This window comes from Gigantopelta aegis, chromosome 3, assembly GCF_016097555.1.
Source record: "Gigantopelta aegis isolate Gae_Host chromosome 3, Gae_host_genome, whole genome shotgun sequence".
Lineage (NCBI taxonomy): Eukaryota > Metazoa > Mollusca > Gastropoda > Neomphalida > Peltospiridae > Gigantopelta > Gigantopelta aegis.
Window position 1 is genome coordinate 17,895,149 of NC_054701.1, and position 63,937 is coordinate 17,959,085.

Sequence of the window (63,937 nt, forward strand, 5' to 3'; positions counted from 1 at the left end):
CAAGTAAAAGATGTAGCTTGGTCAAAAATATCCCATTTTACAGATGACGGCAAGCCTGTTAAGCAAATATATGATCTTGACCCTGCAACCAACTATGAGTTCAAAGTACGAGGACATTACCAAGACGAAGAAGGTCCATATAGTGACACGAGTGATCCAGTTATGACAAAAACACCCTCTGTTAATTCAGCATCAGTCCCTACAACTGTATCGCCACGACAACCTGGTAAGCCAACAGCAACCGATGTTGGTAGTGACTATGTGTATATCTCTTGGGATCAGACAGAGGACAAGGATGTCACCTATTATGAGATTAAATTAAAGCCATTAGCAAGTGGAGCTTGGTCAAAAGTATCCATTTTTACAGATGATGACAAGCCTGTTAAGCAGATACGTGACCTTGACCAAGGTACTGAATACGAATTCAAAGTTCGCGCACATTATGAAACTGAAGAAGGCCCGTTTAGTGACAAGAGTGACCCAGTTATGACAAGACCACCGTCTATGAACTCTGCACCAACAGTTTCGAAACAGCCAGGTAAACCAGTGGTTACAGATGTTGGTAATGACTATATATGTTTATCTTGGGATAAACCACGAGATCAAGACGTCACATATTATGAAATCCAGTTGAAATCAATGTCAAACAAATCTTGGTTCAAGATTTCCCATTTTACAGATGACACTGTCCCATATATGAAGATTAGCGACCTTAACCATACAACTGAATATGAGTTCAAAGTTCGAGGACATTATGAAAATGAAGAGGGTCCGTTTAGTGACACGAGTGATCCAATTAATACAAAACAACTATCTGTTACTTCAGCATCAGTTCTTACAACGGCGTCACCACATAAAGCTGGTAAACCAGCAACAACAGATGTTGGTGGTGACATAAGTGATCCAATAACAACAACAGCATCAACTGATTCAAGACAACCTGGTAAGCCAGTAGCCACAGATGTTGGCGGAGACTATGTATGTATCACTTGGGAAAAGCCAGAACACAAGGATGTCACTTATTATGAGATCAAGGTGAAACAATCAGCAACTGAAGCTTGGTCACAAGTATCTCATTTTACAAATGACGGCAGAAATTATGAACAGATAAGCAATCTTGTTCATAAAACTGAATACGAATTCAAAGTTCGAGCACATTACAAAAATGAGGCAGGGCCATTTAGTAGCATAAGTGATCCAGTTGTGACACAGATATTGGTACCAATACGCAAACCTGGGAAGCCAGTAGAACTAGATGCTGGAGTCGATTATGTATTTCTTTCTTGGGATAAACCAGTTTTAGAAAGAAACGTGACGTCTTACGAGATAAAATCAAAAGAGTTGAAAGATTCGGGATGGACCAAGATGCCTATATTCACAGATGGTAACAAATCTCTTTACTGTGTGAGTGGTCTCTTTTCTTCTACAACATACGAGTTCAAGGTTCGATCACACTATGGGGAAGAAGAAGGGGAATTCAGTGACAAAAGTGACCCCATCATAACTCTTTCATCAGAGGGCAATGAAGGTTCATCAAAAGCACATGCAATGAGCACCAGTGGATTACTTGGATTTGGTAAGTGTACACCATTTTACTGCTTTATGGAGTCTAAAGGATGATTATATTGATCTGTCATAGCGTTTAATACCTAGTTCTGCGAACCTTTGACTTTTCGTCGTATATCGTGTCTTATGTACTCTGGAGATTTTTACTTGATCTTGTTTGGACAGATACCGTTAGTTGCTATATCACGTTTTGAAAGTGCACTATTGTATAACCTACTCTAATTTCATGACGATTGTTTATGTTGCGCATTTCCGGTTCTAATTTTAGTGTTTAGTGGTACTATGAACGTTAAGTATGGCCGTATTAGATAATTATTATTCTGAGTATAGCCTATATATTATTACATGACCACGTGTCATACGAAATGTATGGAATGCAAAATACAACAAGCCTTGTTGAAACATTCTGAGAGTACTACTAAAGTAATATTTGTCCCCAACAAAATATTTATCGCCTAAGTTTAAAGGTCATAATTTTGCAACAAAAAAGAGGTGTAAATCGCCATGAAAGTCAAACATGATAATGACTATGCACAGAAGTTAATCTCAATAGCTTGAGTCATTGCAAAAAATTCCGGAAGTCTATATGTGGGACTGACGGACAGACAGAGGGACGGAGACGAAACTTATAGTCCTCTTCGGTTGAACATGTAGGAGACTAATACAGATTATATCCTGCAGGGCTCGAAATATAAAGTAAAAAGATGGCCTGCTAAGAAAATATATGAAATGCTGGAAATAATACAGCACTTGGTGAGTGGAGGGTTTGAGACAGTGTGTGGGAAATTAGGACCTTTTAGATGTATTTTAAAGCATTATAAAATTAACTTGTAACATAATCACGAGCTCATCCTCAGCTAAATTAAAGATGAGATGATCGTACATATATCTGTCTCTTGAAAAATTACCTGCGATTTTAGAGGTAATTTTACCAGGTGAATTTTTATTTCACCTGCTAGGTCTAAAAGAATGGACTGCTTTTCGCAGGCCGCTATGTTGATCTCTGTCCTGGCATTGTGATGATGCTCTTGGGGGAAGGGGCTAATAAAAAATATTATATGTAATGACAAAAATTATTACTCAGGTGATATACCTTTGCTGTCAAAAGTCGTTTTGTCCATTCTGATGCGTTATATGATATTAAATAACCTAAAAATCGTGTCGTAAATTGTTTTAGAGCATGATGATAATTAAAAGGAACGTTTCTTCTAATATAGTTTTACTTGTGAAAAATATCATTGAATAAAATACATTTACCATTTAGAAGAACATAATGTAACACTCAATATATCTAACATGTAGATAGCTACCTCGTGTAAAGAGGTTGTTTGTTGTTTTTGCATCGATCCATGTTTAAAGGCTAATTATTAGGATTATAATATAAATCTTTAACCTTTGTAATATCCTATTTAAGGTTCAGGCGCGTCCATCCCAAGCCCGGTCTCTGGCATGGCCAGTGGCTGGACTTCAAGGGAGTTTATTAAACTGAGTTTATCACTCTGCATTATCCATTTCAACCTGAACTCGGTATTATCTACAGTTTTGTGCTATTACTAAGACGTTTGTCTATTGGCTGTATTTGTTAACAGCCAACCAATGAAAATGTTTTTGACAACACGATCGCAAGTGTTTTGCTTTATATTCAGGTTTTTACCCACCGTGGCGAAGTTGCATGCATCGCTATAGAAGCGATGTCTGTCCCATAGTAATTATTATATGATATTTGAAATATCTTTAAAATGAATACATAAACTACATAACAAGTATGACAAATTTCATACATGGCTTCAGTTTACTCAAAAATGAAAATACCAGAAAATTCCGGAAAAATATTTCCATTAGGTTGGTCGGCCTGAAATGACCGCGACGTGCAGCCACTGTTGTCAAGCGAAAATACAAAAACTCAAAATTCCATGGTATTTTCCGTTGAAAAACGAAAACCTAAAGCAGCCATATTGTCTGAATGCTTTCCTATTTTGTATTTTCGGTGAGTGCCATGTGTAAAACGGCGGGAAATATGAATTGGGGAATGCATTGTATACAGCGTACAGTATGTCGACTGGCGTGATGTAGTGTGAGATATCTCGCCTGCAGTCATCAGAAGGTTAAAAACAGCAGGATAACTAAAAACTCTTCGGATGTACAGGAATGATTAATCTAAACAACAACATCTAAGTAATGTTTGATTCCAATTGTCAAAAACTGCTCTAAAAACTAAGGTCTGTCACATTGCGCATTCTGTTATAGATTGTTCATGTGCTGAGCTTTGAATTCTCCTTTGCGAGTCAAACATCTTAAGAAAAACTAAGCACAGTGCAATGATTTCTAGAGAGTGTGTGCATACACATTCCTTTTCCAATGTAAGTTTTTTCTACTCCGTGGGTGTCAAAATATTCACCTTACAAAGATTAAAAGTAGTTATTTTGATAAGCTGACGAAAAGTTTTGGATTCTCAAAAGACGTACATGTAAGTTAAGTTGTTGATTATGAGAAAATATATATATTTTTTTTTCTTGGCATTTCTTTCACAGCGTTTTTTTCTTCCCTTTATCAGTGTGTCTGATATAATAATTCATAATGTATTAATAATTATTAATAATTAATATGATGTTGTATATATTAATATTTCAGACACACACTCGAGAGCTTCAGTAAAACCCAGTAAGCTATGTGCTATAAGTACTGAAAGTGATTGCATAGTTCTGTCATGGGATATGCTTTCCGATGAAGATGTATGCTACTACGAAGTCAAGTATAAAACTCTCAAAGAAACAACTTGGGGAAAGAACACAGTGCTAACCAAGGACACTGCATCAGTACAAACTATAAGTGGATTATTACAAGAAACTGAATACGTGTTCAAGGTGAAAGCGCATTTCGAGGATAGCGAAAGTGAATACAGTGATCAGAGCGACCCCATTAAGACAAGCCAGTCTTCAGCGTTAGCCGTCAAGGGGTTCTGTGTAAAACTACAAGATGGAGAGCCAGCTTTCTACAAACTCCCGCTGTGTGAAAATGTAGCAGCCAGAAATGAAAGATTCAAAACACGTAAATTTGAATTTGGTACGTTTTACATGCCGTATAATTTGATTAAATAAAATGTCTATGGCACAATATATAACTGTGTTATGATAAAGGGAAAATAGAGCTGTGATAAAGGTGTATGTGATGTGGGGTTGTTTTTTTTGTTGTTTTTTTTTCGTGTTTTTTTTAGGGGAACAGGAGGCATCTTTTATTAAATATTAAAAACTGATACAGGAAGAGAATTCAGTATCACTGGAATAGTTAAATTAACTATAGGCTAATTCTAATTGTTCAAAGTAGCAAACACATTCCAATTCAGTTCATTTTATTGTACATGTATGAATCTTTTAATTTTGCATTATTAAAGTCCTTGACAGGCGGCTCCAAAGACCTCATCTAAGTTGTTTCACTGATTTTGGTCTTAAAGGGACATTCCTGAGTTTGCTGCATTGTAAGATGTTTCAGACTAATACAATATTTCAACGATTAAACTTACATATTAAATATATTTTCTTGTTTAGAATATCAATGTCTGTATATTCAATATGTTTCTGGTCGTCTTAATATTTGTAAGAAGCCCAAACTGGATTTTGTCTTGAAATAATTTCGTACGTACGAAAAAAAACCACATTTAGGAAATAAATGAAATTTAACCTAGTACAAATATTAGAACGATCAGAAACACGTTTAATATACAGCCACTAATATTGTATGCAGAAAAAATATTTGATATGTAATTACAGTCGTTAACATGTCTCTGTTAGTCGATAACATCTTAAATATTGCAGCAAACTCGGGAATGTCCCTTTAAACCATTCCGATGTAAACCTTAGTAGACCGTTTTTCGCAACCTTTATACCATCTGATACGAAATATATACATGTTAGTCACCAGTTTCACATCTCCTACGAAGATATTCACAACGCTCAATGACAACTGTCGGTCATGCCCATGTAGGTGCTACATAGCCTGGGTATAGTCTAATTCGGCAAGTGACGTTACTCTTCACGCGTATACGCATTTGGAACGAAACTTATTAGCCTAGTTTTGCACGTTGAAAACATTCTTATAATTACAAACAATACAAAAATATATAAATATTCACCTATTTAATTTATTAATTGTCATTCGTCTTCGCAACGGCATGTGTTTCTACAAGACATCAGTAAACATCCCCTGCGCGTACTGTAACCTCACCGTGGTGCAGGGAAGTAACATTCTCTTTGAGAATGGCCAATACAGCACAAATTGAAGTTTAGAGTAAAAGTCAGTATCTTATCTGTGATATTTGTATTTGTATCTTTACACTGTTTTTATTTATATCTTGAATTTTTCTGTTGATGTTGATCATCACCTTGTTTGTTTCCATTACCATAGTTTGACACCCAATAGCCGATGTATTTTTCGTGCTGGGATGTCGTTAAACATTCATTCATTCATTCAGTAAACATAAATCGTGTGCCGGTAACCGTTTACCGTGAAATTGTCTCCAGGAATTTAATTACTACTGTCCGAACCAAATTGTTAACAACTACAATAAATTGCTCTCCTACCTTTATTTTTCGTTAGATTTTACCCACATTTTGTCCAGACAGAAAACTTTTAAAAAACCATTGTAATGACATAGATTCCACATACTAGATGATAACCATGTCACTTATATCAACTTCGCTGAGATCGCATAGGGCAAAAAGCATGTAATTTTGTGCTGGCTGCCATTTTGACTTTTTATGGAATATTCTCCAAGAGGGGTGTAAGGATATGATTTAATGTAACAACGTCTTAACATGTTATAAAAGCAAACGTGATGACGTCATACTAATTTTTTGTATTAGTATTTTTTGTTTGTTTTAAGATACCACTAGAGATAGTTGATTATATATTAATTATGTCACATACTTTGGAGGCTTTCACCCCTCTTGAAGAGTATTCCATAAAATTTAAAAAATGGCAGACGGCAGAAAACTGCATGTATTTTGCCCTATGCTATCTCAGCGAAGTCGATACTGGCGACATCGTTACAGTCTCGTATGTGGAATCTGTGTCACTGTAATGGTTTTTTTTTCACAAATTGTGTCTGGACAAAATTTGGGGGAAATGTAACAGTAATTAAAGGTAGGAGAGTAATTTCTTGTAGTTGATAACAATTTGGTTCGGACAATAGTAACTGAACTGGCACAATAATCAATAGGTCTAAGGATAACCTGGTGCGCGCGCGCGCGCGCGCGCGAGAGAGAGAGAGAGAGAGAGAGAGAGAGAGAGAGAGAGAGAGAGAGAGAGAGAGAGAGAGAGAGTGTGTGTGTGCGTGTGTGTGTGTGAGTGAGAGTGAGCGAGAATGAACGAGGGAGTGAGCAAGTATTGCTGGGTAAATATTTTAAAGATGAAATAGCCATATTCTAAAATGCATGTGTAAAGAAAATAGAAATTTAATTATACTCAACTATATTTGAATGTTATAAGTCGATAAAGCGATAATTTACAGTTTTGTGCTAATAACTAATTTTCTAGGCTCGTCACAGCATGTAAGCGAAAGGACAATTATGATGATTGGAGCAACCGGTTCAGGGAAAAGCACTTTGATCGATGGAATGGCAAACCATCTTCTTGGTGTGAAATGGGAAGACGACTTCCGTTTTATAATGATCGACTTGACGGCCGAGGAAGAAGAAAAAAAAGGAAGACAAGTATGTATTTAGACGAGAAGCCTTGTACCCAGGGGGCAAAATGGACCCGGCGTGCTGTGAAATGTTTGCCACCTAAAATCATATCTACATATATAATGAATTAAATTAAAAACTTCACAATCTAAAATTTGAATAAAGTCAATGAGTGTCGAAAGCAGGTATTTTTCAAGAATAAATATTGTAATGGCAATGTCGAAACTCCATTTGAAGCCCATCACAGGCCACGTGACCCGATCCATAGCACGTGCACAGCACCACTGAGGCAACAGTGGTTGTGCACGTGCCACTGGTCACGTGAATACAATAGCACACGTGTTTTCATGGTTACTTGCTCACAGTAGACCGACACAACTGAAAAAACACATTAAAACGATATTTGTTACGACCTGTTTCGATGCCACGCCTCACAAATGTGCAGCGTGAACGTGCCGTCGGCATGTTGCACGCGGGAACGTCAGTAGCTGATGTTGCAAGGGCGATGGGTTGTAGTCAACGGCAATTTATGATCTGCGGACACGAGTACAACAAACGGCAACACAGCTGATCACCCCCGACCGGGTAGACCACGTGTGACGTCACAGGCAGATGACCGTTATATTGTGTTACGTCACCTCCACAACCGTTTCATGACAGCTACAGCAACCAGTAATGAACTTTTCAAACGTCGTGTGTCTGTGCAAATGATCCGAAATCGGCTGTGAACCGCTCACCTCCACGCATTTTGACCCAATTTCATCGACGTCAACGTCAATTGTGGGCACAACGCCACTTGCGATGGACTCAGAGGGAATGGAATAGAGTCGTGTTTAGCTATGAATCAAGATTCACACTGCGATTTGCCGATGACAAGCAGAGGGTTTGAAGACGACGTGGTGAACATCATGCTCAGTGTTGTCAGTGAAGTTGACAGATTCGGAGGGGGACGTGTTTGGGGTGCTTTCTGTGGAAATGGCCGTTCTCGACTTCTTGTCATCCGTGGCAACCTCAACGCTGCTGCATACCGTGACCAGGTGCTGGCCCAGGATCGTGTGCCCTTGATGGTAGCTCATTGTCCAGGCCTGATATTTCAACATGACAACGCCAGACCCCACATGACCATCTTGACAAGGGATTACCTGAGGAACGCGGGCATCAATGTCATGGATTGGCCTTCAATGTCGCCTGACCTGAATCCCATTGAGCACGTCTGGGATGTGCTAGGAAGACGCCTGCGCACTCTCATGAAACCTCCACAGACTTTGCATGGACTTGGTGCCTCATTAATGGAACAATGGCGCCGTATCCCTAATGCAGTTTTTACAACAATCGTGCAGTCAAAGAAGAGGCATTGCCTTGCAGTTGTGGGTACACATGGAGGGCATATGCGCTACTGAACCTGTGATTTCATCAGACGACGCTGCTTGTGAATTACCATTTTGACTGTTTGTGGTTTTGACGAATACTGTGGGCGCATCGAACAGATTTTTGACTCAATATTTATTCCTATTCTTTCTTTGGACGTCATACAATAAAAAAAATACCTTATTTAACACGTCATATTTGCTAATTAGCCAAGATGAAACGGTTGTGAAGTTTTTAATTTGACTCAGTATATCTAGGATCGCAACCTAGGTGGACAACCTTGTCAACACGCTACTAGAAATTTGTATCTTGTTGAAGACTATTTGTGATGGATCTTTCACTATTTTGCCTGGACTAATGCCAAATTAAATAGTGCACATCCAGTGTTTTTTTCTCATCAAAATCAGCAATAATTGCAACAAACAATTATCCCTTTGACTTTGTTTTATCTTCTGTCATTTTGTAAAATGTGACTTGTTATTTCGTAACATGATCACTGTATTTGTGGCATCCATTTCTGAAGTAGTTACAGATGGTTGTTAGGGCTCAGAAGTGATATTCTTCGTGATTCGCATCTTTCTGCATTCGCTTTACATCTAGTTCAGTAACTTATTGCCTTTGTGCATTTCTCGAAATATTGAGTGAAGCCAAATAATGCTTTATGTACATCCATCGCTCAATAGCACAAGGCAGACTACCTGTCTGCTTAGTATTTTAGTGTATTTTTACCACGCAGGGATCCACCTAAACCTTTTGTTCAAGAGACAGTAGGGATTCTGAGATTTTCAATAGTTCTCATCTCTTCACAGATATAACACATGTTTTTGTCAATTTTGTGACGATTAAAAACAAAACAGCATAATAGGAACTGGAAAACTGTTTTCTGTGAAAATATGATTTTAGGTGGCAAACCTTTTTCTAAAACAAAAATCGAGAAAACTAACAATAAAACATCATACTCTACATTACACTACAAATGTACTAAAAACATTTAACAGTATCATATTTATGGATATTAAATGATAACACACACATTCAACCAGAACATTAAGTTGCCCTCTTTGGTATTATGTACTACGTTTCTATCACTTTTTTTATTATTCAGACTGTGTCGCAAACGAATTGGATTACAAGTTACAGATTGCATCCAAAAATTTCAAGTGTTAAATACATTTTAAATATCATCGACACCCCAGGCTTTGGAGATACTCGAGGAATTGAACGAGACAAGGAATTAGTGGAACAGATTCAAGCTTTCTTCACAACTGAAGGCGTCAAAGGAATAGAAACAATAGATGCGATATGCTTCGTCACGCAAGCCCCTCTTGCAAGACTGACTCCAACTCAAACATACATCTTTGATGCGATCTTATCAATCTTTGGAAAAGATATGACGGATAACATCGTTGCTATGATTACTTTTGCAGATGGAAAAGATCCCCCGGTACTGAATGCATTAGACCAAGCTAAGGTCCCGTACTGTAAGCACTATGTATTCAACAATTCAGCACTTTTTGAACCAAATACAGAAGGGAAATGCAACAGATTTGGAAAGATGTTTTGGGAGATGGGATTTCAAAGTTGCATTGACTTTTTCGCATGTGTATCAACTCTGGAAAAACGGAGTCTGCAGTTGACAGCAGAGGTACTGAAAATGAGAGAGCAACTGAACACAACCATCGAAGGTCTCATACCACAGATAGATGTCGGTCTTCAAGACCTTGCTACTATGAAGGCAGAAAGAGATCTCGTAGAGAAATTTGAAAGGCAAATACGCGATAATAAAAACTTCAGATATAAGACAACAGAATTTCACCAAGAGAAAGAAACCATAAAGCCAGGACAATATGTGACCAACTGCACATTTTGCCATATATCATGTCATTTTCCTTGTCATGTCCGTAAGGACGAGGAGAAACACCGCTGTTCGGCCATGAAGGATGGTGTTTGCAAGGTTTGTCCTAAAAACTGCTCATGGGAATTACACAGGAACAATGATTATCGAATACAAGTTAAAACGGTCACCGTGGAGAAAACTTACCAGCAGATGAAAACGAAATATGAATTTGCAGCAAAGGAAAGGGTTTCAAAACAGAAAATCCTTCAGTCAATTAAAAGAAAATTTGTAAATCTAAAGGATAATGTTTGCAGGAATCTTGCACTTGTCCGCAATTACGGAAACTACTTGAGGCAAAATGCCATAAAGTCTAATCCTCTGACAGAAGTTGAATATCTCGATGTTATGCTTCAGTCAGAAAAAAAAGAGAAAAAACCTGGCTTTCAACAACGGATTAAAATGTTGCACATGATAAGGAGGCAAGCTGAACTCGCTCAAAGCGCAATAACTTTTGATAACGTTGACAATTTGTTGAAACATATGGGATTTGATGACATGTAGACTTTCATGGTTCCAGCTTCCCTTAATGTTTTTCATATTCAATTATTTGTTTATCATAGATGGATAACCTCTTCGAAAAATGCAGTTATAAGCATTAAATTATAGTATAACATTAAATTCAAATTTCAAGAACATATAAAAACAAAACTATGTACTAATATATTTGTATAAGAGTAGTTGTCGTTAATTGTTGTTAAACAACGTCAACAGAGCACACTGAATGATTGATTAATTAATCATCGGCTACCGCATATCAAATATTTGGCAATTTTTACGATTTCGTCAGGTAACACTAACTAAACAATTGGGTCACAGATAAAGTTCGAATTGTACCTAACGTTTGATGTCGCAGCTAATACTGGGGCGGAACGTAGCCCAGTGGTAAAGCGTTCGCTTGATGCGCGGTCGGCCCAGAATCGATCCCTGACGGTGGACCCATTGGGCTATTTCTCGTTCTGGCCAGTGCTCCACAACTGGTGTAAGAAAAGCCGCGGTGCATACTATCCTGTCTGTGGATGATGCATATAAAAGATCCCTTGCTGCTAATCGAAGAGTAGCCCATGAAGTGGCGACAGCGGGTTTTCTCTCTCAATATCTATGTGGTCAACCATATGTCTGACGCCATATCACTGTAAAGAAAATGTGTTGAGTGCGTCGTTGTCAGCTAATACTAGCTGTTCTACCATTGGTGATAAAATGCAACGGCGGTTTTCTTTTTCCAAAACAATTTGCAGAGATGTCAACCCTAGTTGGAGTGTCATAGGAATCCAGACCTTCAAAAATAGGAATCCCCCCTTCAAACTTTAAAAAAAAATAATAAAAAAAATAATAGAAATGTTATCAGTGATGGCTCAGGAAAGCGTTTTTCGACATTTTGGTAAAGTCAAGTTCAAAGCCGTACCCAATCGGCAAACATCGGGGCTATTCAAAAGACCGATTTCTAGACTGGTTTATTCTATATCGCCACGCTTGCTATGCTCGCTATTCGGAATCCATAAGTTTAAAGAACAAAGCATGAAACCAATCTACAATTGTTGACGGCGAAAAGGAGAAAAAGTTCCATTTCTGTTAACAACATTTGTGCCTTCCGAAATACGATCCAACACAAAATACGCTAAATTACGATTTTCTTTCTAAAAATCGGAATTTCGAACAAGACAATCGTAATAGCGTAAGCTATGCTTTAAATTCGTAATGATTCCGCAAAATTCGTAATGGTTGGCATCTCTGAATTTGTTTTATGTAGGAAATAAATGTATGTAATTACATTTCATCCTATACCACTATGTCAATTACCTAGGCAATAACCATTGTACGTTGCTAACAATTGAGTTTGAATAAAAGTTAACACTGAGGGAAAAGGGGTATTGTCTTTATACATGATGATTGTCTTGTCATAATTGATCACATCTTAAATGTGGTATTATATCAAGACAATATGAAATTAGATTTTGACATTAATGTATTTCTATATTAAAAATAACATTTGCTGATATTTGATTAATGTCGTAAATTATCATTAATTATCGTGTATGAAATGCTGAAAACATTATTTGTTTTTAAAACAAATACCTTGATTTTTATTGTAATTTTTACATATGTTTAGAATGCTGGTTATATTATAGAGAAATTAGTGGTATTGTACAATATTTATTTTAAAATGTTGAAGAAACACATTACCAATGTGATAATTAGGTATTTTTGTCACCATTGTCCCTTCTGTCCGTACTTGCACATACCAATACGATTGTTAAATACATAATTAGGTCTCTGGATCAAATACGTTTTTGAAATACTGCAATCAAATTTGCTACTATGAAGTTCATTGTATGTGTATATTAAGTGAAGAATTGATTTTTTCCACATTGTATTATCTAAAATGATCATTTGTCATTGTTAAAGCTATATTATCCAGTATCCAGTAACTAAATAATATGCTAGGTTATAAACTATAGGAATGCATTCAATACAAATATATATTTTTTCATCTGAATATTATTTAAAATTCTGTAATGGTCGAAAATACTTCATATTTGATAATACCTAGAATCATTTCCACGAGTGAAATAATTATATTGTGAGAGTTTCAGTTCTACAGAGGTAGTGGTAAACCTTACCTTTCATTAAACGTGTAGCTACACAGTAAATGTGTGTAATAGCTTACAGCCATGATGAACATGAACTGATTCGAATAACTGGGATATACGCCGATGTCTTCTAGTCATACTCATAATCGTACGAGATCGGGGGCAGGGGCCAAACCTCAAATTCGGGCAAAAATTATATAAATATTTGACCTGAGTCTTTTTCACTATTTATTTCCATCATTCTACCCTCATAATTAGTTGTAATGTAAAGCGATTCGTTTGCAACCCTATATAGCTGTTTGGCAGTTATGCTAATATGAATAAATGTTGTTATCCAAATTCGGGCATGCAACCCCCCTCCCCCCAAAAAAAACCCCAGCCTGCCCCCCCCCCCCCCCCCCCCCCCCCCCCACCCACACACACAAATGGGAGCCCGTACGCCTATCGTCATACTGGAATATACTTATAAAATTAGTGAGAAATCGGGATATCTTAAATTTTATAAACATACATTATCGATACTTTTGTCATTTACAACCAATCTTTCTAAACAGAAACAGTAATCGTGCGTTATTTCCAAATCAATGGAAGTCTAAGCAGTTCATATACGTTTACTGACTGTTTATTAGGACTCGTTTCATAAAATAGTATTTTGCCATTCTGTGATGATTGATGGAAAGACTTCCGAACGTTTCAGCATGCATACTAATACTAATACTATCACTAACCCTAAGCCTGAATGAACAGAATGCTGGAACGTTCTGAAGTCTGCCGTTTGACGTTCCTGTAAGGTTGTAGTGCGACAATCGATAACGCCAAAGTTCTACACCCTACTTGGCATAACGCTACGTGGGACGAAGTCACTCGATGATGTCATCGATTGGACTCGCTACAACCTTCAGGAATATCATTCAAACGAGTTGACTGATATAAATTAAGATCGATTATAGGTAATAAATAGGATATTAAACTCGCTACCATTTCATATCATGTTTATGTCCCCCGTGAAATACTTTTCATTGTCATTCGCTAAAGCGCGTGATAATTGGAAATTATTTCACTCGGGACATAAACATGAAACGAAATGGAAGCTGTTTAATATCCTGTAATTATTAAGATGTATATATAACTCAGATTTATATATGCGTGATTTTAAATATTCCCTTGTTATTTCAGTGTCAGGCAAAGAGTCTGTTTGTTTATAGTTATTATGCTTGAAACCAGGGAGTTTGACATCCACCCGATGATTGTTCCAAAATAAACCCTAAATGCCTGCCGACTTGTTCGTGTTTTCCCCATACAACACTTCGGTAACATTTTGGAGTCGATGTAGGGACTGGGTGTGTTCTTAATACAATTATAACCCAGTTAGGACCTATGACAGGTCGTCAGCTCTGGGACGTAGCTTCACTTGAGGTGTGTGTGTGTGTGTGTGTATGTGTGTGTGTGTGTGTGTGTGTGGGGGGGGGGGGGTCGGTATAAAGTGCTTCTTGCTCCTACTGGCAGTAGTTAATGGCAATGTCCTTATTAGCTCAGTTGGTAGATCATTGGACGCTCACACTGATGGTCTGTGGGTCGATTCCCCTCTGTAGATGTTGATTTTTATCAATTACAATTCAGTTACAACCGCACCCTCATATTCGTTTTATAGCCCGTTTTAGTTCATTAAACAGGATTATTTTGTTCCACTAGATCAAATGTATGTTCTGTAGTGTTGTATATAGTCGATTATTAATCAAATATTTTAATATGAATTTTGCTTAACTAGTTCAAAGCCATGGAATCTTCCCTTCCCTGAGTATGCCTTAAAATATTGTGCAATTTTATATCATTATATAGACTGATGGTCATTTATGATCATCCACGTATTATTTCACGGTGTCGTCGTATCAGCAGGCACTTTGAAAATGTACATGTATCGATGTCAACATTTCATTTGTTGCCTTGTCACATTCTCGCAAATACGATGAAATACTAATTGTATGTTATAACGTGACTGTTCCATTTGGTCCAATATACTAACTCTTATTTGTGTTCACCTTACTAAGAATCACAAATGAAATACGCTATTTAATATGTGTAGCTGTAGAATAAACGTTTATAATGTACTCCGATAAACATTAATTACGTGCCAGTGGACATGTAGGTGAATCGTGTCCAAGACTTTTCACTGTTGAATTCAGGTCCTGCTTGAATTTTCCGACAACGTGTTTGGCAACAAAGAAATGAATATCCCAAAGACTGTTATGTGATGAAACGTGGTCCGTTTTGGAAGACGTCCCATTATGTCGAAAATATCTACTGGGCCTTTTGAGTAGCATTAGGTTACACCTCTTACCCTAATCCATGGTTCGTAATTAGTGTATGTTAAAGACGAAATATCTGTAGTTTAAAATTACATAGTTCATGTATATACAAACATTTTTGTATTATACTGCATTGATTGCACTGAATTTTTTCAGCTAAAACGTGTATATTGTATTCATCAGTAAGAGGGCTATTGGCAGTGTCATGGCGCGGAAGTTAGTAATAAGAAAGTGTGTGTTTGTGGGGGTGGGAGGGCATAACTCATTCCAACCATTATAGAAATATTTGGAAACATTTGCTCAGATAAGCAGATTTTGCTGTGTGTACACATGACCAAAAATTGTCTGAAATACTCGAGCAATACTTTCACTTGTATGCAAATGTTAATTTGCATGTGGTCTCCACTAGATACAAATTATTCAAAATTACACGTGAGTATATTCACTCCTGTATGCACACGCGTTCATATGACCAAATTTACTCAGGTATGGAAATTTGCATATATGTAAACAAATACTCCTGTATGCTAATGTGTGCACGAAAACGGGGTTATAGACTGCATTATTAGCGAAATGCTCAGTCACTGAATATATATAATTCTTACAAACTTTTAAGTACATTTTAGTCTTCAGAATGGCACCCAAAATGCATATGAATATTGACGATATTTAAACACACACTTTCATTAACCACTATATATCTTAAACATAATTAAGAGATGACTTGCGTTAATGACATTCTACACATTAAAGAGATTGTCCTAAGTTTGCTGCCCTTCTAACATGTTTTGTTTTTCACTAACAGAGCCTTCTTAACTATTATATTTAGGGTCGAGTGGTTAAAAGGTGTACCTCAAGAATATTTTATACAAATTTAATTTTAATTTTTTTTTTCTCATTTTAATTTAATATTCTCATTCCAGCCAGTGCACCAAGACTGGTATACTCATAGGTGGTATGTTCTATCCTGTCTGTGGGATGGTGCATATAAAAGATCCCTTGTTACTAATGAATAAAAACTATATATGAAAATTACTAAATGTTTGACATCCAACAGCTGATGTGCACTAGTGGTATCATTAATCAAAAACAAACTTTAACAATTTAATATAGTTTCCGTAAAGAACAATCAAATTAGTATGTATGTATGTATATATGTATATATATATTCCGTAAAGAACAATCAAATTAGTATGTGTGTATATATATATATATATATATATATATATATATATATATATATATATATATATATTATACAGTAAAATACCTTTAGAACCAACAAGCTTACAACAAACCACCGGTTAGAACGAACTGATTGCAAAGTCCCGTTTTTTCCCTTTATAGTATTAACACATTTTAATGTATAGAACGAATTATGTATAGCGAATTTAACTGTTAAAACGAACCAGTTTCTTTGTCAAAATTGAATTTAATTGTAAATTAGTGTATATTTTTTAGAAATCTTATTTGTATCAGTCAGTAGCATTAACGGCAACACATCCAAAAAACTGCACTGATATTTGTAATAATATATTAAACGGTTATTTGGCGTCAGACATATGGTTAATGACCACACAGATATAGAGAGACGAACCCCGCTGTCGCCACTTCATGGGCTACTCTTTTCGATTAGCAGCAAGGGATCTTTTATATGCACCATCCCACAGACAGGATAGTACATATCACGGCCTTTGTTACACCAGTTGTGGAGTACTGGCTGGGACGAGAAATAGCCCAACGTGTCCATCGACGGGGATCGATCCTAGATCGACCGCGTATCAAGCGAACGCTTTACCACTGGGCTACGTCCCGCCCCCAATAAATTAAAGAAAACCCCCACTAATTCTTGTGTTTAAATTTGAAAACTCCAAAAAGGACGACGTCCTGAATGAAAACTGTTAACTTCCGCAAATGTATATAAGAACTACTGCTATAACGAATCGATGTGTATTATATATACAAACTTCTCGCTATATCGATATTGAAGGGACCGGACCAACAAGTTGGCGTGGACAAAATACATGGACCCTTTTCCCCTCTGGGCATTCTACACCAGTTTACCCTACATAAAAAGTAAAAGCAAAGTGTTATGTTTCTGGTGGTCAGTAGCCAAAGCCGTACGGGCTCCCATTTTTGTAGGGGGGGGGGGGGGGGGGGGGGGGGAGTGGCTGGCAGATTTTCTTAGAATATGTGTATCATTTTTGCCCGAATTTGAGTTTTTACTCCAGCACTAAGGGGCAGTTGCCGCACCCCCCCCCCCCCCCCCCCCCCCGCATTCCCCCTGTCTCGTACGCTTATATCTGTAGCAACTCAAACATTGACTTCATTTTTCTTCCTAATAGTATTTTCTTTTTTCACATATGAAATTATTGGGCAATTCAGATTGGGCTGCTACAAACGTTAGGACAACCGGAAACACCGTGTATAATCAGTCTGAGACCGTGACATTCCACGCTATATGTAAATATGGTTGTTAAAAGGGCTGTTAGTCGAACACATGTTATGCAGCAGCAAACACAGTGCAGTGTCTTTAATATGAAAATTAAATTGATGTTGATTGATATACAAGCACAGTGTGTGATAACGCTGTACTAAACATTATACTTGCAGTTTTAATACCTTATTGTTATGTATGGTTTGCTTGTTTTGTTTTTTGTTGTTTTTGTTGTGTGTTTTTTGTATGATTTGCTTGTTGTTTGTCTATGTAAAGTATTCAGTCATTCTGGACTGGGTCAACTGTTACAATACATCCTTATATAGGCCAGATGGACGGATAATATAGTTTTTATTAATAATAATAGCCTACTTTTATAAGGATAAGTATGATACTGAAAGACACTGGCGATGACCATTATATATGTTAAAGTAATTAGAGATAAAATGATTTGCAATGTACACATTAGAAAATTACATTAACGGTGATAAAAATACATTGTTACACAGATTTTGCACGTAAGACATAATATTATCTACTTTTCTGTATTAAATATACCGTATATTTGTGTATTTTTTCTTTTTCTTGTTTCGTTTTTGTCTACATAATGTTTTCAATTAAAAAGGCAGTGGTTTTAACCTGGGTGGTACTTTTTCTAGTGCAGGGAGGGTGATATTTAGTAGAACAAATGAATATCTAATGACACTAAGAAAAACGCATCGGTTATTGTGTGTCAAACAAAGAGTACTGTATTTAGGGGTGGGCTCAGAACTGTTTTGTAAAATACGGCAAATTCTAAATTTTGTTCCAAATTAAAGGGACATTCCTGAGTTTGCTACATTGTAAGATGTTTCCGACTAATAAAATATTTCTACGATTAAACTTACATACTAAATATATTTTCTTGTTTAGAATATCATTGTCTCTATATTCAATGTGTTTCTGGTCGTCTTAATACTTGTAAGAAGCCCAAACTGGATGTTGTCTTCAAATATTTTCGTACGTACGAAAAAGTATATTTTAGGAAGTAAAATTAAATTTAACCTAGTACAAATATTAGAACGATCAGAAACACTTTTAATATACAGCCACTAATATATTATGCAGAAAAATATATTTGGTATGTAATTACAATTGTTAAAAATCTCAGTTGGTCGATAAAATCTTTAAAAATTGCAGCAAACTCAGGAATGTCCCTTTAAGCACTTAATCATCTCAATTATGCTTTACTGTATTAATGCAGTAAAGTTGTTTAATTATTTCAGTACCATTCGTGTTTAACATTAAAGAAATCTCAGATGGGTGCCAGCTCTTATAGTTTATTGATGGAGGGTGTACATGTTATAAAGAGAACTTGGAAACACTGTCTTTTCTAGCATGTATCATTTACAAAATTGTAATAAAATTAGATTGGTTTCAAATTTATTGTCTTTGTTATTCTTTTATCTACATGTAGTCAATCAATTCACGATCTCTGTGGCAAATTGGTTATTTAGTAAATAATGGGGGCTTCATGGTTACATACAAGTGATGTTGATGCCAGACCTGACAAAATCCAATGTTTTGCAGGTAAATACAATGCATGTATTGGTGTTTAACTGGGAACATGTAACATCTGTTTAGCTTCATATTTCTGTGGAAATGTGCCATATAGATAATACAAGTTTTGTGTATTTTTTAATAATGGAGGTGTATTACGGCCCATTGTGTCGCCAGTTTGGCTATGCGTACATTCGAGGCCCACTTTGTAGCTATTATTAACTCTTTGGAAGATTAATCGACAAATTATGTTTTGCAGCTGATTTCTTTGTAGGTATGAATGATTTTCTTGGTAACATTTCAAATGAATTTTTTCATAATTATATTACTGATTACCTGTTAGACTATTTTAATGTTTACGATAATTAATATATATACTCTGTCAAAAAAGAAACGCATAGGCGAAATATTTATGGAATTATCTCTTTAATACAAAGTGGCATAATTTCGTTATTTATGATCGTATCACAGTCAAATTTGACATGAGTATGTGACAATGTTCTTGTTATGGACTGACGGCAGTGGAGGCGTTTTCGTCACTGCGCGGCATCTCCTTGGCATAGACACGTGGAATCCTAGCCCATTCTTCCTGTAGTGCATGTGACAGTTACTGAAGCGTCTGAGGCTCCGGGTCACGTTGGCGTACACGTCTGTCCAGTTCGTCCCATAGATGTTCAATGGGGTTCAGATCTGGCGATCTTGATGGCCATGGCAGCACATTAATGTTCTCATTCTGTAGGAAATCCATTGTTACACGTGCCGTATACGGCCTGGCAATGTCCTGCTGAAAGAGTTCTCTCTGTCGATCCAAAATGGGAAACATGTGACGGCGAGGAATTTCATCCCGGTAGCGTACAGCTGTCAGGTTGCCTCGTACGAACAAAATTCACTTCTGCCGGTGTATGAGATGGCTCCCCACATCATGACACTCCCTCCACCGAATCTGTTAACTTGGGCGACGCAGTTGTTGGCAAAACGTTCATTGCGGCGTCTGTAAACACGTTGTGGTCCATCACGTCGCTGTAGAAGGAAACGTGACTCTTCGTTGAACCATACTCGCCGCCAATTTCCCCAAGTTCCACCCATGTACATTTGTACACCAGCGAACACGTAAATGTCGATGTTGACGTCGCAGGACGGGGCCAACAGAGACACGCATACACACAGGGAAGGAACCTTTGTTTTATGACACCTCAACAAACGTTATTTACGACACTGGTGTTTAATAATTTCGACACATGGGAAGTGAGCGCGGAAGCCTTCTGGCGCAACTGTTCCTACCGAATCCTACCGAATTAGAAAAAAGGACCTTTTTTATATGCAATTTCCCATAGACAGGACAACACATGCCATCTCTGATATACCAATCGTGGGGCACTGCACTGTCTGGGATGTTATAAAAATCATTTTCGCAAGCCAACTTACCATTCCGTATAGTACACTGCAGTATCAACTGTACGGAATGGTACCTTGGCTTTGCAAGATGTCAGAGAGAGAGAGAGAGAGAGAGAGAGAGAGAGAGAGAGAGAGAGAGAGAGAGAGAGAGAGAGAGAGAGAGAGAGAGAGAGAGAGAGAGAGTGAGACGGACACAAAATGACGGACACAAAATGACAGACAGACAGACACAAAATGACTGACAGACAGAGACAAAATGACAGACAGACAAAATGACAGACAGACACAACATGATAGACAGACAGACTAAAACAAAATGACACAGACACAAAAGGAAGGAAATATTTTATTTAACGACGCACTCAACACATTTTATTTACGGTTATATGGCGTCGGACATATGATTAAGGACCACACAGATATTGAGGGAGGAAACCCGCTGTCGCCACTTCATGGGCTACTCTTTTCGATTAGCAGCAAGAGATCTTTTATATGCACCATCCCATAGACAGGATAGCACATACCACTGCGCATCAAGCGAGCGCTTTATCACTGGGCTACGTCTCGCCCACCCGACAGACAGACAGAGGCAAAATGACGGACAGACAGCATGACGGTGATTAAAAAACATTCCTCATCCCATAGGAGGTTGGTGTGTCAAATTTGATAGCTGTAGGTCAATAAGTTAGTTTGTTTTGTTTAACGACAACACTAGAGCACATTGATTTATTAATCATCGGCTATTGGATAGCAAACATAGTAATTTTGACATAGTCTTAGAGAGGAAACCCGCTATATTTTTTCATTAGTAGCAATAGATCTTGATAGCATATACCACGGTCTTTAATATACCAGTCGTGGTGCACTGACTGGGACGAGAAATAGACCAATCATGAATGGGTCAACCGACGGGGATCAATCCTAGACCGACCGCGCATCACACGAGCACTTTACCACTGCGTACGTCCCGCCCCATGTAGCTCAATAATGACAGAGAAACGACGATTGATATATTTTGTTACCTAACCCCTAATGTTACTCCGAAGTTTAAAACCCCATTATTTTAGTCAAAAGGGTGAACTTTATTAAGAGTCCTCAACATCTCAACACATTTTATATTATATATTGGACATATGCTTAAGGACCACAAAGATAACGAGAGAGGAAACCCGCTTCCGCCAAACCATGGGCTACTCCAACCGACAAAGCAGCACGGAGTCTTTTATATGCATTTTCCAATAGATAAAACAATACACACCACGGCGTCTGGTATACCATCCGTGGGACACTGGTTGGAACGAAAACAACAAAAACAAAATGAAAGCAAAGTCCACCGAGGAGGTCCGATCCTGCAACCCACGCATACATACATACATACATACATACATACATACATTTACATTATTATCCCTTGTGCCAGTGCGTTAATATCTATGTATGTAACAGTCAACCTCGACATACATACAATATATAGATATTCATACATCAATACATACTAGCCAGTGCCAGGTCTGTCCACTGTTTCGTGCACGTAAGCGGGATTGTAGGCCCCTGCATGTGGTTGAGTTAAAGAGCATCCTTTTTATGGATGCCTCGATAGCTCAGAGCGTATCGTGGTTAGTCTCGCAATTTGCAGGCGATTCGGAGCCACAGGTTCGAGTCCCATCAACGGCATGGGACAATTTGTGAGGTCAGAATGGATTTAATCATCCCCTGTGCCAGTGCGTTAATATCTATGTATGTAACAGTCAACCTCGACATACATACAATATATAGATATTCATACATCAGTACATGCATACATGCATACATACATACACACACGCTCACACACACACACACACACACACACACACACACACACACACACACACACACACACATTATATATATCTATTCATGAAATTTAAAACAATGTAAATATTTTAAATACATCAACAGAGGTCAAAAGGTCATCATTTTGGACACTTGCTTAAAATTTGGGCCATTTTGTTTTCAAAAGTCTCTCTCATTTCTGTAAAATGTGGTTTATCAAATCTTTTAAACTATTTGTGTATATTGCTGTGTATATGGGAAAGGAAAACAACAGATATAGTTAACTGGTTCCGACATATCCTATATAATGGCATGATTTTCATTATATGACAGTTTGTTGGAATTTCCAATATTTAAGAGTAGAGGAAACATAATGTCACATAAATCTAAACGTTTTAATGGTAGGATTATATATTACCACTCAAATTGAAGGTCATAACATGAGGTAATCAATGATTTGTATTTCTATATCGTTGGTTAATTAATTAGGTCACCAGAGGTCAAAAGTTCACAATGTTTTACCGATGCTTAAAATTGGTCCATTTTCTTCGGTTAGACTTCTCTCGTATTTTTATCACGTTTTTCTAAACAGTTTTGTATACTTCTAGGCAAGTAGAAGAGGAAAACAACATGTTTAGTCAAATGGTTCCGAATTAGAATATATAATGGCACGATGTTTGTGATATAGCGGTAAGGTAAAGGTAATGGAAATACAATGCCATATAACTCTGAAAGTTTTAATGGTATGATTATATAGTACCACTCAGCATGAAGTAATTCTTCTTCAGCGTTCGATTGGTTGTATTATATCCTTTGTCCCGTGAGAGTCGCAAAAAGGGCTGTCAAGCGTAGATCTTTTACAGAGTCTGTCTCTGTCTGTCTGTCTGTCTGTCTGTCTCTCTCTCTCTCTCTCTCTCTCTCTCTCTCTCTCTCTCTCTCTCTCTCTCTCTCTCTCTCTCTCTCTCTCTCTCTCTCTCTCTCTCTCTCTCTGTTATAAAGTGGACAGGACTGCAGGAAGTATTGTGGTGTTTGGTCATCGTTTCCACAATCACAGAGAACCGATTGCTGGTGACCTGTCCTCAGGCGAGAAATTGTTGTTTGCACGTGGCGAGACAGTTGGTGGAGAGGATCTTGATGTAGATTGTATCCGTCATCTGAAGCAAGGAATGTGGATGTTTGCCTGTTGCGGATCAGAGTTCTGGATTCTCTGTAAGATAGATATGAGACGGGCTGATCTGTTTTGCTCCCCTTCTTTGCCAGCAGATCAGCGATTCCATTGCCCGCTATGCCTGTATGTACAGGGATCCACTGCAGAACAATCTTTGTTGACTGGGCCAGTCCATTGATGTTGTCCACTAGTCTCTTCTGCGAGTCGTCATTTTTTTCAGAGGTTAGGGTCTGCAATGCTGAAATGGAGTCTGAGAAGAAGACTGCTTTCTTGGGTTATCTTTCCCACAGTTTCAGTCTTTGTAGCATTGTATAGTGCCAGGAGTTCAGCTTTATAGTTGGAGCACAGACTTCCATCTGGTTTTTAAATGAGAAACAGGAGGCAATCCTGGTCTCTTGATGTAGACGCCACATCCTCCATTTCCTGTGACATTTTCTGCAGATCCATCAGTGAAGATGTTGGTCCAGGTTGTTGCAGGCAATGCAGGGTAGCATTTATTTATTTCCTCCATGGTCCATCGGTAAAACATTGTGACCTTTGACCTCTGGTGACCAAAGTAATCAACCAACCATGTAGAAATGCAGATCAATGATTACCTGGTTTTATGACCTTCAATCTGAGTGGTAATATATAATGCTACCATTAAAACGTTCAGAGTTGTGTGGCATTATGTTTCCCCTACCTTAAATATTGGAAATTCCGACAAACTGTTATATCATGAAAATCATGCCATTATACCACAGTGTACAGAAATGAGAGAGAAGTTTGGCCAAAAAATGGCCCAGATTTTAAGCGCGGGTCCAAAAATGGTGACCTTTGACATCTGCTGACCTCATTAAAATATTTACATTGTTTTAAATTTTATGAATAGATAATAGAGACCAGTAACGTTAATATAAGGGGTCATTTGTTATAATATCTTGTATATTGACCGAACTACAGACATTTTAGTTATCCCTACCCCTAATTCCTCCATGTCGTAGATTTTAACACTGTTATTAAAAACATCAACATTTAAAACAAATTGGAATAGATCTGACAACTAAAAAAACCCATTCCATAAACTACATATATCAGGGTATTCAGAAATACCCTCAGACCGTTTGAACCTTTTTGGTTAAATAAACACCCACCTAGCTCTTGGACTAAGCTTATTGCTGTTGTTAAAATATAATATCCCTTTCTTATAACAGTACACATTTACTGTGGCTTAATTTACTTAATACAAGTATTTTAGCGATTTGGGATCCGATTTAGGTAGCCACTGACCACATTAGACAGGTGACCGCTTATTACAGGTGCATTTACATTATAAATCGTTTGGGAAGAAAAAGTGACCGCTTAATGCCACCTGTATATATAACGCAACCAGGACAAGTGTGGTCAAATTTAAATAAACATGTTTATCATCTTTACATTGTTTCAAATCATGTTTGGCAACCTATTTTCTACCTATAAATGCCTATATTCTTTAAAGTGATATTGCTACTGACTTAAATTGAATAACATATAGTATCGAAGCCAGTTTGAAGGAAGGGATTTGAGTGACTTAATGTTCTTGTTTTTGGTCGGAGTTAGCTTTGTTAGAAGTCCTGAGTGTGTGAACAAGGATGTTATGTTAAGTTTTTCTGCAAATTGGGTGTTTTGTGAATTAATTTTGACCCTTTATATGATGAAATAATTAAATTTAATTTTTCCTCTCATGTCCCTTGACTCGTGGAATCGCCAAACATATGAATAAAATTATTTAATAACGTAAATATAATTTCTAATTAACTATAAATATACGCCATTCCGTCAAATAAATACTACATAATTATTTTAATACCTCATAAAGATAACTATTTTAACAAAATGTCTCAATTCTAGTCTATTTCCTTCCCGAAATCTCACCTATAATACACTCCCTATTAAAAAATATCAGTACCCTTTTTGGGGGCGTAGCCAGAGGAAAACCCAAAACCATTAAAATAAATATCAGTGTCCAGCGGCGTAGTCCTGAAGGTACCAAAAAGTGTGAGGGGGGGGGGGGGGGGGGGGGGGGGCGGAGGGGGACATACTTTTATATTTACACACTTTTACACTGTTATAAAACACATATAAAACAAAATATCTGAAAAGTGTGTGTGTGGAGGGGGGGGGGGGGAACATGCCCCCTTTCCCCTAGTTCATCAAAATTAACCTCGAGTGCAAGCACAATGCGAGTCGTTATTTTGACAGCAATTCCGTTCCGAGCAAAATTCCTCGGAACCGTTCAGATCTGCTAACGGCTTTAATGCCTCGGGAGGATTAACCTCGCATTGTGCTTGCAGGGCCGTAGCTAGCAGGGGGGCAAGGGGGGGGGACATGCCCCATTTCCCCTAATTCGGAAAGCATTATAGAAACTTAAAGAAAAGGAGTTTTAGACTATTAACTACTCAGTTGCCCCCCCAAAACAAAAAATCCTAGCTACGGCCCTGGCTTTCACTATAGCCGAGGTTAATCTTGATGAACTGTATTCCCCCCCTCCCCCCGCCCCCGCCCGCTTCCTACGCCAGTGGTTATTACACGTCATTAAAACTCATGTATTTGAAGAACCCGGAAGTAAAACATAAAACGCGGGACATTCATAGCAACTTATAAAGTCAAAATTTTATTGATATTTTGTTGGGTTACTATGTCTGGTATGCGGTAAAAAGGTAAGTAAAATTATAAAATATCTGCGAATTGATTGTGACATTACCAAAATAATAAATATGGGCCGAAACTTGATGAACGAACCATGAATGCTTGTCATCTCGACCCAAAATCGTCCCAATAATTGGTCTGACCAACTCGCCTCCTAAAAGTTACCAACTCACCTAGGCCAAGTACTCTAGGAACACAACTCAGCTATCAGTGTCTCAGGGCTATGTGACATAGCATGTCCAGGACAGTGAGTTGGTGATTATTATTTAGTGGTTAGTGAGAGAGACTCAGAGAGGTTGGTGTAGTAGTCTTAGGTACACCTAAAAAAAAAAAAAAAAAATCTGAATCAAAATGTTAACAACTACGAAAAATTGCTCTCCTACCTTTATTTTTCGTTAGATTTTACTCATATTTTGTCCAAACAGAAATCTAGGAAAAAACCATTGCAATGACACAGATTCCACATACTAAGACCACAACCTACTACATACTAGTTAGCTAGGATTTTTTGTTTGGGGGGGGGGGGGAGGGGAGGCAACTGAGTAGTTAATAGTCTAAAACTCCTTTTCATTAACTTTCTATGCTTTCCGAACTTTTTCTGGGGGGGGGGGGGGGGGGGGGGGGGGGGGGGCAAGTGCCCCCCTGCTAGCTACGGCTCTGATGATGATGTTGGAGCAAAAACGATCACTCACGATACCCAAGTGATAATTTTCTTTTCTTTGGGACTACGTAATCAGTCAGTTTTGTGATTTTAGATGAGAAAGTCTACTTAATAAGAGTTTTACAGAATTATTTACGGTAATAAAGCAGGACGGCTGATAATGTCCATTATGATTTTAGGGGTGGCCGTGCGGTTATCTCATAATACCCTTTAATCTTAATAAAACAGGCACATGTTTTTTGCATGTCTAGACACATTGACTGGTAATTGTCCAAATATACACCTGCCAATCAGGAACCACAGGTACAGGCCACGGAAAGAAGACGCCAATTAACTAGAAAAACACTCCGATTATCATTTCAGTACGTGTGTTAATGTATGGACAAAAGATAATGCAGTTATTTCGACACTTTGACAATGGTGGTTTATATTGTATTGCATGGGATGGATATTATTACAGAACATTGTGATGCATCTGCAAAAATCAGGTACATTTTGTTTCTTCAGTTCTAAGACTAATTCCTGATGTGACACGTTAAATATTACGTAACCACCAGCTCGCCAGAGGGCGTATTCACTGGGATGGTACAAAATGGCTGTGCCCATTATATATGTATAATAGCCGTGACATTTAACCGTTTTATTAATTAACTATAAGATTATACTTGTGGATATTAAGCAATAATGTGCATTATATGTAGCAGAATGTGTATATAGTTTTTATAAACAACAGGTTTTAACATTTTCTTGTCATAAAATATTATAAACATAACAAACACTAAAATTAGGTTTTTAACACTTTTATTGTCATAAAATAGTATAAATTAATTCTAAATACAAGTCTGAATGTAATTTAAACTCAGTATCCAAGCTTGAAGTTTTAACTTGTTTATTCTTCTGTTTCTTCTCAGTCTGGCTATAATAGCTTGACCTTTCTATTGTTTCTGCATTACTGAGATAGAAGCAATCTGCAGCTGTCTTTCTTGTTACTGGTTGTTCCAGCTTGGCTTTTGATAAATGAGTCTTTATTTTATGTGAAACACCCAAACTGCTTCATTCTGCTGCTGTTTGTGATACGAGTCATTGGTGATCTTGAGTATTTTCTTGGAAGTTGTTGCACAGTATTTTCACAGTTTTTTGCATCAGGCTAACCTTTGTCCCAAAGATAAGATATGGACTCAATTATATATTAGGTTATGTGTATTTATTATTATGTATGTTATTTGTAATATACTAATATTACAAAAGAGTGTATGAACTTGAATATGTATCAAATAATGTGTATTTATGTTATTGTCTAATAGTTGATATTAACATTAATATTTCAGGTTCCCCTACTTTTTTTGAATGGTATATTTGATCACTTTTATTTTTCAGCATCATGCAGAAAAAAAAGAGGAAGAACTCTGGTGCTTCAGGTTTGTCCGTCCGTCTGTTTGTCGTGATGTGAACACCAGACTAAGTGAGATAGGAACTCAATCCACACCTACATGTAGCACTAGCATAATCACTTAAATCAGCTTAATTCAGGTTTGTCCGTCCATCTGTTTGTCGTGATGTGAACACCAGACTACGTGAGATAGGAACTCAATCCACACCTACATTTAGCTCTAGCATAATCAGCTTAATTCTTTATTTTAGTTTAGTATCTCAGGACTCCAGTTTTTAGACCTAGCAGGTGAAATAGGAATTAATTTTCTACCACCCCCCAATCCCCATCCAAAAAAAAAATCTCAGGTCATTTATCAAAATATAGATACATGTATGATTCCATCATATCTCATCTGCTATTTAGTTTGTAATTCTGTTATATTGTACCGGCCTCGGTGGGGTCGTGGTTAAGCCATCGGTCTACAGGCTGGTAGGTACTGGATTCGGATCCCAGTCAAGGCATGGGATTTTTAATCCAGATATCGACTCCAAACCCTGAGTGAGTACTCTGCATCGCTCAATGGGTAGGTGTACTAGCATAATCACTTAAATCAGCTTAATTCAGTATTTTAGTTTAGTATAGATCTCAGGATATATTTTTGGACCTAGCAGGTGAACCACCACCCTCCCCTCTCCTCTCCGAAACAAAAATGTCAGGTAATTTTTCAAGATATCTAGATCCATGTACGATTACATCATATCTCATCTGCTATTTAGTTTGTAATTCTGTTATATTGCAGGGCTCGACCGTAGCAGTATCTCAGGGTGTTTTGGCTACCAATTTCTCACTCGGGCTACCAGATGTCTAAACCTGGTAGTCTGCCGGGCTACTAGATTGTTTTTGCACCTCCAGTTACTCTGCAATCAACAAGATGCTTAAATACCTGAAAAAAACATCCTAAAACGTTTTTTAAAATAAAAATAAATTATTTAGCTTGTTTTTTCTCTCCTTTTTTAAAAGTTTATTAAAATTATGGGCTACCAATTTTACTAAGGGCTACCAGATTACATAACCTAGAAGCCTGGTGGGCTACCACTGAAAAAGGTTAAGGTCAAGGCCTGTATTGTAAATTTTCCATAATCATTAAATGCTCTAAAATACAACTCTGAGGTCCTAATGTTTGACACACCATCCAAACCATTTATATCATGTGCTGTCCTATTTCCAACAGGCATATTTTTCTCAGGACATACTTCTCTTGACATGCTATTTCAAACAAAATAACAGTATTTTATTCTCTATTTTTGGACCAGTGTGACCATAACTAGAGGTGTGTGGATTGAGGAGGTGATATATATGTATACAGTGACAACATTATTGTGATTCTATAAAAAATATCTCAGACCAGTTTACACACACAAGCTTGTGGAGGTGTGCCGATCAAACAGAGCATGATGTATACAGTGACAAGTCTATTGTTATTCTGTATCTCAGACAGTGACAAGTCTCTTGTTATTCTGTATTTCAGACAGTGACAAGTCTATTGTTATATTCTGTATTTCAGACAGTGACAAGTCTGTTGTTATTCTGTATTTCAGACAGTGACAAGTCTGTTGTTATTCTGTATTTCAGACAGTGACAAGTCTGTTGTTATTCTGTATTTCAGACAGTGACAAGTCTGTTGTTATTCTGTATTTCAGACAGTGACAAGTCTGTTGTTATTCTGTATTTCAGACAGTGACAAGTCTGTTGTTATTCTGTATTTCAGACAGTGACAAGTCTATTGTTATTCTGTATTTCAGACAGTGACAAGTCTATTGTTATTCTGTATTTCAGACAGTGACAAGTCTATTGTTATTCTATGTTTCAGACCAGAGTAAACGTAAGCGGAGGTGTACCGATCAGACAGAAGATGACGTATACAGTGACAAGACTATTGATATTCTATGTTTCAGACAGTGACAAGTCTATTGTTATTCTGTATTTCAGACCAGAGTAAACATAAGCAGAGGGGTGTGGATCAGACAGAAGATGACGTATACAGTGACAAGTCTGTCTTTTCTGAGATGCTCAACAAGGCAGGATTTATTCTCACTAATGGAAAGAAAAACAATGAAATAGGTAATAAATAATATGTACATGTGTACATGACGGAAGATAACAATCGTGTTATGATGATTGATCCCATGTAAATGGTGGAAGATAACAATCGTGTGATGATGATTGATCCCATGTAAATGGTGGAAGATAACAATTGTGTTATGATGATTGATCCCATGTAAATGGTGGAAGATAAGAATCGTGTGATGATGATTGATCCCATGTAAATGGTGGAAGATAACATTTGTGTGATAATGAGGTTACTAGTCATTTCGTACCATCCATTTTGTACCATAGTTTATAGTCATTTCGTACCATAGTTTATAGTCATTTCGTACCATAGCCATTTCGTACCTACTTTTTACCATCTCGTACCATAATGTTTGGTCATTTCGTACCATAGTGGGCTAAATCTTTCACCTAAAATGAAATATGTAATTGATTTTAATATTTTAATGGGCCATTACACTATAATAACAGTATTAATATATATATATATATATATATATATATATATATATATATATATATATATATATATATATATATATATATATATATATATACATGTGTGTATATATATATATATATATACATGTGTATATATATATATATATATATATATATTATATATAACATAAAATATTGGTTACTATAAAGCTGAAATAAACAAAAATAAATATTGTTTAATAAAATTCAAGTGAGGTATATAAAAACTAATAATACCTCTGCCCGGATTTTTAGACCTAAAGTGGACCTATGTTTGGAATCGTGATTGTGCGAATGTTTCCCAAGTTGAAATTGGCTTCCCTCTTGGATTAAAGTTGCAGGGCATCTGTTTTCTTCGAACGTACTGAACACCACCAATCTACAGATCCATTGTTACGTACTCGCTGAAGTTAATAGAAATTAAAAAAAGAGTTGTAACAAATAAGAAGACACAAACACAACACCCCTCCCCCAATTTATATATATATGTATGTGTATGTATGTGTGTGTGTATATATATATATATATATATATATATATATATATATATAAACACAAGATAAAAATATTTACTTCACAAATTAATTCAGTTCACAATATAAAATTACTTATCTTTACAGTATACGAATATCCCCTAGTATCCACAAGCTTTTGATGTTGTCATATACCCCCATTTTTTCCCACGTGAAATTCTATATCATCAGCGCAACTGTATTCCAATGGATTATGATCCTAGATTGATCTGAAAAAAATATTAGTAAAAATTTACAAAAGTTTGTAAGTAGATTGTACGATTTTGATTACGGCATGCGGTTGTCATTCAAATTCAAAGCGACAGTATATTAACTATATTTCTCACTCTTCCATGTGCACGTCAGGAATCGTGAATGATCTTCTCAATATTTCAAATGACGACACATCTCCTGCACTCATTCAAACCTTTCTCATACCTCTGATCACTCTTTTCCAGCAAACCACTGTCTTCTGTCATATCAGTCTTCTTGTAAGGTAGTGGCCATTGGCATTGTTCTATATAATAAGAAATAATAATAAGAAATAATGATAATAATAAAGAATCTGAACTATTAAATTTTCGTGCATCATAATTATATAAAATACATAAATTTAAAATACATATAATTGTATAAATAATTTATTTTTAAAGTAGACATAATATGATCAGAGGTTTATGAAATAAAAAAGTTTTACTTACGTATTAATAGCATCGTTTCGTGTGCTTTCTGTTACTGGCACCCCTACAACAGACCTATCGCGACAGTTGACACAATACCATATCTAGTTGATTACCTTTGTTCGTAGCACAGTATACATGTACTACTCGAGAAATACCTAAAACAAAGCAAAAATGATATAATAAGCAAGTTAACAAGTTAAAAAAAAAAAAAAAACCTAGCCAGGTTATTCAGGCAAGTCATGAGCTTGAATATTGAATTATGATACAAGGCAATAAAATTATGATATAAATACAATTTACAAAAATAAACATAAATATTTTTTGTACTTACTGGTACCACATATCCGATGTTGCCATCTATTGCACATATCACATTGCAAGGCCTCTTGTCTTGGCCTAACTAAACAGTCGCAAGCTAAACATAGATCCCTCATCGTAACGAGCAAGGGAAATGAAATGATGTTCACAAAATATTGTGTTTTATTTGATCCTGGATGACAAATTTCATTGGTTCTAATTTGTTCAAAGATACTGCTAAAATAACAACATTGTTGTAGGGATTCTTGTAATAAATATGTTGGGCCTCTTGTAATAAACTTGGTGAAGAAAACCATGGCCTTTGTTTATTTTATAAAACCATAATCCGTTTATCTAACACATGGTCTTTATGGGTAATTAAGGTTTTTCTGAGATCAGCTTGTCTTAGAAGATCTTGATATGTTATTCTAACAGAAAGTGCTTGTTATATAATGATGAACGGAAACGTTTGAAGATAAAAGTAATAAAAGTAATATATCATCTTTTTCTTGTTATTTGTATGTTTGTTTCTTTCTTAAGGGTGGGACTTCACTATAGCTACATTAGCCTAATGCTTATTTTTTAAACCAGTAATTCGACATTTTACTATCTATGAGTCAACTAAGCTGCACAATAAATGATTGAGGTACGAAATGACCAAGGTACGAAATGACCAAACAGACATGGTACGAAATAACCATGGTACGAAATGACTTCTGATACGAAATGACCAAATAACTATGGTACGAAATGACCAGGGTACGAAATGACTTGGGTATGAAATGGTAAAATTGGGTACGAAATGACTATGGTACGAAATGACTGGTACGAATTGACTGGTTACCGATGATAATTGATCCCATTTGGTGAATACATTCTCATTCTGTTATTTTGTGTTTCAGCCAGTGCTTTGTAACTGGTATAGACTATCAAAATACATGGTATGTTCTGTCCAGTTATGTAAAATAACTATTCTTGTAGCATCAGATTTCTGCATTACATTCTTTAAGCCAAATGTGACATGATTATTATGTGTTTGTGGTTAAGCAGAATGTCCATGCTGTTAAACGTTGGTTTTCTGGTATATTTCACAATGAGCTGGTGAGTCATTAAACATTGCTTTGTTCGTTTATTTCAGGCGTTGACCAGGCTGTGTTTCAGAGGAGTTTAAACCTGGCTTTGAAAAGACACAACAGTTCTCCTGATGTACGTGCTTCTCTTGTATTATATATAGTGCTCAGCTTTTCCATTCTCTGACAGATGCCGTACTGTATAATATGACTTTTTAACAATGGATATATATATATATATTGTGCTGGGCTGTCATTAAACATTCATTGATTTATTTATTTATTTAACAATGATGTTATTTCTTGTTAAAGAAAGTTTAATGCTATAATTGTAACAAGTTTTTGGATAATACAAATGACTAAAATTATATATTAAATAAATTTTCATGTTTAGGTGATAAGTCTGTGTAAATATGTGTATGTATGCCAATAATTTTGTACTGTAAACGATATATGGAAATAAAGTGAAGTTTCAGCTACTACAAACATTAGGATTATCACAAATACATGGATATACAGTCACTGATATTGTAAAGAAGAAAATGAATTTAATATGTAATTTAGTAGTTAGAAAGACTGTTAACTGGAAACATAACAATAACAGTAATTACAGGACAGTTTGTTGATATATATAGACAGGGTTCGCACACATCCTGGAAAATCCTGGTAAGTGCTTAAATTTTATTTTCATAAAACTCCATGGAAAAATTAATTACCCCCTGGAAAGTCCTGGAATTTTTTTTTTTTTCATTTTATAATAATTATTTGGAAAATATATTTATAAATAATCGTGTTTGATATACAGACTCAGTCACTGATATTGTAAAGAAGAAAATGAATTTAATATGTAATTTAGTAGTTAAAAAGACTTAAGTAGAAACATAACAACCACAGTAATTACTGGACAGTTTGTTGATACATGGATGATAATAAACGAGTTGCCAATTAACAAATTTATGTCCCGAGTGAAATAATTTTCAGTTGTCACAAGCTTTTGCTAATTTGAGGCCTGGTTATAACTGTATAATATTTTGTTTTAGGTTTTGGAAAAATTTTTGCAAGGATTTCAAGACTATATTGAAAATGTTTCACGGTATTAAAAGAAAAAATATTTTTTAATTTCTTATATTTGTCTTCATAATCAGACTTGGCCTCTAAATAGGCAATAAGCAAATTTTATGGGCAATTCAGTATTGTAGCTACATTTAGCAGATTAAATAACTGTTTAATAAGAGGGTGCTTAAACTACTTTGAATCAGCAGCCATCTCCATTGTTTTGTAAAAGATTTGTGTTTCCATATTTTGTTACACTACATATATTGGTTATAGTAGGCACTTGGATTTCACGGAAACAATCGTTACCGGTACCGTGTCGGTAAAATCACAGAACTGAAATTTTTGTTTCCCATGCAGGTGCGAATGCAGGATTTCTGAAAGGGGGGCATCCAAATGTGATGACTGATCTCTCCTTTTACACAGAACAGTTAATATAATCACGTTTCTCCCTTAAAGGTTATGGTGGGGATGGTCTGGACCCTCCCTGGATCTGATTATTATATCGAATCTGACTATTCAACGAAAATAATATATATAGAGGATTCGTCACGAGTATTTTTTAATATGGAAAATATCAACCAAGTCTATGTTAATGTTACTACATATTAAAAACACTAGTAGCGAATTCTATTTATCCTATAACACTTCTAAAATAACATTTTAATTTTTTTTTTTAGAAAATCACATTGTTAATATGACGTCATCACGATAGCACAGATTAGTTTGACGTTACGCATTTTAAACATATCTTTGAAAACGTTACGCTCAGGTACACGGGTCTTGTTGGCTTGTAAGCAAATGACCCATCCACAGCAACACATTACCTAGAGACCTTGCAAATTTGCATACCATTATTAACCGGGTTAATAAAGTAAATTATCACATGGGTTTATGACATGAATATCATGGGTAAGTTATAGGATAAATATAATTATTTTTTAAAAGACAGTTTCTGATGGGTTCCTTTGATCGCAAGGCACGGAACCGAAAAAGTGTTTCCCATGAAATTTGAAATCCTATGTCCTGTTATAGTGTAGTAAAATTTTAAGATCTTTGTGAATGTTTTTTTTCATATAAATATTTAGTAAATTCAGTAATACCTTGACAGTGGGGAAAATGGCAATAACCACATAGATTGCTTGATCATTGATATACCGTGCAAGCTTACATACATAGATTGCTTGATCATTGATATACTGTGCAAGCTTACATTCATAGATTGCTTGATCATTGATATACCGTGTAAGCGTACATACATAGATTGCTTGATCATTGATATACTGTGCAAGCTTACATACATAGATTGCTTGATCATTGATATACCGTGTAAGCGTACATACATAGATTGCTTGATCATTGATATACCGTGTAAGCTTACATTCATAGATTGCTTGATCATTGATATACCATGTAGCTTACCTACATAGATTGCTTGATCATTGATATACCATGCCAGTTTACATAAGTAGATTGCTTGATCATTGATATACCGTGTAGCTTACCTACATAGATTGCTTGATCATTGATATACCGTGCAAGATTACATACATAGATTGCTTGATCATTGATATACCGTGCAAGTTTACATACATAGGCTGATTATCACCAAATGGATTAAAGCCCCTTTTATGTTTTGTATAAATAAACAAGTGGTACATACATAAAGATATAATTATTTGAAACATAACTAGGTCGACATCTTATAGACTGCTTGAGTTTTGCAAAAACCATTTCAATTGTTGAGAACAGCCGATCTTTTCTCTCTGTATCTTGTTACTATGTCCGTCACCTCATTGCATCACATAATAGAAGCTTTCTTTTTCAGATTCTACAAAAGTTTGATGCCAACTCTTACATCGGTGGAATGTGAAAGGTATTGGCAGTGTTTGACAAATGTTTGTGAACGTCACTAGCCCTCACAAGCTTTAGCTAGTGCCCTATGTATTAATAGTAATACAGGTGACTATTTCCACTAACCCTCACAAGCTTTAGCTAGTGCCCTATGTATTAATAGTAATACAGGTGACTATTTCCACTAACCCTCACAAGCTTTAGCTAGTGCCCTATGTATTAATATTAATACAGGTGACTATTTCCACTAACCCTCACAAGCTTTAGCTAGTGCCCTATGTATTAATAGTAATACAGGTGACTATTTCCACTAGCCCTCACAAGCTTTAGCTAGTGCCCTATGTATTAATAGTAATATAGGTGACTATTTCCACTAGCCCTCACAAGCTTTAGCTAGTGCCCTATGTATTAATAGTAATACAGGTGACTATTTCCACTAACCCTCACAAGCTTTAGCTAGTGCCCTATGTATTAATAGTAATACAGGTGACTGTTTCCACTAGCCCAGACCAAACATTCACTAGCCAGGACCGAGGGTTAGTGGATTTGTCGATCCCTGTATTGGGAATGACTTTAGAATCTATCCACCACTTAGTATTCTGTAAAGAGAGGCAGTTTTGGTGGGGATTCTTTAAATAAAAAGGGGCACATTAGCCCTTGAAACTGATTATCTTGTGACAGCAATTTAGAACATCTGATAATGATGAATGTGCTGATGCAGATCAATTTTGCAAAGGTTTTTGTGGGTGACTGTGCTGGTTGCCATTGTGAATTAATTACAAGGGCTAGGACTTGTTTTTCTGTGTGGTAAAAGAAAGAGAAAGATGTAGGTTTTGGAATGAGGATGGGGTTTCTTTTATTTTTCTACAAGGCTGTAGTAGTGTTTTCTAGTGATACATGTTTGATTTTGTCTTTTAGTTATCAGCAACACTAAAATAATATAATAGAAATCCACTTTAATTAATGCCAGAAAAATATTGACTGTTGTCTTGGCACTCTGGCATTTTTCAACTTTTTAACTTATATCAGTTTTTTTTTTTTTGCACAACATAATTTTTACTAAATAAACTGGATTTAATCTAAAATGATGAAAAGCCACCTTATTTTACAACACTGTTTTAGGATTTTCGGCATTTATTTTAAAATTGGTATCACATCTTTGCATAATGATACTTTTTGTTTTACAATGTACTTATTTGATAATCTCTGCATGTGTCTCATAATAAAAATACTGTACTATTTTGTAATTTGTTTAATATCGGTCCTATCTATATGCACCTCATGACAATGCATTAACTTATAATAACACATTAAGCCTGTTTTCTAACTTTCAGTGCTCGGTCGTCCACTCAGAACAGTCTGGTTAGAATTCTGCTTGGTATGGATATCATACAGGTATGTTTTACCGTCGTTATTTTTTCAAGTTGGAAGTTATTTGTTTTAAGTGCATTGGGTCTTAAATAGAAAATATACATGTGATTTACGATCATTATTTAAGTTGGGCGTTATTTGTTTTTAAGTGTGTTGGGTCCTCAATAGAAATAGATGAACTGAGTGAATAAAGAAAGCTACATGTATTTGTTTTTATAATCATAAACCAAAATGGACTAAAATATTTATCGTGGAGTAATCAGTAGTCGCACACATCAAAAGATGCTCATGACACAATAAACACAATAATTCTAAAGCTCATGCACACACGCGAACCAGTAATGTCACATTTACCAACAAATGAAGACAACGCTTCCTAGTCCGTTGTCAGATTAAGTGATTTACACCATTAGTTTTTTCATCAATGAAACGTCTGTTTTCTCCAATACCAAATACAGTCAAACCTGTCTTAGCGGCCACCTGTATTAATGGTCACCTGCCTAAAGCGGCCACTTTTTTCCCTCCCAAACGATTTATAACTTAAATGCACCTGTAATAAGTGTTCACCTGTCAAACGTGGCCAGTGGCCACCCAAATTGGATCCCAAATCGCTAAAATACCTGTATTAAGCGGTCACAGTAAATGTTTACTATTATATAAAAGGGATATTTAACAACAGCGATAAGGTGCAGCAAGTAGCCAATCTTCACACCTTCATGAAGATTATAAAACCCATTCAGTCCCGACATCTCTACTGTGTGTACCGGCCTCGGTGGCGGCGTGGTTAGGCCATCGGTCTACAGGCTGGTAGGTACTGGGTTCGGATCCCAGTCGAGGCATGGGATTTTTAATCCAGATACCGACTCCAAACCCTGAGTGAGTGTTCCGCAAGGCTCATTGGGTAGGTGTAAACCACTTGCACCGACCAGTGATCCATAACTGGTTCAACAAAGGCCATGGTTTGTGCTATCCTGCCTGTGGGAAGCGCAAATAAAAGATCCCTTGCTGCTAATCGGAAAGAGTAGCCCATGAAGTGGCGACAGTGGGTTTCCAGTAAACCACTCGCACCGACCAGTGATCCATAACTGGTTCAACAAAGGCCATCGTTTGTGCTATCCTGGCTGTGGGAAGCGCAAATAAAAGATCCCTTGCTGCTAATCGGAAAGAGTAGCCCATGAAGTGGCGACAGCGGGTTTCCTCGTTAAATCTGTGTGGTCCTTAACCATATGTCTGACGCCATATAACCGTAAATAAAATGTGTTGAGTGCGTCGTTAAATAAAGCATTTCTTTCTTTCTTTCTTTCTTTCTTTCTCTACTGTGTGTCAGTTAAGAAAGTATGACTATGGAATGCATCTAATTGCCACTGGGCGGACTACGCGTTACATTTGTAGATTCACTTACTATGACAATACACAGCATGAAGTAGAAATTAAATAATTAAATGGAAAGAGAGAACAAACTTGTTGAGAACGGTTAATTTAATACATTCCAGTTGCAGTTTTTCCTGAAGGAAGGAAGGAAATGTTTTATTTAACGACCCACTCAACACATTTTATTTATGGTTAGATGGCATCAGACATATGGTTAAGGACCACACATATATTGAGAGGAAACCCGCTGTCACTACTTCATGGGCTACTCTTTTCGATTAGCAGCAAGGGATCTTTTATATGCACCATCCCACAGGCAGGATAATAAATACCATGGACTTTGTTACATCAGTTGTGGAGCACTGGCTAGAACGAAAATAGCCCAATGGGTCCATCCACGGGGATCGATCCCAGACCGACCGCGCATCAAGCGAACGCTTTACCACTTTACTACGTCCTGCCCCCTTTTTCCTGAAGGAGGCAACATGTCAAAAGTTTATAATAAACTAAAGTACACATCTGTTAATTAGCAGTACAGACGCTAAAACAAGAAACAACAACAAATGTTTTAAAGACTATATGTCGCAACCTGTAATCAGCAGCCACCTGTCTTAAGTGGCCACTTTTATCTACTCCCTTGTGTGACCACTTAAGACAGGTTTGACTGTACAAGAATCCTGAGATAGAAATTGCCGAACATGTCAACAGAATGGAGTGTCGGACTATTCATTTTATGCCACAAGTGGGATCTATTTAAAAACTTGCTGTGGCATCTATTTAAAAATTTGCTGTGGTAAATTTATAGTGTGCTATATACAGTTCTGGTCCAACTAGTTAAGTAAATAATATTTTATTTTATTGCTTTTCGGTTAGACGTTTACTTTACTGTTTGTTCTTACATGCGCAACTGTTGATTACTGCAGGATATACATTTAAAAAAAAATTGTTTGATTAACATACATATAGTCTTTTTTACAAAACAGAATTAAAACCAAACAGATATTTCTGTGTTCAGACTACATGTATCAGATGTGATGTCGGCAAAATGAAAACAGCATTTGGTTCATCCATTAGGTACCTCATTAGTGTCTCTGTTTATTGCAGTACATTGTGCAGCAGGTTTCTTCTCTGTTGTGACACTTATTTTTTCTCTTGAAGCCCAAGCTTGTGACTCTTGTTGTTGGAAAAACTGCCTGAGTTTGAAGGAGATGAGGAGTAAGTGTTTAACTGTCTGGTGCAGTATTTTAAGTTTAAAACTACATACATTGTATGCATATTTTTTAGTGATCTTTTTCAAAATGATGTATGCTTTTTTTCAGTGATATTTTTTACAATGATGTATGTTTATTTTTCAGTGATATTTTTGAAGAAGGAGAAAAGGTTTTTCTTCCACGTCTTCTACTAAGTCAGTTCCGATGGCTGGATCGTATCATCTGCAGCAAGGTTTACAAAAATCATCTCAGTAGAGTTACATTAAAAAGTTAATTATGATAAATAATTGATAAAATTATTTGTTATAAATCTTGCCTTTAGACCTTTTCCTGTTTAGTTAGTAAGATAGCTGTTTGTGCTGTAATCTCTGTAATCTTCGGCTAGCTGTGGGTGAACAGAAAATTTCACCAGATTATGTACTAAACTTTCAAAATTGCAGAAACAGTTATTTTGTTGCAAAATATCAATTATTACATGAAATTATTTTGCCAAATTAAAATAAAATTTCCCAGGTTGGTGAGTGCCAGAGCCAGTTCTGTAATCATCTTGTTGATTCTGATCGTAATTTGTGATGGATAAAACTGGAGTTGAGCATGAATGTAAATTCTGATTATAGGGTGTTATGTCAGACATACATGTACATGTAGTTCAGACATAAATACAAGAAAACACACCTTTGAGAACCAGTCTGTCAACTAGATACTGTAATGTATTGGTGATATCCAACAAAATATTTGTTTAACGACACCACAAGAGCACATTGATTTATTAATCATCAGCTATTGGATCACACATTTGGTAATCAAGGACACAATTTTTAGAGGAAACCTGCTACATTTTTCCATTAGCAGCAAGGAATCGTGTTCATGCACTTTCTTACAGACAGGACAGCACATACCTCTGCTTTTGATATACCAATCATGGTTGGGACAGGAAAAAACCCAATCAGAGAATGGGTCCACAAAGAGGTTACAGCTCTATAGTCCGAAGGTTCAGTGGTCGGAAGGTTCAACCCTAAACCTAGGTTCAGTAGTCCGAAGGTTCAACCCTAAACCTAGGTTCAGTAGCCCGAAGGTTCAGTGGTCAGAAGGTTCAACCCTAAACCTAGGTTCAGTAGTCCGAAGGTTCAGTGGTCGGAAGGTTCAACCCTAAATCTAGGTTCAGTAGTCCGAAGGTTCAACCCTAAACCTAGGTTCAGTAGTCCGAAGGTTCAGTGGTCGGAAGGTTCAACCCTAAACCTAGGTTCAGTAGTCGGAAGGTTCAGTGGTCGGAAGGTTCAACTCTAAACCTAGGTTCCGTAGTCCGAAAGTTCAATGGTCTGAGGGTTCAACCCTAAACCTAGGTTCAGTAGTCAAAGGTTCAGTGGTCGGAAGGTTCAACTCTAAACCTAGGTTCGGTAGTCCGAAAGTTCAATGGTCTGAGGGTTCAACCCTAAACCTAGGTTCAGTAGTCCGAAGGTTCAACCATAAACTTAGGTTCAGTAGTCAAAGGTTCAGTGGTCCAAAGGTTCAACCCATAACCTAGGTTCAGTAGTCCGAAGGTTCAATGGTCCGAAGAATCAACCCTAAACCTAGGTTCGGTAGTCCGAAGGTTTATAGACCTAACCGCAGACTATTGAACCTTTGGACCATTGAATCTTCAGACTGTAGAGTGGTTCCACCCCCACCCCCCACCCGACTAAGGTGGTTTGATCCTCAAGTGCCTCAGATGAGCATTCTACTAACTGAGCTAGATCCTGCCCATTTACTATAATCATAGTCACAGTGGGAAATGCATACAAATTATGACTTCAGAACAGATTTTGGTGACAAAAATAAGAGTTTAATAAATAATTGTGTATCAGAAATGATGGAGGTGTTTAATTTTCAGGATCTCACTGTGAAACTGCTAGAGATTATTGAAGTGACATCGTTTGACGTTCAGAGAGAAATCATCTCTTGTTTACCAGAGATTGTAGAAGATTCTGAACACAGTGATGTAGCTAAGACACTGAGGGATTTATTTGTTGGTTTCTCTTCATCATGTGTTTATAATATACAAATTGTACGATGTGACTGACATCATTTGACGTTCAGAGAGAAATGATCTGTTGCTTACCAGAGATGCTAGAAGATTCACAACACAACGATGTAAAAATTATTACTAATTATGTGTTCCTTTTTTCGTTTTTTTCATCAGTATACATTGTGTTCTGAGGAACACATAATTAGTAATAATTTTTTATATAATGTTTTTAATGACACGACTAGAGCACATTGATTTATTAATTATCAGCTGTTGAATGTCAAATATTTGGTAATTTTAACATATAGTCTTAGAGAGGAACCCTGCTACATTTTTCTATTAGTAGCAAGGGATCTTATATATGCACTATCCCATAGAAAGGATAGCACATACCACGGCCTTAGATATACCAGTCGTGGTTCACCTACCTGGAACTAGAAATAGCCCAATGGGCCCACTTACGGGGATCGATCCTAAACTGACTGCACTTCAAGTGAGCACTTTACCACTGGAATATGTCCAGCCCCCTAATTAGTAATAAATATTGACTGCTACCAAAAGCCTCATCCACAGTGTCAGGATGTTAATCATGTTACTGGCAGTCAGTCACACAGTATTGACATTCAATCCCATATTCAACTCAGGCATATATATGTGTATCTACCATAGTAGGGAATTAAATTTAGTCTTAATTATATGCTATGTGTTCCCTTATTATTTTTCTATCAGTATATTTATCTAGTTTATGTTAATCATGTGATTACTGTAAATTGGATTAATATTGTGACATATTTTTTTTTTCTCATGAACATGCACAAAAGTGCATGTTCATGATGTGTACATTTTTTTAAAAACCATGTGTGTATCTGCAATAAAAATGACCCGTAGGTATAAATTTCATGATTTGAGGTCAGGCACAAATAACACAAAATTTATATATATATGCATCTTTGTTTCCAGGTTTACAGTATATAAATCTTGAGTGGCAAGCCCTTAGCATCTGTGTGTAAATTGTGCTATAACTTTATAGTAGTGGGACAAGGAAAAGGGTGTCAGTTGTAATTTTATAAAACATGGGATGAATGAATGTTTAACAACTCCAGCACAAACAAAACCATTGATGTTGAGTTATTGTAATTAATAAACATTTCATTCAGAGTTTTATTTGAGTGTTTCGTAAACTTCATCATGACTGAACCAAGATGACTCCCATTCTCACACTTTTCATTCCACATTATCAAATCTATTTGTGGAACCAGACAAATAAAAAATGCACATACTTTATATTCTGTCTTATCTAAAATAAAGTGCTTATCTATTAGAAAAGTAATAACTCAATTCTCGTTACACTGCATATGTCTTAATGACAAATTGATACAGAGGCCATATATACAAGAAGAACTTGAGTTCAGTGGATTTATATATATTTGTGTTCACATTTCAGGGACATCTTACGTCAAGCAAACCAGCTGACTGTTCCAATTCTCGATGCTCTGTCTAACTTGGCACTCAAACCAGATTTACTGACTGAGGTGAGATAATAAGAACCAGTCGTACGTAGTCACAGGAGTAAAACATATACACCTATGGTGGTGAAAATTTAATTAGACAAATGATCTTTGCGAAGTGCCAGGTCTGAAATTTCATTAGGTGTACTTTTTAAATCAAGCAGAAATAATTTAATTAAAGAAATGATGCTTGTGAAATGCCAGGTTTGAAATTTCATTAGGAGTACTTTTTAAATCACACAGAAATAATTTAATTAGAGAAATGATGCTTGCGAAATGCCAGGTCTGAAATTTCATTAGGAGTACTTTTTAAATCGAGCAGAAATAATTTAATTAGAAAAATGATGCTTGTGAAATGCCAGGGTTGAAATTTCATTAGGGGTACTTTTTAAATCAAGCAGAAATCTGTAATTTGTTTTTGTCCTTCCCTTTCTTAAATAATGAACCAAACAAAAGTGCCCGCAAAGTTAACTTTTATGTAATTTTTATGTTAAAACAACTATATAATTATCTTTAAAATTAAATATTTGACAGTACCAAAATAATTATAATTTTTTTTTAATTTGCTAAAAACTATTTATATCTTCTGAAGTTTATTGGTGAAAGTTTCATCTTTCTTATTCTGTTTGAACTGTCTGACCAGGTTCGCGGCTCGGTGATGCAGACTCTGGATTCCGTGAAGATGAAAGATCTACCAGTGGTTGTCAAGTTTCTCTTACAAAAAGCCACAGCCCAGGATGCTCAAGAGGTGAGAGTGTTTGTGCGTGCGCATGTGTGCATATGTACATCTTATGTGTATGTGTATATATGTTTTTTCTGTTTCTTTAACAACTGGCAATGGCCCAAAACACATTAATTTAAGGATTGTCTGTTATTTCTTTTACCTTCATCGGGGTATAAACAAAACAAAAACCCACCTCACATAAATTTGCAGATCTTTTTTTTTTTTCATACTCAGATGAACGTAAAAGAAATAACAGACTATACTTATAATTAAAGCGGCAGTGTCTGGAATATTTTTATTATATAAGCATATAGAACAGAAAATCCAATTATGTTTGGTGCATATATGACGCCGCACTCCGCATTTGTTTCACTACGCTGGCTTATCCAGGTCAAAAACAAAGCCAGTATTTCAAAAGTGGGACACTTTTGACGGGCTCCTACCGATCTCGGTTTTCATTGGCTTATCACAAGTGTGGAATTCCCCAACAAGAGATCACGCGAGATTTTGTAATTTTTTAACAAATTTAACTGTCTTGATTGAGGGGTCGTCTCATATCTCCAAAACATATTTATATCCATAGAGGTATGGTACAACGCCTTTCCAGGGGTTGGTGGGTGGGGGATTTGCCTTGCAATTAAGACAGTGGCCAGCCGTTGGCATACGTGTTACATGTAAGGGGGTGTTACGTAATGCTCTAGGGGTAGAAGAAGAGGGTACTGTGTTCGATTTACGTAACATTTTTCAAGGCTATATGTTATTTTTATTCATTACTTAGACCTAAAAAGGTGTTTTTTGGAAATGCGCGGTCAGTCTAGGATCGATCCCCATTGGCGGGTATATAAAAGACCATGATATGTGATATCCTGTCTGTGGGATGGTACATATAAACGATCCCATGCTAAAAAAAATGTAGCGGGTTTCCAAGACGCGTGTGCAGGGATTTCAGTGGGGTTGGGGTTATAGACTGTTGAGTGAAGTTTATATGGGACAATGCTCCCCCAGAAAATACATTAAACATTTTTTTAAGCTTGGGCAAGTAAGGATTTCGACCTCCAATACCCTTCCCCTGCAAATGCACCCGATTCCTCTCTAAGATTATGTGTCAAAATTACCAAATGTTAGACATCCAACAACAGATGGAAGGAAGGATAGGATATGTTTTATTTAACGATGCACTCAACACATTTTATTTACGGTTGTATGGCGTCGGATGATTATTAAATCAATATGCTCTAACTTTGATGTCGTTAAACACCCCCCCACTAACTTTACCCTTTCCAAACGAAAGAATATTTATTTGAATTTGTCGATTTTAACACGTAAAATTAAGAAGTGAAAACGTTCATTGTCTACTTTAGTATATTTTATTTTAAAAAATATATATACTTTGAAAGTTCTACTAACACTTTATAAAATACTAATTCTGAAATAGGAAGGTACGATTGACTCCGAACTTTCTTCGTACAACGCAAGATTTCTCTTTTAATTTTTTTAGACGAACCCTACAATTTGAAATTGGCAAACACATGTGTTACCTGAAACTGACAACAGGCTGTCGTTTGTGCTTTGCTGAGCTAGGCGGCACAGGCGACGAATCAAGCATATACTTTTGACGATCTTCGTTCATAGCGAACACACACAAGTTTTGTAAAAGTGCATTTGAGCTTGTATTTCATATTTGTACATGATGTTATAATATGGTAACCAGAGAATGTAACTTTAAATTTGAATCATACTTGCTAATAATAACACTAAAACTTTATACTTTATTTTGAATTAAACAGTTTAAGTTTATCAGGATTAAGAAAATATAGTGGTAAGAAAGGCCGCCTCTGAGAATAGAAAATTGATGTCATGTGTGAACAAAACAATTCTCACAATTTCAGAGGCCAGTTTTAAACAACTAAATAAGCTTGTTTGAACAAAATGTTTTAATTTTTTAAAAAAATTTTATGTTCTTTATTTTATAGTTTCATACATTACGTTATTTTGTATCCTTTGTTCGACGGGTGGTTTCCAAGATTAGAGCAAACCTCAGTTTTAAGTCCAGTAATACCCAGAAGAAGGGGACCAGGTTTGAGTGGTTTATTAAAACCTTTATATGTAGTTTGTCTCTTTAACCTTATATTAATCTGTTAAAGACACTTGTCGGAGACCACTCGAGACCACACCAGACCACAAAAACTCAATTAAAATGTCCAGGCAGTGTTATGACAAGTCCACCACTGCTGGCCACTTTATATAAACAATATTGAAGCCAGTTCCCTTCTGAAGAGAATATGCAATTTGATATCCTGACACAGCAGTGTTTGGTTGTTTCATGGCAGTCCAAGAGAAATGATGTTTTTTAGTTATTAGACGAGTAGAAATAAAGTTTGTATTGTTTAACGACACCACTAGAGCACATTGATTTATTAATCATCTACTATTGGATGCCAAACACATGGGCGTACGACCTGGGGGGGCGGGGGGGGGGGGCATTTGCCCCCCCCCCCCCCCCCAAATTCGGGCAAAACAGTGGGCAAAATTTGGGCAAATTTTATCTGGGTAAAATTTCGGGCAAATCAACCCCTCCAGCCCCCCTAAATCAAAGAGTCCCCATACGCCCATGGTCAAACATTTGACAATTTGGAAACCTTTTACATTTTTCTTAGTAGCAAGGAATCTTTTATATGCACCATCGCATTGACAGTATAGCACATACCACGACCTTTGATATACTAGTCATGGTGCACTGGCTGGAACGAGAAATAGCCTAATGGGCCCCCACTAAAGGGTAGAAATAACTACTGTAACTGCTGTAGCTTATATTATTATATAACAGAAACAGTACTGTTAGTTCCGCTATAGGGTTCATCCGTGGATCTTTTCTAATAATGATTTTTAATTTGTGAATTTTTATTCATTTTAAACATTTTAAATATAAATTTAACATTGAAAATGTAAGTCTATTTTTCTCCTAAAGTTTTAATCGGATAGTTCTGAAAATTGGTACTTTGATTCACAAACTAATAGAGAGATACTTTGGAAAAGTTTGAATTTGTGAATTTTTAAGATGTTATCGAGTTTGCTGCAATTTTTAAGATGTTATCGACCAACAAAGACGTTTTAACGATTGTAATTACAAATATATTTTTCTGCATAAAATAGTAGTGGCTGTATATTAAACGTGTTTTTGATCGTTCTAATATTTGTACTAGGGTAAATTTCATTTTATTTCCTAAAAATGTTTTTTTCGTACATACGAAATTATTTGAAGACAAAATCCAGTTTGGGCTTCTTACAAATATTAAGATGACCAGAAACACATTGAATATACAGACACTGATATTCTAAACAAGAAAATATATTTAATATTTAAGTTTAATCATAGAAATATTTTATTAGTCAGAAACATCTTACAATGCAGCAAACTCAGGAATGTCCCTTTAACTTCAAACATTTTGAATTCAAAAAACATAACATTGAAAATTTAATGGTCAGTTTATCTTCTCCTAAAGTTTTGATTAGATAGTTCAGAAACTTAGTATAAGTATTCTCAGGGGCAGTCTTCAGAAACTAAAAGAAATATATTGGAAATTTTGAATTGTTATTAAATTTTAAAATTTTAAATAGAAATTTAACATTGAACATTTAAAAAACTTGTCTTCTAGTTTTCATCAAATAGTTCTGAAACTTGATACTGTGATTCTCTGGGGCAGTCTTCACGAAGTAATAAAGAGATATTTCGGAATTGGGTGGGGGTTTTTTAACTTGAAATAAAAATTTAATATTAATCAGTTATCTCTGTTATTAATAAATACAAATTATTCAATGAATTAGGTTATACTATGTTGTACAGTACATCACAAGGGTAAAATAATTAACTGCATAAAAGTAATAATAATGACTACAAATGCAATTAACAATATTTAAATTTTATTGTGTAGGAAACTTTTAGTAATTTAGTAATTCAGGGTTCGACAAATCTACTAGTCCTTGGTCCTGGCTAGTGAATGTTTGGTTTGAGCTGGTGGAAATTAGCAATTGTATCACTATAATACATAGTACACTAGCCATTTGAAGCTTCTCTGAGGGCTAGTGACATTCTCAAACATTTGTCAAACACTGAGTAATTTCTCTTGAATTATGTTTCATAATTGTTAAATATACATGTATGTAAATCAAACGTCGGTGTCCATCAGTAGGAAGATCAAAAGGAACATTATTTTCAAACACATGTTATGCAAATAGCTTTACCTGTATGTATTGACAGCAGAAAGAACTTCCATCTAAAACATACAGAGCTTTGTTTTGATTTGAAATAATTAAACTTCATACCTTTTTGATGAAAGATTATATATTAAAAAAAAATAGGGTTTGTTTTCATGAGTATGTAAAGAAAACCATACTGAATAGGAATTAAATGTGATAATTGAACAACAAAAATAGGCTCTAAATAATTGAATTGGACAATAGCATGTATACAACATGAAATAGCATAAGACAAATTTTAATTAGATATGCATGCTAAAGACATAGGCTCAGTTCGTTAGAACAGCCACTAGAGATACTTTGATCGAAGGATCGAAACCCCTTGGTTGTCCCATTCTCTGATTAGTTTTTTTCTCTCATCCTAACAGTGCCCATTGACTGGCATTTCAAAAATCATGGTATGTACTTTCATGTCAGAAAAACCAAATGTTTGACATCCAACAGCTGATCAATGATTAATACATCAATGTGCTAGTCGTGCTGTTAGACAAAACAAACTTTAGTTTAATAAGCCAGCCTGTGTAACAGTGAATGTGGCATATGTAAGTTTTACATGTATTTTATTGTTCTTTTTACAGTAACTAGTGTGATTTCACTACCCTGCTTAATCATTAGAAAAACAACAAACAAAATCAAACATTAATTTATCATGTACAACATTATAACCTAATTCATTAAATAATTTGTATTTAATATTCAAATGTACTATTTCTGTTATATGATAAGATAAGCTTCAGCAGTTATTTCAAATCCCCAGTGGTAAACGCTAGCCTGAAGTATGTTCACTTTAGTGTCGATCTCCATCGATGGGCCCATTGGGCTATGTCTTACTCTAGCTAGTGCACCGTGACCATGACTGATATACCAAATGTTGTGGTATGTGCTATCCTGTTTGTGTGATGGTGCATGTAAAAGATCACTTGCTACTTATAGAAAAAATGTAGCAGGTTTCCTCTTGAAGAATATATGTAAAATGTTACAAATGTTCGACATCCAATAGCAGATGATTAATAAATCAGCACATTTTATTTACGGTTATATGGCGTCAGACATATCGTTAAGGACCACACAGATATTGAGAGAGGAAACCTGCTGTCACAACTTCATAAGCTACTCTTTTTCGATTGGCAGCAAGAGATCTTTTATATGCACCATCCCACAGACAGGGTAGTACATACCACTGCCTATGATATACCAGTCATGGTGCAGTGGCTGGAATGAGAAATAGCTCAATGGGCCCACTGACGGTGATCCATCTCAGACCGACCGCGCAATGAGCGGGTGCTTTACCCCTGGGCTACGTCCCGCCCCTCCCAGGAGATTTATGATTAGGTTATTCAGCTGGTTTATGTTTAGTCAGTACCTGTCAGGGTTTCTGCCAGAGGGTAAAATGGTAAAACGGGTATGATGTCATCCCCAAATGTTTTTGCAGATTTGTTTTTTTTAAAGTTACCCTTTTGACAAAATTAATTACTCTTGTCATTAATGTATGATTTTCTTAACCCTAACCCTAAACTTAACCCATTTTCTTTCTGGGGGAGGCCCCCGATATCCCCGGTTGACTGTGGTTGCATTCAATTCCATAGCACCGTACCCAAACATTTCTTTCTGGCAGAAACATTGCCTGTACATTGTAGGTGATCCCTTGCTTTTTTACTGTTAGGAGTAACCCAAGTGGTGACCTGATTTCATCCCATTCTCTCTATCGACAGTTTCAAATGTCGAATTAACCATATGCTGAACACCAAGTAGCCATATCCAAATGAATTGAGGTGTCATTGAAGGATGGAAACGTTTTATTTAATGCCGCACTCAATGCATTTTATTTACGGTTATATGGCGCTATCAGTAATGAGCATTTCTTGGTTTTCAATCATTATGTCACATTAAATGAAGCCTGGATCATGGTAGGCCTATATCACATTAATTGATAAGAATAGGGTATTTTAAGATATGGCTTTACATATGGTTACTTCTATTAACCTTTGTTCAGTATGTGTTGGATTTAAACATCAGATGTTGGTATACTCAAGCATATTTACATAAGCATAAGTTGTCTATGAACAGGTATTACAAACTCCTTTGAAAACTATGTATTTATATTATTAGTATGCTATAAAAACATGCATTAGAATTCCTAGAACAATTTTCCACTTTAGATTGCTAGTATACAATGATGTTTTTCTTTCTTCAGGTGATTGATTCGTTGAAGTCCCCTGCTGATCACAAGGTGATAGATATTTTTGTTCTGCTCATCTTACATTCTACAAATCGACGGAAACCAGTTGAGAGTCTTTTCCGGAACAAGATTCGAACCAGCGCATTCACTGAAGTCCTCTTACATGATGCATTTGGGTCCCATGGGCAGGTAACTTTGATTTCGTGCTTAATTACATTAATTTTTAACAGTTTTTCTTTAATCTATATACAAAAGAATTATTAACAGTATATTGTATTCGTAAATTTATTATTGTTTTAACATTTAGTTAATTATTTTGTTTTTGTGTATTTTACCTACAATTTTACAAATAAACTTATTTATTTTATTTATTTTTAATATTGTGTCCAGTATTTTTCCAGTTTAAACATTTAAATTTTTCTACTTCCGTCTTAACATAAAGACAAATATTTCTGACAATTTGTATGTCATTGGGAGTAATTTTTCTATTGCAACATATATTAAGAAGATTCAGAATCTATTATTTTTATTTATCTGTTTCATTTACTTTTTAGATCCTGCGAGAATACTTCCCATCCATCTTGTTGGGTCTTGCAGGCATGTTTCAGAAGTACTAATGTTGTGATGTTTAGAGCATAATTTGTTTTTTGGTACAAATTGCTAGCACTTGTTTTGTGTGTTTCTGTTCAACTACTGTATATGTTAGTCAATCTGTGAAACCAGTCATTTCGCGAAGTGCCTGTGACCACCAGGCAATACCAAAATGACTGAAAATTCTGTGTATAACCAACCTCTGACTACAATGGATTGTTGTACATGCCATCGCATTTTAAGTTGACAGTGTTAGGATTGAAGCCCCTTAATTTGTTTATGTCCCTTAGTGTCTCTCTCCTGGCTTTCATGTCTGCTGTATTTGATGTTACTATATTTCTTCAAACTTTATTTGCAGCTTTTTGGCATCTACTGGCTGATGGTGCAGGGATATTCATACACAGACACAATAGTCGGACGTTTTCGGTGTAGTACCCTGTAGGTTTTTGTTTCAGGTTTCTTAAATAAATAAAAAAAACGAAAAAATTCTTTTTTTTTGCAGTGCTAAGTGTATCCCTTACTGGGGAGGAGATCTGTAGGGCTCTGGGCTCCGTCGTAAGACACCTGATAGCGGCCGTACCCAAGGGGAGGAACACTTGGGAAATTCACCTGGACTCCCAAGAATTGAGAGACAAGCTAGAGCTGACCGGTCTCGCAGTCAGAGGACGCGAGTTTGAGATCCTGTCCCGTTTCCCTGGGGGCACGTGGGTTAGACTGAGGGGTCTGCCTCTCACCGTAGAGAACAGCTACATAAACGAGCTGCTGAAGAAATACGGCACTATTGTCGTAGGAGCAAGTTACTCTACGTGGCGTAACACCCACGTAAAGACGGGGGAAAGGACCCTAAAAGTTGACATTTTAAGGGACATACCCACCAGACTACAAACGTGTGACCACGAATGGTTTACTGTCAAATACAGAAACCAACCAGAGCTGTGTTTCAGCTGTGGCAAGCCTGGCCACCATCGATGGGATTGCCCCAATAGACAGTTTGAGTTTAAGGGTATCGATCAGGACGGGCAGGAGGGACAGGCCCAAGAGGACAGCACCCCCCTCCCACTCGCCCCAAACCAGGAGGAGAACTTGGTGATCGACACGTCGGAAACACCAGCGACGGCCCCATCAGAGGAGGAAGAAGAAGGAGAAAGAGAAAGTGAAGGAGAGGAAAGCAGGAGAGAAAGAAAGAGGAAAGAAAAGAAAGAAAAGAAGGAGAAAAAGAGGGATTTGTCATCCTCTGCGGAGGACGTGACACCGGAGAAAGCGTGCCACACGCTCCCTCCCCCAGCCCCTTCCAGGAGCAAGGGCCAGAAGTCCGCGAAGACCTAGGTCTAGCGGTCTCCACCCCACCCCCTCTTTCCTTACCGACTCGGGACTGCCCACGGACTGCGATTCACGAACACCCCCCTAAACCTAGCTAACGTTGACGACATGGACATGCCCCCGGACCACCCCTTTTGTGTCTTCGCAATGCGACCAGAGATAATAATAAGTGCATTCAGTTTGTGTGTTTTCAGTGTTTTCAGTGTTCCTTCTTGTGTTTCTGTGATGTTTCGTGTTCTGTGTTGTCTGTGTGTGTGTTTTTTCATCGTTGGAGTCATACTGTGTTCCACTGTGCAGTCGTGTGTAAATGTGTTGTTTCTATGTGTGACCAACCCAAACGTGCGCGAACCTATGTTGTGTGTTTTTATATATATTGTGTTTTTCATGTGTTTTTTGTGTTACATCACGGACACGACCCCGGCCACCACCCCACCCTGCGGCCTGTAAGGCCAGGGCGAACGTTGGACTTGGTGTCCCCCGGGGTCCCCGAGACAGGACCCCGTTGCGAAATGTATTGTGTATATGTATGTCCATGTTCTTTTATTGTTATATTTGTTTCATGTGTTGTCAAACTCTTGTCATAACCATTACTATTATTATTACCACTACTATCATTATATGCTTAAAAGTTGGCAGTTATCAGCACCCACTTGAAAATTGGCACATTAAACGTGAACGGCTTTGTGAATAATGACACAAAGCGAGCCCTTATTCTAGATCTATTAAATACCGAAAAAGTTGACATAATCTGTTTACAGGAAACTCATTTCAATGATAAAGATAATATTAAAAACCTATTAAAAGAATTTAAGGGGAAATTTTATATCAATTCATGTAATGTCGGCCGAAAATGGGGGGTAGCTATTTTATTCAGAAAAGGTTTAGAAATAAAAGTAATTAATTCCCTTAAAGACGCGGAAGGGCGAGTTCTAAGTTTACTTTGCCAATTTAAAAGCCAGGTTTTTAACGTAGTTAATCTGTATTGTCCAGTGAACCCATGCCAAAGGGCTGAGTTCATTGCAAGCTGTGTAAATTACTTCTTCACAATGAATGACCAACGAACCGTGACTAACCGCATTCTGTGCGGCGACTTCAACTGTGTGGACAGTGTAACGCTTGACCGGACAGGCTCTAAGAAGCAGGAGCTTAGGGGCACTATAGGGGTTAAAGAATTAAATAACATTATAAACGAACATGCACTAACAGACGCATACAGATACTTATACCCAAACAGAACCTCTTACACATACCACAGTAAAGCTTATAAAACATACTCTCGCATCGACCGAATCTTAATCTCAGGGCAGTTTATTGCTGGCCTGAAAGAAGCTGGTGTAACTCAGTGCGTACATACTGATCACAAGCTTGTTTGGGCTGACTTTACCTTCGACAAAAACAACAACGGACCAGGACTATGGGCCTTTAACAATAGCATTCTGAAAGACAAAAACTACGCTAATTTAATAAATGATTTTTGGCAGACGTGGAAAACAAAAAAAGGGGATTATGAGGATCTTTTGTTATGGTGGGATTTGGGTAAAGTAAAAATAAAAACTCTGACCAAGGACTATTGTAAACGAAAACGCAGGACTGAAAGGACGTACATATATAACTTAAAACAAGACGAAATTTTCTTAACACAACTAGACGAGTTAGGACACTTGGATGATTACTCTGAATTATTAAATGTACAAAATAAAATTAAAAACTACGAACAAATACAATTACAGGGTGCTAGAATTAGGGCCAAGGTCGACGAAATAGAACAAGGTGAAAGATGCACGGCGTACTTTGTAAACCTTGAAAAACAAAAAGCCAATAACAAATCCATGGACTCCTTAATAACTGAAGACGGTAATTTAATTAACACACAACAAGAAATTTTAGAAGAAACTACTAAATTTTACAAAACTTTATACACTTCAGAAAAGACAGACGTCTCGGCACAAAACTATTTATTAAACAAAATGACAAAGATGTTAAACGATGAAGACAGAGATGCATGCGAAGGGGAAATAACTCTTAACGAAGTCTCATCAGCCATTAAATCTTTTGCCAATGATAAATCGCCTGGATGTGATAGATTGTCTGCAGAATTCTACCAGAATTTTTTCGGCCTTATTGGTAGTGACCTGGTAGAAGTAATTAATGATGCCTTTAGCAAAGAAAAATTAACCTTCACCATGAGGCGCGGTGTAATTGTTCTAATTTGGAAAGGCAATGAAAAACAACTTCTAAAAAATTGGCGCCCGATTTCGTTACTAAATTGCGACTACAAAATTATCACAAAAGTTCTGGCCAGTAGAATTCGAGATTTCTTACCAAAAATTATTCACCCAAATCAAAAATGTTCAGTAAAAGGCAGATCAATACATGACGGTGCGTCATTGATAAGGGACTTAATAGAATACGTTAATCGTGAAAATTTACCGGGGTTAATTCTTTCTCTAGATCAAACTAAAGCTTATGATAGAGTAGAGTGGGATTTTTTATTTAAAGTACTAAAAAAATTTAACTTTGGTCCAAATTTCATTAAAATGATTAAGACTTGTTACACAGATATTTCATCTGCGGTAAAAGTCAATGGACATATTTCAAACTATTTTAACTTATCTCGGGGTATTAGACAGGGATGCCCGATCAGCACAGTTTTATATATTTTAGTAGCAGAAACTCTAGCGGAAGCTGTTCGGGAAGATACAAAAATTAATGGAATAAATCTACCTGATGGCTTCGTTAGCAAGTGGGTGGGATACTCAGACGACGGCAACGCGACCTTATCAGACCTAGACTCGGTTAAACGATTGTTTAAAGTTTTAAATATATACGAACGTGCTTCTGGAGCCAAAGTCAACCTTCAGAAAACCACTGGTTTCCTAATGGGGAGACTTAGGTACGAGACAGATACGCCTATTGATATAAGATGGACAAACGAAAAAAATCAAAATTTTAGGGTTTTATTTTTGGTAACGTAGATGTTTCAGCCGATAATTGGGAACCAAAAATTCAAAAAATCAAAACTATTTTAAACATGTGGAGTAATCGTAAATTAACCTTACATGGCAAAGTAGTAGCAGTAAATTCGCTTGCCACCAGCGGCATTTGGTACTTATCTAACGTTTTGGAATTACCGGAAAAATACGCTAAACAAATCGATAAAATTATTTTTGATTTTATTTGGAGTTACAAAAAACATTTTATATCAAAAGAGCAACTTCAACTACCTAAGGAGTTAGGCGGGTTGGGTGTCGTAAATATTCGGCTAAAAATCAAAGCACAAAGAATTAAATTTGTAAGTAGATTTTTAAGCCTAGAGGGCGATGGCCACTGGAAATCTTTAGCGGATCACTTTTTAGGCCAATACAAAAACTTAAATATTGAAAGACATGTTCTAAAATGTAAAATTATAAATAAAAAAGCTAATTTCATCTCAATGCCGAATATCTACAGGGAAATACTATTAACATGGAAGGACCTTGACATTACTAGAGACACTAACAGCTACCGACAGATAATTTATGAACCGATACACGAAAACCCCTTTATATCCAACAAAACATATACAAGTATACGTAGAGAAAGACTAAATTTAGTCAAAGACATTTGGGACGTGGGGACGAACGACTTTTTGGACTTCGCTGGTTGCTCAACTAGCGCGGTATTTTATCGCCAATTAAAAGACCTACAGGACAACTTTTCGCGGACATTATTATGGACGCTACAAAATGAAGACCCCTTTGATGGTGACTTAGACGCCATCTTTCGTATCAACGTAGGTGACACGAAAAAAGACGTGACAGACGCGAAAACTAAAGACATATACGCAGTCTTGTTATTAAGAACTTACAAAGATGCATCATTTAAAACCAGGTGGAATATAGCCTTTAATGAAACCATAAACTGGCAAAACATTTGGAAAACATTAAATTCAGGTTTCATTGAAAATCCCGACTATGATTTAATTTATAAAATGATTAGAAACGTAATTGCAGTCAGAAAACATCTATATGACTGGAAGATTGCGACCACTCCGGAGTGCCTTGTGTGCAACAGAGTGGACTCAGTCTTCCATGCCTTTTTTTCACTGCAACAAAACAAAACTATTCATAAAGCTAATTGAACCGATCTTTAAAAAAAACTTTTTGGTAACAATTTCCGTCTGAATCCGTATGCCATGATTTTCGGCATAAAACATAAGCCTGGAGATTATGCATCGCAATTGGGAATTTTTCTCTGGAGTAAAGCGATAAGGGTAATATGGACAACCAGAAAATTACTAGAGGGAGATAAGCCATGTAATGAAATGGCTCTTTTCAAACATTTAATATATTCAAGGGTCGAAGTAGAATATTTCGCCGCATTAGAGTGGCCAAACAGAAAAGAAAAATTCCTAAATCACTGGTGCTTCAAGGGGGTCATCGCATCGTGCAATGACGCCCTTGACATTACATATAAACTATGATAAAGATTGGTAAATTGCACAAACTGTAGAACAAAATAGACCTGGACCCCCCGGCTTGTAGCTTTGGAGGCCAGGTCCGTCAACCAGGTTAAGATATTATAAATACACACCACCTAAGTCACACACACTAATAATATAAAGAAAACAAAAACACAAACATGCACTAACTAAAATGTATATTATTTTGAAACAAGCACTTACACTCATATGTAGATTTTTATTGGCCACATTCAAGGAGAACCTGGTTTATTGTAAATAAGGAGGCTTTATGAAATAAATGGGGCACCCGGCATGTTCGGGACCTGCCTGAAATATAAAAAAAAAAAAAAGTGTATTTTATGTACATTGCATTTTCATAATTAGATTATCTCCCTTTGATTACTTGCAAGATTAGTAGAATGTTACTGTAATCTGACTTCAGAGACAAATATTTGAGTTACTCTTGTTGCGTGTTTGTTTATTGTTTCAGAGAAAGTATAGTTATCACAATGAAATGGAAACTGTATACATTTCCCTATCATTTTGTTTATTTATGAGCAATTTTCACCCATAAAATGTAAATAAGTACCATTCCAGCAAATATATCAAAATTTGTTGCGTGTCTACTCAAAGACATGAAATCAGTTACCTTGAGCCGGGTACTTTGTTTGAAGTTATTTCCAATTCAGTTAGTGGGTCTGGTACTGAACGTAGAAGCCGATACGGCTCACCAGTCAACAGTTCACTCACTGGTACTCCATGGGCATGACAGTTGATAACATGTTCAGTCACTGATTTACACAGTCCAACTGTTCTCCTACTTTAGCAATAGATGTTGTTAGTTTCCTACGTGTTCTGCATTTGTTGTTTGGGAGATATCCCTTTTTAAACCACACTTTCCTTTCTTAGTAAGTGGCAGCATTTTTAAATTACTTTAATTTTAAGACAGTATGGATACAGTTGTTTTCAATCAAGTAATCTTTGTGAAATGACTGAGGTTACCTGGTTAGAACTGATAAACTTGGAGCAGCTGACCTAATTACTAGTGGTTATCATTAATGTGGACAGGGGCAGCCATTACTGGATCAGTGCTTTCAAACCTATCCTGCTGATGAGAATAATCTGCCATGCATGTTTGAAACAGACATTGTTTTTTAATTTAGTGTGCATTCCAGCAGTACTTGGTCTTGTACGAGCCAGCATGAGAGAAGTGACATTGTTTCTCAATTGATATATATATATAATGACATCGGAGCCACTACACACACTAAGCTGATCAGAATAACATTGGACATACACAATTGCATTCAGGACGAGGATTGACTACTTCAATTTTTAGTTCGTCACATCTAAGATACATTTTTACAATATTTCTTAATGAAAGCACTTGCTTATTCATCCCAAAGATGGCCATAAGAAAACAACTTCTTTTTTATATCACATAAGACAAAGATTTTAATGCAAATGGTATGTTTTGATTGCAAACCTAAAACAATTTTTCTCTAAATGTCTTCACTATCGTGCATTATTTATTTCACATACAGTAATTTTTATTCCAGTTCGGAATAGCGTGCGAGGAATTCACTTCTCGTATCTCCTTACTATTACAGGTATTGTATAATTCCTTAAATCCATCGCCACCAAAAATCTCAATTCACCCAGCAACCATTTTCTAGTTTTGATTGCAAAAGAAAGACGTTCAAATGATAAAACATGGTTTCGCAAGGGATGTAGCAGTGTTTTTTGCTGTTCAACAGTGGTTAATATATTTCACCTCTTGAAAAGAATGGATGTGCGTGATTGTTCTGCGTCTTCTAACAAACATGCCCTCCCTCTCCCCTTGGTTGGTCACACTGATGTTCCGGATAGGAAGTGTTCCATCTTAAATTAACCCACTAAATAACCCTGTGAGGCTTGAGCGCAACCTTCCTCCTTGACTTCCTTAGGAATAAAACACTTTTTGGTTATTAAAATTATTTGGTTTGTGGAACGCCCGATCTAAAATGGCACCTAAATTAATTTAGATTAATTTATTAAATAAGTCATGAAAGTCAATTTCAAATATTTAATTTTAAAATATAATGTTTTGGCTTGCGCCTTTTAAATATAATTATTTATTATTAAAAACCACTCACCTATTAGGTGCAGTTTTCTAAATTCCCCACTAGTATTCTGTCCCAGACCACTGACTATCCAGAGGCCGGGCCCGGGATGAACATGCTCGAAACCTTAGTGGTATTGGGACATGTTAAAAAGTACTCACACTCTCACTCTCACTCTCTCTCTCTCTCTCTCTCTCTCTCTCTCTCTCTCTCTCTCTCTCTCTCTCTCTCTCTCTCTCTCTCTCTCTCTCTCTCTCTCTCTCACACAAACAGGGGGGTCGGATTTAGACCAGTCAGTTGAGCGCTCGCCTGAAGTGCTTGCGTTGCAGGATTGAACCACCTCAGTGGATCCGTTCAGTGAATTCGGTTTTTCCTCATTCCAACCAGTGCACCACAACTAGTCAAAGGCTGTTGTGTGTGCTTTTCCTGTCTGTGGGAAAGTGCATATAAAAGATCCCTTGCTGCATTAGGAAAATTAGCGGCTGGTTTTCATTAGATTGATGGGCACAAAACTTTAACCACAAACAAGTGAAATGTAGATATCAATGTCAGGCGTGGTTCTAAGAGGAAGGTGCTGGGTTGGGAAAAATTCAAAGTCCGAGTGTTTAGCAGATGATGCAATGAATTTATTGGGTGGGTTTTTTAGTGTGGAACATGTAATATTTATATTTGTCCAGCTTGATATTTCTGTGGACACTATACATGTAGATAATACATGTTTAGTGTACTTTTCAACAAAAGTATGCACCGTTTAAACTTTAATCCCCTTCCCTTGATCGTGCATCCACCCCTAGCATAAATCTTCTGATGTCTGCCATCAACAGCACTTATATGTAGCCATGAAGCCTCTGTTACTAAATAACCAAATTACAAAAGAGATTGTGAATAGACTCACTAGATAAAAATATAACAAAGAAAAAAATCCAGAATCAAGCTAACTTTATTACAATTTTGTAAACGATACATGCTAGTGAAGGCAGTGTTTCCAACTTCTGTTCCTAACAGTACACCCACCATCAGTAAACTATAAGAGCTGGCAGGCCATCTGAGATGTATTTGATATTGAAACACGAAACGGTGTAGAACAATTAAAGACAGCTTTACTGCATTCACATAGTAAAACATAATTGAGATGATAAAGAATTTTATTTCATAACAAAAGTTCGAATTTACAGCGTTTTTGAAAACAATTCTGAGTGCCCCTTATAGTTTTTCTCCCATTCCTAAATACAGTACCACCTTTGCTTGGCACAAAAAATAACAGATGCATTTGTATGTTGGTGCTGGGGTGTCTTTATATATATATACATTCGTTCTCCTAAATATCCCCCTATTTGCACTGGAAAAGGTGCCACCCAAGTTTGAAAACACTGCCTTGTTAATTGAATACATTACGGTATGTAGACCAAAAAAGAAGCAAAAATAAACAAATATAAGGTATACTTAATACAGAAAAGTAGATATGTCCGAAGTACAAAATCTGTATAGAATAGCAATTTATTTGTATCAACGTTAATTTAATTTGCTAATGTGTAGATTGGTAATAATGCAAATCATCTCTTTAAGATATATAGCGGTTATTGCTAGTGTGTTTCAGTAGAATAATTATCCCAATACAATTATTATTTAAAAAACACAGTATTAACCGACCATATGGCCTGTATAAGGTTTTATTACCTTTACACCATTATTGTTACGGATAATCATAATGGGCCGAATTTACAAAGCCTGTTTATGTCTTACACGCGTGTAACTACAACCATTTACAGTGTTTAACACCTGTTTATGTCTTACACGCGTGTAACTACAACCATTTACAGTGTTTAACACCTGTTTATGTCTTACACGCGTGTAACTACAACCATTTACAGTGTTTAACACCTGTTTATGTCTTACACGCGTGTAAAGACGTACATTTACAGTGTTTAACACCTGTTTATGTCTTACACGCGTGTAACTACAACCATTTACAGTGTTTAACACCTGTTTATGTCTTACACGCGTGTAAAGACGTACATTTACAGTGTTTAACACCTGTTTATGTCTTACACGCGTGTAACTACAACCATTTACAGTGTTTAACACCTGTTTATGTCTTACACGCGTGTAACTACAACCATTTACAGTGTTTAACACCTGTTTATGTCTTACACGCGTGTAACTACAACCATTTACAGCACTTAAGCAGGATTCGTAAATTCGGCCCAATAGGATTCGATAACTGTACTTATCGTTCAGTTAATTTCGTTCATCGCCACGATTAGAGACTTAAAGATGGCAGCATTCTCAGAAGTGTTATTTATTTATTTTTTAATTGTATACATTAGCCACAAAATGCACTACTAATCGTAAAGAGCGGGAAGCAAATCGTTGTGACGTCACCAACTACACTCAAAAGTAGTATCCTATCACTATCAGTAACAGTAAACTAGTGGTTGCGAAACCTCTCTATTAAACTGGCAATCTACGTTACCATCAGTTACAAAATTACAACTAACTAGGGTACAGTATATGCTACCCTTTTCCATCCGAACTCGTACATACCACTGGATGGTAAAATAAGAAACCTTCCTATGACCGAGTTACACTATCGTGATTGTTCTTTCAAATTGATTTTTTTAATAAAAATTAATTACTTAGTTTTGTGGTCGTGTTAGGGGAATGCAGTTTATTGGTATTTTACAACGTAGAAGGACTCGATTAAAACTGCACAATCAGCAATACAAAATATCTTGAGTAAGTATTCGCGCTTGATGTGAAGATCCATAGGAAGGTGGAAATGCATGCTAATTATACGAAACACACAATGGAACATGTAAACCAGTAAATAGCACCAGTTTCGTGAGGACTGATGAGACATGGCTGTACAAATTCTTTACCACGTCAAGCATTCACTACATCTCCAAGATAGAGAAGCTGTCCCAAGTCAGAGTTTCTTGCACTCCAAGGCCTGCATCATAAACAAAGCATTATGAGAGTACTTCAAAAGCAATACTTGTCCCCTGCCGGGCTCAAACAATTTTCATGTCCAAAGTTCAAGGGCCATGACTGTGTTACAAATGGGTAGATACCATAAAAGTCGAATCTGATCTGTAACAGTACATCATAAAGATACATATACATATACATACACAATTTCAACTCACTATTTTGAGGCATTGCAAAAAATAAAATCTGGAAAACAAATTTTCGTATCTCCTAAGTTCAATGGCCATAACTCTGTCAAAAATGGATAAATCGCCATGGATGTGAAACCTGATCTGTAACAGCTTATGATGAGGCTATACACAAAATTTCAACTCGGTATCTTGAAGCATTGCGAAAAACTCTGGATTTTGTTTTATTGTCTCCTACGTTAAAAGGCGATAACTCTGTCAAAAATGAATAAATCGCCATGAAAGCTATTCACTAAATTTCAGCTTATTATCTCAAGGCATTGTGAAAAGACATCCGCAAAACTATTTGTGAGCTAGACGGACGGACAGACAAACGAACATATGACGGATATGAAAGGTACAGTCCCCTCCGTTTGGCCCGGTAGGGAACTAATAAACAATAAGAGAATGTTAAAACAATGAATTAAACTTCATTATCTCGCCTTCATGTAAAATTCTTTAATCTCATTGGTTGTTTGCCGTTGGGCAAATCCCTTATACCCCAGTGGGCGGAGCCAAATTCTCTTATACCCCGTCTGTAATTTCCAACAGTTTCCAGCCACCCCAGTTAATGCTAAAGCAATAATTAGATTATAAATAACATTGATAATCAATCAAGTATACATAATTAATATAAAATACACTATTTCAATACTTTTAAAAGCTGCAATGTTGAACTCGGCCACCTAATTACGGTCGTGGTGTTATTGTATTAATGCGCGATTAGCAACAGTTGTGTTTGGGTTTTTTTTTTTTTTTTTTTTAAAAAAAAGTTTTGTTTTTTTTTTTTTTTTATTTAAGAACTGAACGCGAAATTTTTTGAGTTTCGTGCTAGTATGAAACGCAAAACCGCTTTACACACTGTATGAATGGCGTAGCGCGTACTAAAGTGTGTAAAGCGGTTTTGCGTTTCATACTAGCATGAAACTCAAACAATTTCACGTTCAATTCTTATAATTCCAAACACATAACCATGTCATTAATGTAAAGCTCTTTAAAATAAAAAGTGAACTCTATTTTCCAACTATTTACTATTTTATTAACACGAAATTCATACTCAACATTAGCGGAATCCCTATGGTGGTTCGGCTTTTTCCGTCAATAGCCGAATGAGAGAATGACAATGTTACAATCATTAATACAATTCATATTAATTTTTTGCATTAAATATCAATACCAACTAA

General features: G+C 36.4%; 2 protein-coding genes across 3 annotated transcripts in view; both read left to right on the plus strand.

The window, feature by feature from the left end:
• Positions 1 to 11,013, plus strand: part of LOC121368523 (twitchin-like) — an 18,561-nt gene extending 7,548 nt beyond the window's left edge. Inside the window, exons 4-7 of the mRNA XM_041493260.1 lie at positions 1 to 1,576; positions 4,198 to 4,629; positions 7,099 to 7,274; positions 9,721 to 11,013. The exon at positions 1 to 1,576 is cut by the window's left edge and continues 1,125 nt beyond it. Coding sequence (XP_041349194.1) covers positions 1 to 1,576; positions 4,198 to 4,629; positions 7,099 to 7,274; positions 9,721 to 11,013 — 3,477 coding nt within the window. The remainder of the gene's footprint in view (positions 1,577 to 4,197; positions 4,630 to 7,098; positions 7,275 to 9,720) is intronic.
• A 15,364-nt stretch (positions 11,014 to 26,377) lies between these two features.
• LOC121367625 (Fanconi anemia group D2 protein-like) lies at positions 26,378 to 53,413 on the plus strand. Of its 2 annotated transcripts, XR_005957397.1 has the most exons (9): positions 26,378 to 26,438; positions 28,466 to 28,506; positions 30,450 to 30,581; positions 33,680 to 33,747; positions 36,493 to 36,540; positions 37,853 to 37,913; positions 40,419 to 40,475; positions 40,616 to 40,703; positions 42,342 to 42,583. XR_005957397.1 is itself a non-coding variant. In XM_041491913.1 (6 exons), coding segments are annotated over exons 2-6 (375 nt in total). In that variant the 5' UTR covers positions 40,573 to 40,703; positions 42,342 to 42,599; the 3' UTR covers positions 52,244 to 53,413. The 2 variants fall into 2 exon arrangements, 1 of the variants encoding a protein (XP_041347847.1); XM_041491913.1 differs by lacking the exons at positions 26,378 to 26,438; positions 28,466 to 28,506; positions 30,450 to 30,581; ... (2 more) ...; positions 37,853 to 37,913; positions 40,419 to 40,475 and adding exons at positions 43,921 to 44,008; positions 44,628 to 44,732; positions 51,160 to 51,333; positions 52,238 to 53,413 and having other exon boundaries at positions 40,573 to 40,703; positions 42,342 to 42,601.
• The last annotated feature ends 10,524 nt before the right edge of the window (positions 53,414 to 63,937 follow it).

Bases quoted from the DNA above. Each gene is read 5' to 3' on its own strand.
- LOC121367625 (XM_041491913.1), top strand. The intron at 44,009-44,627 runs GTGAGATAATAA...CTGTCTGACCAG, and splicing joins AACCAGATTTACTGACTGAG to GTTCGCGGCTCGGTGATGCA. The intron at 44,733-51,159 runs GTGAGAGTGTTT...TTCTTTCTTCAG, and splicing joins CAGCCCAGGATGCTCAAGAG to GTGATTGATTCGTTGAAGTC.